We start from the raw sequence: 66,011 nt of genomic DNA on the forward strand, positions 1-66,011 counted from the left end.
TTTTTCAGGTTATGACCTTTATGTCCAGTGGAACAACTTTCGTTTCAGCCACAAAAACTTTGAAAAATACGATTTCAGCTTTCAAGTCAGACTAGGCGACAAAGGAGAAATTGATTTCGTTTACAAGGAAGTGCCGTTCAACTTGACAGCTTGGCGGGAATATTGTAAATGTCTCGGAGATAATTTCGGAGTCATGTATCGTCATGAAGAATTATTTCAAGTTCCCCCCTACATTGAATTTTACGAGCTTGGATTTTTAATGAGCTTAAAAAAATACGAAGTGAAGAAAGGGACTGTAGTTAGACTTTCCCCGGCTGACGAGTGCATGTTTCGAAAAAGCTGCGATGCCTGCACCGAAACTAAATTTCATATCAACCCGAATGAAACTGCCCGATGCTCGTGGTGCCCAGCAATTGAGAAGTGTTCCAGCAGGAGAGATGGTTTTCGGGACATGTGGAAAAAGAAGAAATGTGATAATTATCGCGTGAATGTTCCGAATTTCTGCAGCTTCCTTTCGACAGGTGTCAAATATTTAATTTTCTGGTATTCGTCTTGGTTATAAAATCCATTCATTGATTAAATTCCGTGGATGACGAAGTTTCTGAGCACAAAAATCGATTCTTGAGGGTCGCATTGGGTAGAGTGGATATTTTTTCAGCGTGACGTGCGAACTATTTTCCCCGCCAAAACAATATGCGAGAACTGCGCATGCGTCAGATCTGACAAAGTTGTCATTCGTACAGGCGGTCTCTCTGCAAGTGCACAAACCAGCTCTCACGCATGCGCGTTCATATTGTTTTGGCGGGAAAAAAGTTCGCATGTCACTTTCTGGTTGGTAAAAAATATCCAATTTACCTAATTTGACCATTAAGAATCAATTGGTGAGCTTAGAAACTTCATCAAAGACGTTCTTGAATTAAATCGAGGAGAGAATAAGGGCAAAATTATTATTTGTCTTTTTACATTTAATTTTTAGCCAAGGAATGATTCGGTAATAATTGTGTGATTGTAATTTTTTATTTATTTATAATATGGGAGGTTTACAAATTACAATAATGCCGTTTAAGTTTACAGTCATATTGACTTTCAAATTTGAATGTCAATCGAGCGGTGACCTGAAAAAAAAAGGAATTTCTTCGCTAGAGGGAAAAATAACTTCTAATCAGTACAATATGTTGCAAAGGTCATATCGAGAGGAATAGAAAACTAGCAAAACTGATATTAAAAGAATCAGCGATGCCTGATTAAAGTTTCATAAAACATAATGTTTAAACGCGTCTTAAGCATTATCACTTGAAAGCCAAACAGCATCAAAATCGTTGATTTAAACAAAAAAAATATTTTTTTTGTATTTCAATTGTTTACTTTTGATAGATTTTAAACGAACATGTGTGTATAATTGTGTTGTTGTTTGTTATCGAAATAGCTGCAAGAAATAACCATTGTAACTTATTTTTTTTTTAATTTCAGAAAGTGACGAGCTCCATAAATTCATGATTATACTTTTCTTTGTGATCGTCATAATTGTGTATGCTATCAGCTGTTGTTTAGTAATGAAACTTGCCAAACTTTGCTGTACATCACCGTTTGAATGGCTTCGAGAACGCATCCAATCCACGAATCAGCCAAATCAGCTGGATGCCAATAATCCAAGCGCCGAAGGTCAGAACAATTACCACGAGGAGGACGTGGACAATAACAGCGTCCAAATTCAAGACACCCGTGTGTAACTTGAAGTTGGCCTTTTTGATCAGTCCAATAGAAGTAACTGCCCATTTTGCAGGGCTAGAGAAAAAAATAAATTAATTTTTAAAATAATTAATACTAGTTTCTAATATCAAATATTTACCATGACTACGGGGAAAATTTTAATTTAAGTCGCAAGATTTTTTTCTTCCATTACCAATCTTCTAAAGCCTGTACTTTAATAGATAGTCATTTTACTCATTTTATAAAATGCAAAAATTAGTTTCCATTTGCCAAAAATTATATGTAATTATTTTAATCACACATAAAAATCAAAATAAATACAACTCTCTAACATTTGGTTATGCACCTTGCGCAGCACAAATGCAAAGCGGCGCAGAATTAATCGGCTCTTTGTTCCAGCGGGGGTCGGATGTGGGATAAAATTGGTTCGCTCTGCGCAGATCCAAGATGGTGTCTGAATGTGGGAAACAAAAAGCTCTCTTTGGATTGCTGTACAAGTGTCAAGAGTTTGTTTTTACGTCCAAAAGACACAATTAGTTAAGAGTAATGCAAATTATGCGTCACAATATTGACCAAAACTGAATTCTTTTCACGCATTTCCACGTGACTGTTTTTTGCGCCATGCTCCACCGGAATTCTGCGCGTCGCACCAATCTGGCCCCCGCTGCTTTTTCCTATTTAATAACTATCACTTGAGAAGACTAAGCGCGTACTTTCTGATCTCATTATTTTAATTTCCTTTTTATTTATCGAACCTTTAGCACACCCCTCGGGCGTTGAGCTCACCAGAATATGCTGAGCAACGAGAAAAATATGATAAAAATACCTTACCTATCTTTGGCTGAATGAAAAAAAAATAAAAATAGTAATTTTAGATTATTTACATTTAAAAACGAAATTTCTTGGCTAAACTAATTTTAAGATTTGCATGCCTTTGTTTATTTAATGTTTCATAAGCTATTTTAAGATCTCAAGTTCGAGTATTTTTTAATTAGAAATATGATAAAATGCCTTGAATTTTACAGACCAATACCATTTAATTATATTAAAGACCCTAAATCAAAAAGATTGAACTGTCAGGGCATACAATAATTATTAATAATTTATTTTTAAAACTAAATTAGATGAAACACTAAAAGTAAAAAAATTAAAATGAAACCCTTTCTCTCCACTGACAATTATAAATACACAAACCACGAAAGTGAGGTGGAAAATGTGCAGGAATTGAATAGAAAATGACCAGCTATTTTTTCTGGATGTCCAGTTCCAACTCAATCAACAAAATCATGAATTATAACACTCTAACACTTTTGTATTAATGAAAAGGCGCAGAGGAAAGCACGGCGAACGTTAGGCTGACTGAGTTTAATTGTGTTTCGCACGTTTCGAATTCCCGCAGAGGCAACGACCGCAGGCAAGATGAATAGAATTTGCTGAGAAGTTTGTGTCAAAGCGTCAAAGGGAGGAAACTTCTATTCAAATAGAGTTCTCTGCAAACGAACCCCTCATTTCTCGCTCGAACGCCAAAGAAGTAATAGAAGAATCTTAAAAATGGGGAAAGTGCGGTTTTACGACCGACTATTTTTTGTTTTACTAACTGCAACCACTTTCCTCGTTTCCGGAATTGCTTCCACGAAGACAATTGATGGTAAGAATTTGTATTTAGAACAGATAGAAATTTGACAATTATAGTGACCTTTATTTCGAACCTGGACTTTATCACCAAGCATTTATTTTCCATTTTTTTAGAGGAAATTTTTTATTTGTATAGCGATGTAAAACAATCAATGATCTTGCTCTTGTTTGTATTCAATTTTCGGCCTGCAATCTAAAATTACGTGTCCGATTATTCACTCGCGGCCAGACGGGTGCCACAATGAATTCAAAGGAAAAAGGGGATAGAGACTGCAATGGACCCTGGCAGTCTTATTCCTGTGTGGAATGAATGGACCGATAAATATTTTGAATATACGTCTCAAAATTCTCATCATTTCTTGAGTTTTAAAGAAATTATTGGAATATGCCGGCGCATGTTTCATTATTAAGAGCCTCGCAGCAAGCTAGTAAAATTTGCTCGTTCTGCAAAATGGTTCAAAAAAATTTTAACACTTAAAAGTTCATTTTCTAAACTAAAATGCCACTAATCAGGCATGATTTTCTAACTCCTCAATGAAATACGTTTTAAGTGATTTTACTATTTCTCTTCAGAAATCAAGGAAGAAGGAGGAAAAGACTTCTATGACACTGACAAATACCACTCAATGAAAATCCACTATGTTAACTATCCAGACGATGGTTCCGATATTCTATGGAAAAATTTGGAGAGCGCTGGAAATGCGACCAAGTTGAGCAACGACCAATTCGTAGATGGAAAGGTATGAAAAAATTTATAAAAAATATTTCACATTTTCAGCATAAATTTTAAATTTAGGCGTTGATTAATCTGCCTTTGAAATATCAACTTTTTGGTCTGAATTTCAACAATGTAGCCGTGACAAAAGAAGGGACAATTCAATCTGCTGATCGTTCCGTTAAATGGACCATCGCGCCTTTAAAGGCTAAATTCGGTATGACCCACTGCAATATCTCCTACTTCTTTCAAGGTGAGTTTGAAAAATAAATTTAAAAGTCGTGGTTTTGCTGCCACTGCACTGATTATTTAGCTCATTAATATCAATCTTTACTTCAGACCAGACTGATTAACTCAAACAAAATATTTTTCAGATTATGACCTTTATGTCCAGTGGAACAACTTTCGTTTCAGCCACGAATACATTGGGGAACACGATTTCAGCTTCCAAGTCAGACTAGGCGGCAAAGGAGAAATTGATTTCGTTTACAAGGAAGTGCCCTTCAACTTGACAGCTTGGCGGGAATATTGTAAATGTCTCGCAGATAAATTCGGAGTCATGTATCGTCATCAAGAATTATTCAAAGTTCGCCCCTACAACGAAACTTACGAGCTTGGATTTTCGATGGATTTAAAAAATTACGAAGTCAAGAATGGGACTGTGGTCAGATTTTTCACAGCTGACGAGTGCATGTTTCGAAAAAGCTGCGATGCCTGCACCAAAACTAAATTTCATATCAACCTGGGAGAAACTGCCCGATGCTCGTGGTGTCCAGCAATTGGGAAGTGTTCCAGCAGGAGAGATGGTTTACGGGACGTGTGGAATAAGATGAAATGTGATAATTCTCGCGTGAATGTTCCGAATTTCTGCAGATTCTTCTCGACAGGTGTCAAATATTGAATTTTCTGGTATTCATCTTGCTGGTTATAAAATCCATTCATTGATTAAAGACCGTCTATGACGAAGTTTCTGAGCACAAAAATCGATTCTTGAGGGTCGAATTGGGTAGTAGTGTGGATATTTTTTCAGCGTGACGTGTGCGAGGTCGCCAGAAGAAAGAGAGAGAGAACCGCGGGATGAACTTCCTGTCAGATCTCCGGGGGATGACTTCTCACTCGCCTCCGGACACCAACAGTTTCTGTCCTTAACCGCGGAGCACTTCACTGCACACCACTGCACCCTCGGCCGCACCCAGCCAAACTGTCCTTTTCGTCTCTCTTTTCCCACGTCGTCGCCCCGTTTCCTCTCTCTCTCCTTCTGCGCCTCTATTAATTGCAAGCACATTTTCTCAATCATAGACATAATACTAATACATTGTTTCTTATTTCTTAATCCAAACCATTCCGTTCTAATTACCCGACTTGGGTCCGCACACAAGCAATTCTTTTATACACTTCTAGCTAACTCATTAATTTTTTTGCTCTCGCCAGCTCGTTCAGATTTATGCCTTGTCTACTATTTTTGAGCTATTGCTTTTAATTCACCGCTTCACGCCTCGGCGGCGTGAACGCCATAACGTCCTGCTGGCACCAATTAATGACTGATCACGTGACCGGATTCCCCAGAATTCCGGTCACAACGTGCGAACTATTTTCCCCGCCAAAACAATATGCGAGAACTGCGCATGTGTCAGATCTGACAAAGTTGTCATTCGTACAGGCGGTCTCTCTGCAAGTGCACAAACCAGCTCTCACGCATGCGCGTTCATATTGTTTTGGCGGGAAAAAAGTTCGCATGTCACTTTCTGGTTGGTAAAAAATATCCAATTTACCTAATTTGACCATTAAGAATCAATTGGTGAGCTTAGAAACTTCATCAAAGACGTTCTTGAATTAAATCGAGGAGAGAATAAGGGCAAAATTATTATTTGTCTTTTTACATTTAATTTTTAGCCAAGGAATGATTCGGTAATAATTGTGTGATTGTAATTTTTTATTTATTTATAATATGGGAGGTTTACAAATTACAATAATGCCGTTTAAGTTTACAGTCATATTGACTTTCAAATTTGAATGTCAATCGAGCGGTGACCTGAAAAAAAAAGGAATTTCTTCGCTAGAGGGAAAAATAACTTCTAATCAGTACAATATGTTGCAAAGGTCATATCGAGAGGAATAGAAAACTAGCAAAACTGATATTAAAAGAATCAGCGATGCCTGATTAAAGTTTCATAAAACATAATGTTTAAACGCGTCTTAAGCATTATCACTTGAAAGCCAAACAGCATCAAAATCGTTGATTTAAACAAAAAAAATATTTTTTTTGTATTTCAATTGTTTACTTTTGATAGATTTTAAACGAACATGTGTGTATAATTGTGTTGTTGTTTGTTATCGAAATAGCTGCAAGAAATAACCATTGTAACTTATTTTTTTTTTAATTTCAGAAAGTGACGAGCTCCATAAATTCATGATTATACTTTTCTTTGTGATCGTCATAATTGTGTATGCTATCAGCTGTTGTTTAGTAATGAAACTTGCCAAACTTTGCTGTACATCACCGTTTGAATGGCTTCGAGAACGCATCCAATCCACGAATCAGCCAAATCAGCTGGATGCCAATAATCCAAGCGCCGAAGGTCAGAACAATTACCACGAGGAGGACGTGGACAATAACAGCGTCCAAATTCAAGACACCCGTGTGTAACTTGAAGTTGGCCTTTTTGATCAGTCCAATAGAAGTAACTGCCCATTTTGCAGGGCTAGAGAAAAAAATAAATTAATTTTTAAAATAATTAATACTAGTTTCTAATATCAAATATTTACCATGACTACGGGGAAAATTTTAATTTAAGTCGCAAGATTTTTTTCTTCCATTACCAATCTTCTAAAGCCTGTACTTTAATAGATAGTCATTTTACTCATTTTATAAAATGCAAAAATTAGTTTCCATTTGCCAAAAATTATATGTAATTATTTTAATCACACATAAAAATCAAAATAAATACAACTCTCTAACATTTGGTTATGCACCTTGCGCAGCACAAATGCAAAGCGGCGCAGAATTAATCGGCTCTTTGTTCCAGCGGGGGTCGGATGTGGGATAAAATTGGTTCGCTCTGCGCAGATCCAAGATGGTGTCTGAATGTGGGAAACAAAAAGCTCTCTTTGGATTGCTGTACAAGTGTCAAGAGTTTGTTTTTACGTCCAAAAGACACAATTAGTTAAGAGTAATGCAAATTATGCGTCACAATATTGACCAAAACTGAATTCTTTTCACGCATTTCCACGTGACTGTTTTTTGCGCCATGCTCCACCGGAATTCTGCGCGTCGCACCAATCTGGCCCCCGCTGCTTTTTCCTATTTAATAACTATCACTTGAGAAGACTAAGCGCGTACTTTCTGATCTCATTATTTTAATTTCCTTTTTATTTATCGAACCTTTAGCACACCCCTCGGGCGTTGAGCTCACCAGAATATGCTGAGCAACGAGAAAAATATGATAAAAATACCTTACCTATCTTTGGCTGAATGAAAAAAAAATAAAAATAGTAATTTTAGATTATTTACATTTAAAAACGAAATTTCTTGGCTAAACTAATTTTAAGATTTGCATGCCTTTGTTTATTTAATGTTTCATAAGCTATTTTAAGATCTCAAGTTCGAGTATTTTTTAATTAGAAATATGATAAAATGCCTTGAATTTTACAGACCAATACCATTTAATTATATTAAAGACCCTAAATCAAAAAGATTGAACTGTCAGGGCATACAATAATTATTAATAATTTATTTTTAAAACTAAATTAGATGAAACACTAAAAGTAAAAAAATTAAAATGAAACCCTTTCTCTCCACTGACAATTATAAATACACAAACCACGAAAGTGAGGTGGAAAATGTGCAGGAATTGAATAGAAAATGACCAGCTATTTTTTCTGGATGTCCAGTTCCAACTCAATCAACAAAATCATGAATTATAACACTCTAACACTTTTGTATTAATGAAAAGGCGCAGAGGAAAGCACGGCGAACGTTAGGCTGACTGAGTTTAATTGTGTTTCGCACGTTTCGAATTCCCGCAGAGGCAACGACCGCAGGCAAGATGAATAGAATTTGCTGAGAAGTTTGTGTCAAAGCGTCAAAGGGAGGAAACTTCTATTCAAATAGAGTTCTCTGCAAACGAACCCCTCATTTCTCGCTCGAACGCCAAAGAAGTAATAGAAGAATCTTAAAAATGGGGAAAGTGCGGTTTTACGACCGACTATTTTTTGTTTTACTAACTGCAACCACTTTCCTCGTTTCCGGAATTGCTTCCACGAAGACAATTGATGGTAAGAATTTGTATTTAGAACAGATAGAAATTTGACAATTATAGTGACCTTTATTTCGAACCTGGACTTTATCACCAAGCATTTATTTTCCATTTTTTTAGAGGAAATTTTTTATTTGTATAGCGATGTAAAACAATCAATGATCTTGCTCTTGTTTGTATTCAATTTTCGGCCTGCAATCTAAAATTACGTGTCCGATTATTCACTCGCGGCCAGACGGGTGCCACAATGAATTCAAAGGAAAAAGGGGATAGAGACTGCAATGGACCCTGGCAGTCTTATTCCTGTGTGGAATGAATGGACCGATAAATATTTTGAATATACGTCTCAAAATTCTCATCATTTCTTGAGTTTTAAAGAAATTATTGGAATATGCCGGCGCATGTTTCATTATTAAGAGCCTCGCAGCAAGCTAGTAAAATTTGCTCGTTCTGCAAAATGGTTCAAAAAAATTTTAACACTTAAAAGTTCATTTTCTAAACTAAAATGCCACTAATCAGGCATGATTTTCTAACTCCTCAATGAAATACGTTTTAAGTGATTTTACTATTTCTCTTCAGAAATCAAGGAAGAAGGAGGAAAAGACTTCTATGACACTGACAAATACCACTCAATGAAAATCCACTATGTTAACTATCCAGACGATGGTTCCGATATTCTATGGAAAAATTTGGAGAGCGCTGGAAATGCGACCAAGTTGAGCAACGACCAATTCGTAGATGGAAAGGTATGAAAAAATTTATAAAAAATATTTCACATTTTCAGCATAAATTTTAAATTTAGGCGTTGATTAATCTGCCTTTGAAATATCAACTTTTTGGTCTGAATTTCAACAATGTAGCCGTGACAAAAGAAGGGACAATTCAATCTGCTGATCGTTCCGTTAAATGGACCATCGCGCCTTTAAAGGCTAAATTCGGTATGACCCACTGCAATATCTCCTACTTCTTTCAAGGTGAGTTTGAAAAATAAATTTAAAAGTCGTGGTTTTGCTGCCACTGCACTGATTATTTAGCTCATTAATATCAATCTTTACTTCAGACCAGACTGATTAACTCAAACAAAATATTTTTCAGATTATGACCTTTATGTCCAGTGGAACAACTTTCGTTTCAGCCACGAATACATTGGGGAACACGATTTCAGCTTCCAAGTCAGACTAGGCGGCAAAGGAGAAATTGATTTCGTTTACAAGGAAGTGCCCTTCAACTTGACAGCTTGGCGGGAATATTGTAAATGTCTCGCAGATAAATTCGGAGTCATGTATCGTCATCAAGAATTATTCAAAGTTCGCCCCTACAACGAAACTTACGAGCTTGGATTTTCGATGGATTTAAAAAATTACGAAGTCAAGAATGGGACTGTGGTCAGATTTTTCACAGCTGACGAGTGCATGTTTCGAAAAAGCTGCGATGCCTGCACCAAAACTAAATTTCATATCAACCTGGGAGAAACTGCCCGATGCTCGTGGTGTCCAGCAATTGGGAAGTGTTCCAGCAGGAGAGATGGTTTACGGGACGTGTGGAATAAGATGAAATGTGATAATTCTCGCGTGAATGTTCCGAATTTCTGCAGATTCTTCTCGACAGGTGTCAAATATTGAATTTTCTGGTATTCATCTTGCTGGTTATAAAATCCATTCATTGATTAAAGACCGTCTATGACGAAGTTTCTGAGCACAAAAATCGATTCTTGAGGGTCGAATTGGGTAGTAGTGTGGATATTTTTTCAGCGTGACGTGTGCGAGGTCGCCAGAAGAAAGAGAGAGAGAACCGCGGGATGAACTTCCTGTCAGATCTCCGGGGGATGACTTCTCACTCGCCTCCGGACACCAACAGTTTCTGTCCTTAACCGCGGAGCACTTCACTGCACACCACTGCACCCTCGGCCGCACCCAGCCAAACTGTCCTTTTCGTCTCTCTTTTCCCACGTCGTCGCCCCGTTTCCTCTCTCTCTCCTTCTGCGCCTCTATTAATTGCAAGCACATTTTCTCAATCATAGACATAATACTAATACATTGTTTCTTATTTCTTAATCCAAACCATTCCGTTCTAATTACCCGACTTGGGTCCGCACACAAGCAATTCTTTTATACACTTCTAGCTAACTCATTAATTTTTTTGCTCTCGCCAGCTCGTTCAGATTTATGCCTTGTCTACTATTTTTGAGCTATTGCTTTTAATTCACCGCTTCACGCCTCGGCGGCGTGAACGCCATAACGTCCTGCTGGCACCAATTAATGACTGATCACGTGACCGGATTCCCCAGAATTCCGGTCACAACGTGCGAACTATTTTCCCCGCCAAAACAATATGCGAGAACTGCGCATGTGTCAGATCTGACAAAGTTGTCATTCGTACAGGCGGTCTCTCTGCAAGTGCCCAAACCAGCTCTCACGCATGCGCACTCCTCGCGTTCATATTGTTTTGGCGGGAAAAAAGTTCGCATGTCACTTTCTGGTTGGTAAAAAATATCCAATTTACCTAATTTGACCATCAAGAATCGATTGGTGTGCTCAGAATCTTCATGAAAGACGTTCTTGAATTAAATCGAGGAGAGAATAAGCGCAAAATCAGTATTTGTCTTTTTACATTTATTTTTAGCCAAGGATTGATTCGGAAATAATTGTGTGATTGTAATTTTTTATTTATTTTTAATATGGGAGGTTTACAAATTACAATAATGCGCTTAAGTTTACAGTCATATTGACTTTCAAATTTGCATGTCAATCAAGCGGTGACCTGACAAAAAAGGAATAATTTCTTCGCTAGAGGGAAAAGTAACTTTTAATTGGTACAAATATGAGAGGAACATAAAACAAGCAAAACTGATATTAAAAGAATCAACGATACCTGATTAAAGTTTCATAAAACATAATGTTTAAACGCGTCTTAAGCATTACCACTTTAGAGCCAAACAGCAACAAAATCGTTAATTTAAACAAAAAACCAAAAAAATAATTTTTGTGTATATCAATTGATTGTTTACTATTGATAGATTTTAAATGAACATGTGTATAATTGTGTTGTTGTTTGTTATCGAAATAGCTGCAAAATATAACCATTGTAACTTATTTTTTTTTTAATTTCAGGAACTGACGAGCTCTATGAATTCATGGTTATGCTTTTGTTTATGTTCGTGATAATTGTGTATGCTATCGGCTGTTGTTTAATAAAAAGACTACTTGCCAACGTAGAATTTTGCTGTACATCACCGTTTGAATGGCTTCGAGAACGCATCCAATCCACGAATCAGCCAAATCAGCCGGATGCCAATAATCCAGGCGCCGAAGGTCAGAACAATTACCACGAGGAGGACGTGGACAATAACAGCATCCCAATTCAAGACACCCGTGTGTAACTTGAAGTTGGCCTTTTTGATCTGTCCAATAGAAGTATGAAATACTGCCCATTTTGCAGAGCTTGAGAAAAAAATAAATGAATTTTTAAAATAATTAATACTAGTTTCTAATATCAAATATTTACCTTGACTAGGGGGGAAATTTTAATTTAAGCCACTGAAGCACGTAGGTTTTCATTTTTAAGCAAGATTTTTTCTTCCATTACCAATCTTCTAAAGCCTGTACTTTAATAGATAGTCATTTTACTCATTTTATAAAATGCAAAAATTAGTTTCCATTTGCGAAAAATAATATGTAATTATTTTAATCACACATAAAAATCAAAATAAATACAACTCTCTAACATTTGGTTATGAACCCTGCGCAGCGCCAATGCCAAGCGGCGCAGCATCAATCGGCTCTTTGTTCCAGCGGGGGTCGGATGTGGGATAAAATTGGTTCGCTCTGCGCAGATCAAAGATGGCGTCTGAATGTGGGAAAGAAAGAGCTCTCTGGATTGGCGTACGAGTGTCAAGAGTTTGTTTTTACTATCCAAAAGACACAATGCAAATTATACGTCACAATATTGACCAAACGTTGCTTCTTTTCGCGCATTTTCCCGTGACCATTTTTTCGCGCCATATTCCACCGGACGCCATATCTGCGCGTCCCACGAATCTGGCCCCCGCGCTATTTTTATAACTATCACTTAAGAAGACTAAGCACGTACTTTCTGATCTCATTTTTTTAATTTCCTTTTTATTTATCGAACCTCTAGCACACCCCTCGAGCGTTGAACTCACCGGAATGTGCTGTGTTTGTTTATTTAATGTTTCTTAAGCTATTTTAAGATCTCAAGTACGAGTATTTTTTAATTAGAAATATGATAAAATGTCTTGAATTTTACAGACCAATACCATTTAATTATATTAAAGACCCTAAATAAAAAAAGATTGAACTGTCAGGGCATACAATAATTATTAATAATTAATTTTTAAAACTAAATTAGATGAAACACTAAAAGTAAAAAAAAATAAAATTAAACCCTTTCTCTCCACTGACAATTATAAATACACAAACCAAGAAAGTGAGGTGGAAATATGCAGGAATTGAATAGAAAATGACCAGCTATTTTTATCCGGATATCCAGTTCCAACTCAATCGACAAAATCATGAATTATAACACTCTAACACTTTTGTATTAATGAAAAGGCGCAGAGGAAAGCACGGCGAACGTTAGGCTGACTGATTTTAATTGTGTCTCGCACGTTTCAAATTCCCGCAGAGGCAGCGACCGCGCAGGAAAGATGAATGGAATTTGCTGAGGGGTTTGTGTCAAAGCGTCAAAGGGAGGAAACTTCTATTGAAATAGAGTTCTCTGCAAACGAACCCCTCATTTCTCGCTCGAACGCCAAAGAAGCAGAATAAGCCATAAGAATGGGGAAAGTGCGGTTTTACAACCGACTATTTTTTGTTTTACTAACTGCAACCACTTTCCTCGTTTCCGGAATTGCTTCCACGAAGACAATTGATGGTAAGAATTTTTATTTAGAGCAGATAGAAATTTGACAATTATAGTGACCTTTATTTTGAACCTGGACTTTATCACCAAGCATTTATTTTCCATTTTTTTAGAGGAAATTTTTTATTTGTATAGCGATGTAAAACAATCAATGATCTTGCTCTTGTTTGTATTTAATTTTCGGCCTGCAATCTAAAATTATTTGTGCGATTATTCACTCGCGGCCAGACGGGTGCCACAATGAATTCAAAGGAAAAAGGGGATAGAGACTGCAATGGACCCTGGCAGCCACATTCCTGTGTGGAATGAAAAGACCGATAAATATATGGAAAAATATTTTGAATTTACTTCTCAAAATTCTCAGCATTTCTTGAGTGTTTTATAAATTCTTGTAATATGCCGGCGCATGCATAATTATTACGAGCTTTGCAACTATAATATTTAATTTCGTGTGTTTACTATCATTAAATTTTTAGAGGCAGCCAATTACTTATTACACCTGTCGGAGAGTGTATTTCTTTTCGAATGTTCGCCGCACAAGAGGATTGAATTCTCTCCATGGCCGAATCTTTCTTCTCTCCCGATTCTCCTGTTCGCATAAAAGACAAGATAATTTTGAATCAAACCTTGAAGTTTGTCTCATTTTGCCACAAGTAAATTTTGACATACAGTTCGTTGTTTGAAAAAATTTCAGTGCACACAAGTATTTCAAACAAAACACTGCACACTCTCGCGGTTACTCGCTAATTCCAACGATTCAATTATTAATTAATTTTATGTCTCCGAACCATGTCAAACATTTAAAGAATAATAATGTCCGAATTTGAATTAAATTCGAATTGTTTTTTTATTTCTCTACAGAAATTTTGGAGGAATTAAGATATGACATAGTTTTCTATGACGAATACTACTCGTTGAAATTCTACTATGTGAACTACCTAGAAGGCGGTACCGATTTTCTATGGGAAAATATGGAGAGTGAAGAAAATGCGAAGAAGTTGAGCGACAACCAATTCGTTGATGGAGGAAAGGTATGTAAAAATTAAAAAAGTATGTTTTAAAGGTTTTAGAAAAAAATTGAATTTCAGGCATTGATTAACCTGCCTTTTGGATTTCCATTTTTTGACCTAAATGTCACCCAAGTAGCAGTGACAAAAGAAGGGACAATTCAATCAGCTGATCCTTCCCCTAATTGGATCATCACTCCCTTAAACGCCGAGTTGAAAATGGCTAGCTGCAATATTTCATACCTCTTTCAAGGTGAGCGTGAAAAATATAATTAAATTTAATTTTTTTTTGCCACGGCACAGATTTATCTCTTATGTTTTAATTTTAACTGATGACTAAATTTTAAACAAAATGATGCGAATCAATCAACAAATATCCTTCGAAAACCATCTCTTATATTCAAAATTCTGAATACCAATAAAATTCTAGCATAGGGGCAACAAATAAAAACAAAATATTTTTCAGAAAATGCCCTCTACGTCCAGTGGAACAACTTTAGGGTCGACCACACATTTTTCAAAGAATACGATTTCAGCTTTCAAGTGAGACTGAGCGCCAGAGGAGAAATCAATTTCGTTTACAGGAAAGTGCCCTACAACATGATGTTTTTGCAGCAAATTTGTGACTGCCTAAAACACAAATTTGGAGTCATTTATTCTTATGAGCAAGTTGAACCCTTTAATGAAACTTACGAACTTGGATATAAAATGGATTTTGCAAGAACCCAAGTCGTGCAAGGCACCTTTATCAGATTTTTAATTGCTGACACGTGCTTGTTTAAAAATTCCTGTGAGAGTTGCACCGAAACAGAATATAATCTCACCCCGAATCAAAATGAACGATGCTCGTGGTGCCCGGCAATTCAGAAGTGTTCCAGCAAGAGGGACAGTTTGCAGGGAACGTGGAGGAAGAAGAACTGTGATTATGATTCCGTGAATGAATCGTATTACTGCAATAACATCGACTGGAGAAGTATGAACGAAATTTTTTATGGTTTATGTTAAAGGTGTTGGTTATAAAATTAATTCATGGATTAATTTTTAATGAAAGGTAAAGGGAAAAAGAGAAAATCATTTTTTAGCCAGGGAACGATTAGGAAATAAATTAATCGTTTGAATTAGTAATAGTGCTGTTTCAATTCACAGTAATATTGGCTTTAAAATTTGCAAAGCAAGAGCGAGCAGCAACCTGACAAAAATATTTCTTCTCGAGAGGGATAAAACCTGGAAATTGGTATAATGTGGCAAAGGTCGCATTGAGAGGAATAGAAAACTAGCAAGACTGATATTAAAGCAATCAGCAATGCTTATTTAAAATGCCTTAAAAACAAATGATAGTATTTAAACGCGTCTTACACGAACTTACGCTTTGGAGCCAAACAACATAAAAATCGTTAATTTAATCACAAAAAAATATTATGTATATATATGAACAGCGGGGCCAGATTCGTGCGATGCGCAGATATGGCGTCCAGTGGAGTGTGGCGCGAAAAAACGGTCACGTGAAAATGCGCGAAAAGAACCAAGTTCTGGTCAATATTGTGACTGATAATTTTCATTTGTCTTTTTGATCGTAAAAACAAACTCTTGACACTCGTACGGCAATCCAAAGAGAGCTTTTTGTTTCCCACATTCACACGCCATCTTGCATCTGCGCAGTGCGAGCCAATTTTATCGCATATCCGGCCCCTGCTGGATCACTATAGACAGAACAGGTGCATGATTGTATATTATTTGCTGGTGTTTGGACCTCTTTAAATATAAAAGCTGCAAGAAATAACTATTGAAAACTATTTTTTTTTTAAATTTCAGTAAATAGTCGGTTCGACGCTGACCTCATTCTTCCCTGGATAGTATGTGTCATCGTGTTTGGGGCTTTGATAGGCATATACTTTCGTTTACCACGTGGTTTTATTGAAGATTTTTGTACATCATTGAGGGAACGGCTTGGAGAAAACAATGAACCGGTGGAACCCACGAATCAGCCAACTCGGCTGAATAATCAAGTCGGAAATCAGAACAATAACTTACAATTAGAAGCTCAGGAAGAGCAGGAAGACAAAAATATACCCAATGACGGGGAGAATAACCCTACCCAAATTAAAGAAACAAGTGTATAAACTGTTGGCCCTTTGGGCACTCCAATAGAAGTATTAGGAAAATACTGTACATATATAGAAGCCCATTTCGCAGGGCTAGAGAATGAACAATCAAATAAATTTTGAGAATAGTTTACATATGTTTTTCAATTACATTTACCTCGAAAATTTCAATTAGACTTGCTCAAGTATGTAAGTTTTAATTTTTAAAAGCAAGAGATCTTCCATCACCAATTTTCTATTAGCCTAAATAGTTTACATAGCTATCGTTATTTTTTTTGATTTAGCCAAAAATAAAAATAAAAGACTGTATAAATATCTGCAGTATGTTACGCAGGCTGTGCTACATTTTTTGTCGATCGAACCTCTGCTCAGAACATCCAGTGAGCTTTGAGGTCATCAGGCAAAAATACGGACACGAACGAGAGAAGGGAAGTCATTAATTATGATACATGAACACTTTTGTGTATTAGTGGAAACGCGCAGAGTTGTGAACAGTGATGGTTAAGCTGATTATAAATGTTTCGCACGTTTCGAATTCCCCCAGAAGCACCGACCTCAGGAAAGGTGAAAGGATTTTGGAGAGGGATTTGTACCAAAGGGAGGAAACTTCTATTGGAATAGCGTTCTCTTGCTAAAGAACCCCTCATTTGGCTCATTTCTCGTTCGAACGCCAAAGAAGTCGAAAGCTAAAAGAATGGGGAAAGTGCAATTTTACGAACGTTTTCTTTTTGTTTTACTAACTTCCACCGCTTTCCTCGTTTCCGGAATTGCGTCCCTGGATTCAGTTGATGGTAAGAATTTTTACTCAGCACAGATAGAAATCTGATAATTATTTATTTTGTCCTGGATTTTGAACCTGCCCTTTAACACCGAGCATTGAATATTTAAAAAACATTTTAGAGGAAATTTTTTTAATTGTATGGCAATTTAATACAATCAAAGATCTTGATCTGATTTTTATTTAATTTTCGGTCTGCAATCTCCAATTATTCACTCGCGGCCAAATGGTTGTTTCGATGAATTCGAGGGTAAATGGTTAGACCTGGTACAGGTAGCCACATTCCTGAGTGAAATGACACAACCAATAAAAAGATATGGAAAAAAATTCGAATTTTTGTCTCAAGCCTCACAGCATATCTAGAATTCTTGAGTGTTTTAGAAATTCTTGGAACATAATGGCGCATGTTTAAATATTACTAACTTTGCAGCCAAGGTTCTTTACTTTTGTGTGTTTAATATCATTAAATTCTATCGGAGAATTTTTAGAGGCAGCCAAATCAATATTGCACATGTCCGAGCGTTTATTTTTTTCAATGTTCGCCGCACAAGAGAATTAGAGAGTGGAGTAAATTTCTCCGTGGCCGAATCTTTTCTCTCACCCGATTTGATCCTGTTATTAGCACAAAGGAGAATTTTTAATCAAACCTTGTAGTTTGTCTCAATTTGCCACAAGTTTATTTTGAATACGGCTCTTGCTCGTTCTGCACGTCGTTCGAAAAAATTTCAGAACACGCTCACACATTTTAACACCACTTAAAATGCTTTTCGCGGTGACCTGCTAATTCTGACGATTCAGTTATTAATTAATTTTATTCCTCCCAACCAAGTCTAACATTTTAATAAAATTAATTTCATAATTATTTGATTTATTTTCAAATGGATTATTATTTCTCCACAGAAATCTTTGAGAGAAAAAATTATAGCATAGTTGACTTTGACAAAAATTACTCGATGAAATTCCACTATGTCGACTATCAAAACGATGGTCTCGATTTTCTATGGAGAAATATGGAGAGTGATGAATATGCGATCGAGTTGAGAGACGACCAATTCGTAGATGGACAGGTAGGTAAAAATTTAAAAAAAAAATTGTTTTTAGTTTAAATTTGATTTTTATAGTTGTCGCTTTTTCTGCATTTTGGATTTCCATTTTTTGACCGCAATGTCACCCACGTAACAGTGACACAACAAGGGACAATTCAATCTGTAGATCCTTCCGTTAATTGGACCATCGCTCCCTTAAAGGCAAAATTCGGAATGACCCGCAGCAAAATTTATTTCCTGCGAGAAGGTGAGTTTTAAAAATAAATTGAACTCACGGAGTTCTTGCCACTGCGCATATTAATCTTATTTATATTTAAATCTCAACTTTAGTCGAAACTGAAAAATAATTTCAAACCAAATTATGCGAAATCAATCAAGATAAATCTGAATATAAACTAAAAAGTCAGCAGCATTTTTATTGCATATTCAATTTGGATCAAATGTTTTCCGCTCTGGATGGTGTTGCAATAATTACTTTTGATTGAAGCAATTGTTAGGACAACCTACCCCTAAGAAAATAATCCCTTTACTTCTACGTGATTGACTATAAGACGGTGCTTATGTAACACCATCTCAAACCTTTTAAATCGGTCTAAAAAAAACAAACCGTCTATGTTTCATCGAAAACCATCTTATATTCAAAATTCTGCATACCGATAAAATTTTAGTAGGGCTACCATTAAAAACAAAATATTTTTCAGATGACGAAATCTACATCCAGTGGAACAACTTCCGATTCGACCACGCATATTTCAAAGAACGCGATTTCGGCTTTCAAGTCAGTCTGAGCGCCACAGGAGACATCGTTTTCGTTTACAAGAGAGTGCCCTACCACTTGAGGCTTGTGCGGGAAGTTTGTGATGACTGCCTCGAAAATGAATTTGGAGTCAAATATTCTTATGAGGAAGTTCGGCCTGCTATTGAGCAAGTAGTTGGATTTTTTTTTGTTAATCCGGCAGTTCCGGCAAGTTCGAAAACTTACGAGCTTGGATATTCCACGGATTTCGAAAAAATCGAAGTTAGGCCAGGGACCTTAATCGTATTTTCAATGGCTGACACGTGCATGTTTCAAAAATCGTGTGACGGTTGCACCAAAACTAATTTTCAACTCACCCCGCAACGTCTACAACGATGCCATTGGTGCAAAAAAATACAGAGATGTTCCAGCCTTAGAGACGGTGTACGGGACGAGTGGTATAAGAAGACATGTCATCACGATCCCCTGGAACATCCGTATTTCTGCAATAACATTGACTGGAGAAGTATGAAACATTTTATTTTATGTTAATGGTCTTGGTTATAAAATCTATTCATTGATAAAAATTTAATCGATAAAGAGGGAATATGGGCAAAACTATTTCCTTTTTAAACATTTATAGCTGCAAGGAAATAACCATTGTTTTTATTTTTTGTTATTTCAGAAAATCATAAGTACGTGTTTCTCTGGATATTATGTATTGCCATTCTTGGGGCTGTTTTTATCTTCTTCAGTTACTTACCAGATGAGATTTGCGAAATATCATTAGGTTGTAACAATGATCAGGAGGAGCAGGAAGACGAGAATAGACCTAATGACAGGGAGAATGACCCCGCCCAAATGAGAGAAACAAGTGTGTAAACTGTTGGCCTGTTGGTTAGGAAAATACTCTGTACATATAGAAGCCCATTTTCCAGGGCTTGACCAAAATAAAGTAAACTTTTAGAAAAGTTTATATGCGTTTTTTATTTTATTTACCTTCGCTACCTTGGTAATTACAATTAGACTTTCAGAAGTACGGAAGTTTCCATTTTTAAGCAAGGTTTTTTCCATCAACAATCTTCAATTGGCCTAAATAGGATACATAGTTTTTAAAATAATTTCTTGATTTTAGTACAAATAGCCATATTTTATTTTTTTATCTAGAAAGCGGTATAATTTCATATTTTTATTTTGGCCAAAAAAATTTCATCAGTTGCAAGCCTTTTATTTATTTTGCCTTTTAAGATCTCAATAAGGACGAGAATTACTTAATGAAAAAAATTTAAAAATTACCGTCATTTTTGTAATCTAAGATCATTGCATACAGTTATGAATTATATAAGACATAAATCCTTTTACATTAGAGGAAACGCGCAGAGGTGTGGACAGTGATGGTTAAACTGATTATAAGTGTTTCGCACGTTTCGAATTCCCAAAGAGGCAACGACCTCAGGAAAGATAAAAGGAATTTGCGGAGGGGTAGTTTGTGTGAAAGGGAGGACACTTCTATTGGAATAGAGTTCTCTGCTAACGAACCCCTCTCATTTCTCGTTTGAACGCCAAAGAAGCAAAATAAGCCATAACAATGGGGAAAGTGTGGTATTACGACCGACTATTTTTTGTTTTACTAACTGCAACCACTTTCATCGTTTCCGGAAATGCTTCCACGAAGAAAATTGATGGTAAGAATTTTTATTTAGAACAGATAGATATTTGACAATTATAGTGACCTTTATTTCGAACCTGGCCTTTATCACCAAGCATTTATTTTCCATTTTTTTTAGAGGAAAATTTTTTAATTGTATATAGCGATGAAAAAAATCAATGATCTTGCTCTTGTTTGTATTTAATTTTCGGCCTGCAATCTAAAAATGCGAGTCCGATTATTCTCTCGCGACAATAAAGGTGTCTCATTAATTTCAAATGAAAAGGGGTTATAGAGTACAGTGGAGCCTGATAGCCACATTCCTGCTTTGCATGACGTGACCAATAAATATATGGAAAAATATTTCGAATTTTCATCTCAAAACTCACAGCGTATCTTGAATTCTTAAGGGTTTTAGAAATTCTTAGGGAATAAGACAGCGCAAGTTTAATTATTACGAACTTTGCAGCCAGGTTCTTTAATTTTGTGTGCTTAATATTGTTAAGTTCTATCGGAAAATTTTTAGAGTGGACTAAATCTGTCCTCTCTCCCGATTTGATCCTGTTAGCATAAAAGAGAATTTTTAATCAAACCTTGTAGTTTGTCTCAATTTGCCAAGTTAATTTTAAATACGACTCTTGCTCGTTCTGCACGTTGTTTGAAAAATATTCAAGTATTTCAACTCCACTTAAAATGCTTTTCAAAAACACTGCACATTCTCGCGGTGACTTGCTAATTGCGACGATTCAAATATGAATTCATTTTATTTCTCCAAACCAAGCCTAATATTTAAATAATGTTGATTTCATAATTTAAAATATTTTCAAATGATTTATTATTTCTCTACAGATATATTGGAGAGAATAAGATATGGCATAGTTGACTTTGACAAATACTTCTCGATGAAATTCCAATATGCCGACTATCGAAACGAAGGTTCCGATTTTGTATGGAAATATATGGAGAGTGAAGAAAATGCGACCAATTTGAGCGACGACCAATTCGTAGATGGAAAGGTAGGTAAAAATGTATATAAAAAAATGTTTTTAGTTTAAATTTGATTTTTATAGGTGTCGATTGATCTGCCTTTTGGATTTCCATTTTTTGACCGCATTGTCACCCGCGTAGCAGTGACGAAAGAAGGGATAATTCAATCAGATGAGCCGTCCGTTAATTGGACCATCGCTCCTTTAAAGGCCAAAATTGGAATGACCCGCAGCAATATTTCCTACCTGTCTCGAGGTGAGTTTGAAAAATAGATTTAACTCACGGCACGTATTTCTCTTATATATTTAAATCGTAACCTTAGTAAAAACTAACAAATAATTTCGAACAAAATTATGCGAAATCAATCAAGATAATTTTGATCCTAAACTTAACGGCTCGCAACATTTTCAGAAAACGACATCTACATCCAGTGGAACAACTTTCGATTCGACCACATATATTTCAAAGAGCACGATTTCAGCTTTCAAGTCAGACTGAGCGCCAGAGGAGACATCGTTTTCGTTTACAAGAGAGTGCCCTACCACTTGAAGCTTGTGCGGGAAGCTTGTAAATGCCTCGAAAATGAATTTGGAGTCAAATATTCTTATGAGGAAGTTCGGCCTGCTATTGAGAAAAGAGACGATTATCCGGCAGTTCCGGCAAGTTCGAAAACTTACGAACTTGGATATTCCGTGAATTTCGATAAACTCGAAGTCAGGCCAGCGAATTTAATCCGATTCTCAATGGCTGACACGTGCGTGTTTCAAAAATCGTGTGAGGACTGCACCGAGACTAAATTTCGTCCCACCCCGCAACGTCTACGCCGATGCTTTTGGTGCCCAAAAATTGAGAGGTGTTCCAGTCTTAGAGACAGTGTAGAGGGCGAGTGGTATAAGAAGACATGTCATCTCGATCTCGTGGAACATCCGTATTTCTGCAATAACATTGACTGGGGAAGTATGAAACATTTTATTTTATGTTAAAGGTTTTGGTTATAAAATCTATTCATTGATAAATTTAATCGATAAAGAGGGAATAAGGGCAAAACCGTTTCCTTTTTTACAGCGGGGGCTGGATGTGCGATAAAATTGGTTCACACTGCGCAGATGCAAGATGGCGTCTGAATGTGGAAAACAAAAAGCTCTCTTTGGATTGCCGTACGAGTATCGATATCTAAAAGACACAAGTAATGCAAATTATGCGTCACAATATTAACCAAAACTTGCTTCTTTTCGCGCATTTTCACGTAACAAATTTTTTCGCGCCAAATCTGCGCGTCGCACGAATCTGGCCTCCGCTGCTTTTTTACATTCATTTTTTAGCCAATGAAAGATTCGGAAAAAAATGGTTTGAATTGAAATTATTTATTTATAATTCGACAGGCTTACAAAATTCAGTACTGTCGTATCGTTTAAATTTAAAATTTTCATGCCAATCGAGTGGTGACCTGCCAAAATATTATTCTCTTCGCTAGAGGTAAAAATAAATAGTAATTCGTACAATGTTTCAACGGTTGCTACGAAATAAGGAATTGAAATCAAGCTAGACTGATATTTAATTAATCAGCGATGCTTGATTAATTTGTCGTAAAAACCCATTATACTATTCAAACCAGTCATGCATTTATTCTTTAAATCCAAACTTAATAATTAGTATATGTGTGTGTGTGTTTGTGTGTGAATCACTATAGATAAAAGATGCATGATTGTATTTGCTGGTGTTTGGACCTCTTTAAAAATTAATAGCTGCAAGGAAATAACCATTGTTTTTTTTTTGTTTTTTCAGAAAATCCTAAGTACGTTTTTCTCGGGTTAATAGGTATTGGCATTGTTGCGGCTGTTTTAATCCTCATCGGCATCTTGCTCAAATACATGCCAGATAGGCTTTACATAGCACTATTTGTTTGTAACAATGATCAGGAGGAGCAGGAAGTCGAAAATAGACCTAATGACGGGGAGAATGACCCCGCCCGAATTCAAGATACACCTATGTAAACTGTTGGCCTGTTGGGCACTCCAATAGAAGTATTAGGAAAATACTGTACATATAGAAACCCATTTTGCAGGGCTAGACAAAAATAAACTTTTAGAATAGTGTATAATATGTGCGTTTCTTATTACATTTCCCTTCGCTGCCTTGAAAATTTCAATTAGACTCGCTGAAGTACGTAGGTTTTCATTTTTAAGCAAGATTTCTTCCATCACAAAACTATAGTTTACAGTTTTTTTGTTACAGTTCCTTGATTTTTATACAATGTGCCATACCAATTTTTATTTATCGAAATATAATAATAACAGACACAGTAAAATATCAGTATAGTTAAATTTTCAATTCTATTTTATGCAACCTGTGCAGCACCAATGCCATGCAGGGCAGCAACAATTTTTTGTCACTGTGCCATGCACTTCTCACTTGAGAATCTTACTGTGGGCCGAGACAGGCCCTCGGGGCTGCTATGCGCTCTGTGGCCTCCGCCCTACTGACTCACCCTGGGCCGCCTCGTGGTGCCGATGCTCAGCTGCTGTCGCTTTGGGGCCTGGACTCCCTCAGGCTGGCCTTTTAGAGCTATCCTGATTTTTATAAATAAATTAAATCGGTGCATCTTCTGAATTTCCCTTCACACCTACGCAGACACTTTAACTCTAATTTCGTCAAATGAACGCTGGTCTTTTTATTTTATTTTTATTTTTTTAGCAATTTTATCGAACCTCTGCTCAGCACGTCCCGTGAGCTTTGGGCTCATCCGGCTTGAATGTATAAAAATACGATTACGAACGCGAGAAGGCAAGAAATAATGTTGGGTCTGTCAGCAGATATAAAAATCCTTAATTTTCAACACGGATTCACTCTAAAAATTAGTATCTCCTATACCAGAATCGAAAACCATATACTTAATCCCCACTTGACGATGAGTTCTGGACCCTCCCTTAAAAAGAAAGGAATCTCGCCAGCACTGACAATTAAAATACACATATCACCAAAGTGCACTCGTGTGAGGCAGGGAAAAATGCAGAAGTTGCGGAAAATATTATCAAATATTTTTTCTGAATGTCCACTTTCCACTTAGTCAACAAAATCATGAATTAAAATATTGTGAAACAATTTTATATTTGTAATAATTAAAAAGGCGCAGAGGAAAGGACAATGAGTTTAAATGTTTCACGCGTTTCGAATTCAAACAGAGGCAGGGAATGCAGAAAAGATGAATGGAATTTGATGAGGGGTTACAGTCAAAGCGATGAAAACTTTTATAATAATAGAGTCCTCTGCAAACGAACCCCTCATTTCTCGTTTGACCGCCAAAGAGGTCGAAAGCTAAAAGAATGGGGAGAGTGCAATTTTACGACCGAATTATTTTTGGTTTAATAACTGGCACCGCCTTCTTCGTTTCTGGAATTGTATCCACGGGGACGTATGATGGTAAGAATTTATGATCAGCAAATATGGAAATCTGATAATAATATTGACCTGGCTTTTGAACCCGAATTGAATTCGAAGGAAAAGGGTTAGACCTGGATATGGTGACCACATTCCTGTGTGGAATCACAAGATATTCTCAAGATTATTCAATCATTTTATTTCTCCAAACCAAGTCTATCTCATTAAAATAAACTTAAATTCCAGATTTTCAATTCGTCCTGGTTTCGGCAAAATTGCGCAACGTTCAACAAACACCCAAATTTTCACTGTCGAATTGATTGTTGACCTTTTCTTGCAACAAGGAAATTCGCGTTTGGTTGTTGAAAGTTACGCAATTTTGCCGGGACCAGGACGAATTCAATTCTGTTTATTTCTCCATAGCAGTAGGTCAAAAAATTAATCATGATATCACAAACAAATCACATTAATGGAGAAATTTAGGCATTTTTTGTAGTATTAGCGAGCAACCCGCTGAAGCTGACGATCGGTAAAAACAGCAATAGTTTTTACTACCCGAACCACTCGCCACACATTTTGAATTAATTTTAAATTTTTATTGTTTTCTCAACAGAATTAATGGAGCTTGCTTTTATTGGAACTGACCAATACAGCTCGGTGAAATTCCACTACACCAAACACTATCCAGCCAGTTTTTTTTGGGTAAATATGGAGAGTGGAGAACAGGCGGTCAAGTTGACAGACGACCAATTCACCAATGGATCGGTAGTTAAAAATTTAAAAAAATATATATTTATATTATTTTTTAATTGAATTTTAGTCATTGATCTATCTGCCTTTTGATTTTCAACTCTTTGACCACATTGTCACCCGCGTAGCAGTTACAAAAGAAGGGATAATCCAATCAGCTGATCCTTCCGTTAATTGGACCATCGCTCCCATAAACGCCAAATCCGGAATGAGCCGCTGCGATATTTCTTATATGTTTAACGGTGAGAATAGAAATTTATTTTAAATTCCAGGAGTTTCTACCACGTTTCTTATATTTCAATCTTAATTGATAAATAAATTTGAAACAAAATTACGCGAATCAGTCGAGATCCTCTAACATTCAAAACTCTGCATACCAATAAAACTAAAAACAAAATATTTTTCAGGGTACGGGCTTTATATCCAGTGGAACAACTTTCGTTTCAAGTACAAAAACTTTGAAGACGATTTCAGCTTTCAAGTCAGACTAGGCGACAAAGGAGAAATCGATTTCGTTTACAGGAGAGTGCCCTACAACATGACATTTTTGCGGCAAACTTGTCGCTGCCTCGGAGAAAGCTTTGGAGTCACGTTTTCTCGTCAAGAAGTGTATAACGTTCTCCCCTACTATGAAACTTTCGAGCTTGGATTTTCCGCCGATTTCAGACAATTCACAGTCAAGGACGGGACCGTAGTCAGATTTTTAATGGCTGACACGTGCATGTTTCAAAAATCCTGCGAAGATTGCATGAAAACAGAATATCATGTCACCCGGAATGAAACTGCCCCTTGCTGGTGGTGCCCAAAATTTAATAAGTGCTCCAACAAGAGGGACATTTTTAAGCACTTGTGGAACATGGGGATGTGTGATCGTAAACACTTCGATTATTGGGATTACTGCACCACCTCCTTGAAAGGTATTGCAAATATTTAATTTTATGATGTAAATATTGGTTATAAAATCCATTCGTTGATTAATTTAATCGAGGAAGAGGAAATAAGGACAAAATCATTCTCCTTTTCACATTTATTTTTGAGCCAAGGAAAATTCGAAGATAATGGTTTGAATTTCTATTATTTATTTATAATTTGGGAGCCTTTCAAATACAGATTTAAATAATTCCGTTTCAATCTAGAGTTAAATTGACTTTAAAATTAATATTGCAATCGAGCGGTGACCTGAAAAAAAAAATTATTTCTCCGCCAGAGCGAAAAATTCCTTGCTGAATTAAAATATTTACGGAATTGCTTGATTAAAGTGGAATGCTGCAAGAAAATAACTATTAAAATTTTTTTTCAGATGGTAATGAGTATGCTGACGTATGGTTTATATTTTTCTTCGGATTTGGGTGTATTATACTCGCCGGCTGTTCTAACGTGGCTCCCAAAAGAGCGTGGAAAGGGCCTGGAGACACGGGACTGAAGGATCAAATAAATCAAGCAGGAAATCAGAACAGTTACGCAGATGACGAGGAAGATGAGGAATACGAGGATATTACATTTGAATGGGAGGATTACCCCATCCGAATTGAAAACACTTATGTGTAAATTGAAGTTGGCCTTTTGGTCAGTCCAATTGAAGCAGGAAAACATTGTACAAATACAAGTCCATTTTTCAGGGCTAGGGAATAATCAAATGTAAATTTTTTTGAATCAGATTATATGTGTTTCTATTATATTTACCTTCGCTACCTAGAAAATTTCAATTAGACTCGCTGAAGTACGTAAGTTTTCATTTTCTCTCATCAGTTTTTTTAAAAAGTTCCTTGATTTTAATACAAATATATTCCATACCTACATTTATTTAGCCAAAAAATAATAATAGACATTTAGTAAATATTATTATAGTTAATTCTCTAACTTTTTGTTTTGTTTAAAGGCGCAGAGGAAAGGATGGTGAAGGTTAGGCTGAGTTTAAATGTTTCGCACGTTTCGAATTCCCACAGAGGCAGAGAACGCAGATAGGATGAATGGAATTTTCTGAGGGGTTTGTATCAACTCTATTAGAATAGAGTTCTCTGCTAACGAACCCCTCATTTCTCGTTCGAACGCCAAAGAAGTCGAAAGCTAAAAGAATGGGGAAAGCGCAATTTCACGGCCGATTTCTTTTTGTTTTACTAACTGCCGCCGCTTTCCTCCTTTCCGGAATCGCGTCCACGAAAGCAGATGATGGTAAGAATTTTTACTTAGCACAGATGGGTATCTCAATGAAATCAAAGGAAAAAGGGGAAAGAGACAACACTGGAACCTGGCGGCCACATTCCTGTGTGAAATGACAAGATAAAATTATAAATCTGGAAAAATATTTTAATTTTCACCTCGACATTCTCAGCATTTCTTGAGTGTTTTAGAAATTCTTGTAATATGCCGGCGCATGCTTAATTATTACGAGCTTTGCAGCTAGAATATTTAATTTTGTGTTTTTACTATCATTAAATTCGAGCGGGATTTAATTTTTAGAGGCAGCCAATTCAATATTACATGTTGTGTTGGAGTGTGTATATCTTTTTCAATGTTCACCGCACAAAGAGAAATGGAGAGTGGACTAAATTTCTCCGTGGTCAAATCTTTCTTCTCGTCCCATTTTATCCAGTTAGCATAAAGGACCAGATAATTTTGGTCTCAAATCTCATTTTGGATAATAAAATTTGCATACGGCTCGCTTTTCGAAATTTTGCACACTTTCGCGGATAATTTAATTGATTCATTTTATATTTCCGAACCAAGTCTAATATTTAAATATAATTAGTTTAATAAAATTCGAAATAAACTAAAATGGTTTATGATTTATCTTCAGAAATCGAGGAGGAGAAAGGAAATGAGGTCTATGACACTGACGAATACAACTCGATGAAAATCCACTATTTCAACTATCCAGAAGACGGTGCTAATTTTCTATGGATAAATATGGAGAGTGAAGAAAATGCGACAAATTTGAGCGACGATCAATTCGTTGATGGAAAGGTATGAATAAAATTGTAAAAATTATTCAATACTTTTATAAAAAATTTGAATTTTAGGCGTTCATTGATCTTCCTTTTGGATTTCAACTTTTTAACCTTAATGTCACCCAAGTAGCAGTCACAAAAGAAGGGACAATTCAATCACAATATCCTGCCGTTAATTGGACCATCGCTCCCTTAAACGCCGAACACGGAATGACCCGCTGCAATATTTCCTACCTCTTTCAAGGTGAGTTTGGAAAAGAAATTGAATTCATGGATTTTCTGCCACAGAAATGATTATTTAGTTCAATAATAAATCTGAATACACACTCGATTTGGATCAAAAGTATTCTGTTGTAGACGGTTTCTTATTAGAGTCTCTTATTTTGAGAATAATTATTTTTTTGCACAGTTTATCATCTATTTGTGGAGGTTTTTTTAATTTTATTTTGCTATATACTAAAAAACAAAATATTTTTCAGATAAAAACCTCTACTTCCAGTGGAACAACTTTCGATTCCGCCACAAAAACTTCAAAGAACACGAGTTCAGATTTCAAGTAAGACTGGCAGGAGAAATTGAATTCGTTTACCAGGAAGTGCCCTACAACTTGGCTGATTTGCGGGAAAATTGTTCCTACTGCCTCGGAGATAAATTTGGAGTCACGTATTTTCATCACGAAGTTTTCGAATTTCCCCCCTACAATGAAACTTACGAGCTTGGATTTACCATGGATTTCGAAAAATATGACGTCAAACAAGGGACTGTGGTCAGATTTGCCACGGCTGACGAGTGCATATTTCGAACAAACTGCTATGATTGCACCGAAACTAAATTTCATCTGAACGAGGATGAAACTGCCCGATGCTCGTGGTGCCCTGCAATGCAGAAGTGTTCCAGCACGAGAGACAGTTTTCGGCACTTGTGGAGGAGTGAAGGATGTGATATGAATTACGTGAAAGGTCGGATTGGTTGCTACTTCTTGCAAGGTATCAAAATATTTTATTTTATGTTATTAAATCCATTCATAAGGGAAAAATTATTGCCTTTTTACATTTTAATTGTTTCAACTGTAATTATTTATTTATATTTTGCTGGTGTTACGACCTCTTTAAAAATTAATAGCTGCAAGAAAATAACTATTATTTTGTTACTTTCAGTACCTGGCAGGTCCATTCATAAAGTGATTGCGTATTTCTCCTTGGTCTTCATGTTTGTGGCTACTGTAGCCAGCATCATCTGTTGTCTACTAAATAGACCTGCCGAATTAGTACTTTGTGTTGAATCACCGTTGGCATATCTTCGAGCACTCCTCCAACCCACGAATCAGCCAAATCAGCCGGATGCCAATAATCCAGCTCAAGATCAAAACAATGGTCAGGAAGATCTGAATGAGCAGGAGAACCAGGAAGGTCCTGGTGAGAGGGAGAATAGCCCCATCGAAACTCAAGCCACCGACGTGCAGGAAGAAAATGGTACCTTTGTCCTTACACCATCCATCGTTGTGTAAATTGAAGCTGGCCTCTTGGTCAGGCCAATAGAAGCAGGAAAATATTGTACATATACACATAAGTGATTTTTCGCGGCTACTGAAAAATCCAGTAAACTTTCAGAACATATTATAATGTGTTTCTATTATATATTCCTTGAAATTTTTAATTTAACTCGCTGGAGAACGTACATTTTCATTTTTAAGCCAGATTTTGTCCACCATTGATCTTTTAAAGCCTTTACTCTGCAGTTTATTTAACATAGATCATGATTTTAATCTCTATTTGGGCCAAAATAATTATCACGCATAAAAGTGTGTTAATAAAAATTAAGTAAAATCTCTAATTTTAATTTCTGCAACCTGTGCAGCACCAATGCCAGGCAGGGCAGCATCAAAAGACATAATTATTGTCACTGTGCCTTGAGAGGAAAGGACGGTGAAGGTTAGTTAAGGCTGAGTTTAAGTGTTTCACACGTTTCGAATTCCCACAGAGGCATCGACCTCGGGAAAGATGAATGGAATTTGGAGAGGGGTTTGTGTCAAAGCGTCAAAGGGAGGAAACTTCTATTCAAATAGAGTTCTCTGGAAATGAGCTCCTCATTTCTTGTACGAACGCCAAAGAAGTAGAATAAGCCATAAGAATGGGGAAAGCGCAATTTTACGACCGAATTCTATTTATTTTAATAACTTCCAGCGCTTTCCTCATTTCCGGAATTGCGACCACGGAAACAGATGAGGGTAAGAAATTTTACTCAGCACAGATAGAAATCTGATAACTATATTGACCTACTCGATTTTGAACCTGGCCTTTAGCAAAAATAGTATTTTTTTTTAATGATATTTTAGAGGAAAATTGCAATTGAAAATAATCAATGATCATGCTCTGGTTTGTATTGCTTTTTCGGTCTGCAATCTATACTACTCGCGGTAAGATGTGGTGGTACAATTAATGCAAAGGAAAAGGATAGAGACTGCAATGGAAGCTGGCGACCACATTCCTGTGTGGATCGAAAAGACCGATAAATATATGGAAAAATATTTTGAATTTATGTCTCAAACATCTCAGCAAATCTTGAGAATTCTTGGAATTATGCCGGCGCATGCATAATTATTAAGAGCTTTGCATTTGGATCATTAATTTTGTATTATTATCATTAAATTTTACAGGAGAATTTTTTCCAACGTTTCAATTCTTTATTATTCATTTTATTTCTTTGAACCATAAGCCTAAAATTTAAATAAAATTAGTTTACTAAAATTTAAAATGTTTTTTGATTACTCTTCAGAAAACAAGGAGGAAAGAAGATATGCCACTAACGAATACAACTTGATGAAAGTCCAGTATACCAACTATCCAGACGACGGATCGGATTTTCCATGGAAAAATATGGAGATAGAAAAAAATGCGAACAATTTAAGCGACGACCAGTTCGTTGATGGAAAGGTACGCAGAAATTTGTAAAACAATGTTTTTAGTTTTAAATTTGATTTTTATAGGCGGTGATTGATCTGCCTTTCGAATTTCAACTTTTTGACCTCAATGTAACCCGCGTAGCAGTGACGAAACATGGGATAATTCAATCAGAAGATCCTTCGGTTAATTGGATCATCGCTCCCTTAAACGTTGAATCCGGAATGACCCGCTGCAATATTTCCTACCTCTTTCAAGGTAAATTTGAAAAAAAAAACGGCTATAATTATTATTTTGTTCATTAATATCAATCTTTACTTATAAATTATTATAAAATTTGAATCAACATTAAGCGAATCAGTCGAGATCCGAAATTAAACTTTACAGGTGCGGCAGCATATTTACCGCACACTATTTTATTTTGCAATATGGAATATCAATGAAAAATGGCTCGTGCAGTTAGGACAATACTTCAAAAGAAATTAACCATTTTACTGCAATTTATCAAATTCTGCGAATGACTAAAATGGTGCTTATACAAATAAGACCAAATAAAATCTTTCAAATCGGTCTAAAAAATTAGCCAAACATTCCAAACCGTCTTTATTGCATCGAAATATCTCTCAAATTCAAAACTCTGTAAACCAATAAAATTTAGCAGAGGAAAAAACTAAAAACTAAATATTCTTCAGGAAATAACCTCTACGTCCAGTGGAACAACTTTCGATTCAACCGCAAAAATTTTGATGAACACGATTTTAGCTTTCAAGTCAGACTGGGCGACAGAGGAGAAATCGATTTCGTCTACAAGGAAGTGCCCTACCACTTGACAGACTTGAGGGAAAATTGTTACTGCCTTGGAAATTCATTTGGAGTCATGTATCCTTACGAGGAAGTGTTCGACCTCTTCAAGGAAAATTACGATCTTGGATTATTGCTGGATTTAGATGAATACGAAGTCAAGAAAGGGACCGTGGTCACATTTTTCCCGGCTGACGAGTGCATGTTTCGAAAAAACTGCCGTGCCTGCACCAAAACTAAATTTCAAATCAACCCGAAGAAATCTGCCCGATGCTTGTGGTGCCCAAGAATCCAGAAGTGTTCCAGCAGGAGAGACGGTATACGGCACGCTTGGAAAATTAATAAATGTGATACTTATCGCGTGAAAGTCCCGAATTACTGCAATGTCTCCTTGACAGGTATCAAATATTTCATTTTATGATATAAATCTTGGCTATGAAATTCAATCATTGATTAATTTAAAGACTGAAGAGAGAATTAAGGGCCAAAATCATTTGGATTTTTACATTTTTTGGGGGGGTCAAGGAACGATTTGGGAGATAATTGTTTAAATTGTTCTTTTTTGGCAGGCTTACATATTTCAATACTGTTGTTTCAATTTACAGTCATATTGATTTTAAATCAAGCGGTGACCTGCTGTACAAAAAAAATTGAAAACTATTTTTATTTTTAATTTCAGAAACTCCCAGGTCCCTTCATATCCTGATTATATGTTTCTCCACGCTCCTCCTAGTTACGACTCCTATAGTCATCATGTGTTGTTTTCGAAAACAACCTGCCGAAGTAGTACTTTGTATTACATCCCCGTTGGAATGGCTTCGACAATACATCCAGTCCACGAATCAGCCAAATCAGGTGTTTGCCTTAAATAATATGCAGCAGTAGATCAGGAGGACGAGGAAAGGACCTGATGACCTGGAGAACAACCCAACCACTTACGTTTAAATTGAAGTTGGCCTATTGGTCAGTTCAATAGAAGTAGGAAATTATTGTACAAGTACATACAAGCCCTTTTTCACGGCTAGAGAAAAATAAATTAAACTTTTAGAATAGATTATATATGTGTTTCTATCATATTTGCCTTGAAATTTTTAATTTAACTCGCTAGAGAACGTAGGTTTTTATTTTTAAGCCAGATTTTTATCCATAATTTATCTTATATTAGCCTTTACTCTGCAGTTTATTTAACATAGATCATGATTTTAATCTCTATTTGGGCCAAAATAATTATCACGCATAAAAGTGTTAATAAAATTTAAGTAAAATCTCTAATTTTATTTTCTGCAACCTGTGCAGCACCAATGCCAGGCAGGGCAGCATCAAAAGACAATTTGTCACTGTGTCTTGCACTTTTATTATCACTTGAGAAACCCATGCAGGTAATTTAATTATAATTTCTTAAAAAGAACGCTGATCTCATTATTTTATCAGGTAATTTTAAAGCAATTTTATTAAACTTCTGCTCAGCACGACTCGTGAGCTTTGAGCCCAGCGGGCGTGAGGCAAATGCAAATAATAATACGGACACGGACGCGTGGGAAATAATGTTGGGTAGGTCAGCGGCAGATATTTAAAAAATTAATAACAAAATAACGAACACTTATTACATGTAATATTTAAAAATGCGCAGATGAAAGGACAATGAGTTCAAATGTTTCACACGTTTCAAATTCCCACCGAGACAGAACGCAGAAAAGATGAATGGAATTTGTTGAGGGGTTAGTGTCAATGCGATGAAAACTTCTATTGAAATAAACCTCTCACTTTCCGTCCGAACGCCAAAGAGGTCGAAAGCTAAAAGAATGGGGAAAGCGCAATTTCACGACCGATTTATTTTTATTTTAATAATTGCCACCGCTTTCCTCGTTCCCGGAATCGCGTCCACGGATAAAGATGATGGTAAGAATTTATATGTAACACAGATAATTATATATTGACCTTATTTTTTAACCTGGCCATGAGCACTATTTTTATTGATATTTTAGAGAAAAATATTTGTATTGTATGATTTTGCTCTGGTTTATTTTGCATTTTCGGTCTGCAATCTAAATCACTTGCGGTAAGATGGGTGCCACAATGAATTCAAAGGAAAAAGGGGGAAAAGACAACCCTGGAACCTGGCGGCCACATTCCTGTGTGGATTGACAAGATAAAAATATAAATCTGGAAAAATATTTGAATTTACGTCTCAAAATTCTCAGCATTTCTTGAGAATTAAAGAAATTCTTGTAATATGCCGGCGCATGTTTCATTATTACGAACTTTGCAGCCAGGTTATTTTATTTTATTTTGGTATTATTTTTATTGTTTGAAGCGGAGAAATTTGAGAGACATCAATGCAAAATTATGCGAGTGGACTAAATCTCTGTGGCCAAATCTTTCCTCTTTTCCGATTTCCTATCCTGTTAGCTTTAAGGACTTTTGAATCCAATGGTTTAGGTTTTGTCTCATTATTAAAAGCTCAAAATTTGCCTAATGCTTTTGCTCGCTCTGCACGTGCTTAGAAAACTTTTCAAAACACCGAAGGATTTCAACACCACATAAAAGATCATTTTCTAAACTGAAATGCTAATCAGGCTCGCTAATTCTAACGATTTATTTTTCCATTCATTTTGTTTCTTTATAACAAGTCCAACTGATATTATTTTCCAAAATAATTTTAATTTTAAAATGGTATTATTTTAAATACGTTTTGATTTCTCTGACAGAAAAATTCAAAGAGCAATATGGGCACTCCTTCTATGAAACTGACAAATACTACTCGATGAAAATCCACTATTTCAACAAATCCGACACCGTTTCTGAGATATTTTGGAAAGAAATTACGGATCAAAATGATGTGATTGTGTTGAGCGACGACCAATTCGTTGATGGAAAGGTATGTAATAATTTATATGAAATTGTTTAAGTTAAAATTTGAAATTTAGGCGGTAGTTGATCTGCCATTTGGATTTCAACTCTTTGACCTCAATGTCACCCGCGTAGCAGTGACGAAAGAAGGGACAATTCTATCAGCTGATCCTTCCGTTAACTGGACCATCGCTCCCTTGCAGACCAAATTCGGAATGAGCCGCTGCTACATTTCTTACCTAGCTATAGGTAAGTGTGAATAAAGAAATTTTATAGAAATTATTTAGAAAAGAATATTTTTCAGAAAAAAACTTCTACGTCCAGTGGAACAACTCTCTATTCAACCACGAAAGTTTCAAAGAACACGAATTTAGCTTTCAAGTCAGACTGGGTGACAGAGGAGAAATCGATTTCGATTACAGGAGAGTGCCCTACAACATGACAGATTTCCGGAAAAATTGTGACTGCCTCGGAGACAAATTTGGAGTCATGTATTCTCATCACGAAATTTTTGAAGTTTTCCGCCCCTACAATGAAACTTACGAGCTCGGATTTTCGATGGATTTCAAAAACTACGAAGTACAGACAGGGACAGTAATAAGATTTTTCCCGGCTGACTGGTGCATGGGGCAAAAGAAATGCGAGGACTGCGCCAAAACTGAATATCATCTCACCCCGAGTAAAAGTGTCCGATGCTCGTGGTGCCCAGAAATCCAGAAGTGTTCCAGCACGAGGGACAGTTTGCAGCACGTGTGGAAGGAGAACAAATGCGATATTCATCACGTGAATTTCTGCAGCTACGACATTGAAGGTTTCAAATTTTTTTTTGTGTTATAGGTCTTGGTTATAATGTCCATCCATTGATTCATATTCTGGAAAAAGAGAGAATAAGGGCAAAATCATTTGCAGTTTGACATTTTTTAGCCCAGGAACGATTAAAAATTAAAATAATTGTTTAAATTGTCTTATTTTTTGTAAATTAGGGATGCTTGAAATTTTAAATAATTCCGGTAATCATTTTGGTTTTAAAAATTGTTTGCCTTTCTAGCGGCCACCTAAGAAATAATTATTTCTTCGCATTATAAACATCAGCGGGGTCCAGATGTGCGATAAAATTGGTTCGCACTGCGCAGATCCAAGATGGCGTCTGAATTTGGGAAACAAAAAGCCCTCTTTGGATTGCCGTACGATTGTCAAGAGTTTGTTTTTACGATCCAAAAGACACAATTAGTTAAGAGCAATGCAAATTAAACGTCACAATATTGACCAAAACCTGCTTCTTTTCGCACATTTTCACGTGACCGTTTTTTCGCGCCAAAATCCACCGGATGCCATATCTGCGCATCGCACGAATCTGGCCCCCGCTGATTATATTAATCCTGGCTCGACCTCAAACCACCCTCAGTGAATTTTATTCACAAGAAACCAACCTAAAAGCAACAGATTCCCCGGACAAAATTGTTAAATTAATCCATCAGTCCTGACCATAAATTTCAGATCTCTTTAAAAATTATTATCATTAAGTAACAACTATTTTTTTTATAATTTCAGGATATGGATGGCTATATTTTGTCCTGTTTGCATGGACCTTCAAACTTTTAGTCATCATTTGTATATTCTTACAAGATACAATTGTCAAATTATGTTACAAAATACGGCCGGAATGGCTTCGAGAACGCATCCAATCCAGAAATGAGCCAAATGAGCCGGTTGACAATAATCAAGCCGAATATGAGGATAATGACCAGCATGGAAGACTGGATGGTGAGGTCAATAACACTATTCAAGGACTTTAGTTGGGCGGCTGGGCAATTGAAGCAGGAAATTGATGTAAATATTCGAGCCCCTTTTTTGCACGGCTTGCAAAAAGAATTCAATTAAATTTTTAAAATAATTTGGTTCTGCGGAAAAATTTGTGTGTCTCTTACATTTACCTTGACTATCATGAAAATTTCTATTGGATTCGTTGAAAGTACATGTTTTAATTTTTGAGCATGTATTTCTTCCATCATCAATCATTTTATTAAATATTGTACTTTATTTTAATACAATGCCATAAAAATATGTAGCCAAAAAATGATAATAAAAGACATAATAAAAATTATAGTAGTTAAGTCTCTAAATTTATGTTATGCAACTTGAGCAGCACCACTGCCAAGCGGCATAGCATCAATCGGCTCTTTGTCCCATTTTTTGACAAAAGAACGCAGGTAATTTATTGTTGCATTCTTTTGTTTATTTAATGTTTTAATTTGAATTAGAAATATTAAAAATGACTCCTTTTTTAGCACCAAGGGCATAAATATAAACACCCTGCATCAAAAAGATTCAACGGACAAGGCAAAAAATTAAAAATTGATTTTTATATATTTAATTTTGATTTATGTGCAGTTTGAAACTTATTTTACTTAATTAACGGTAAAATTAAACAATTACTCTTCACCGAAAATTAAAATACACACATTTGAGGGGCTAAAATGCAGGAGTTTAATGACCAGCTAATTTTTCTAGAAGTCCACTCTACACCTAGTCAAAAAAAGCATGAAATAATACTTACAATTAAACACAAATTTTGAAATGATGAAAGAGGCGCAAGAGGAGTGAAAAGTGAAGGTAAAGTTGTGTTTGAGTGATTCGCACGTTTCGAATTCCCGCAGAGGCAGCGGCCGCAGAAAGGATGAATGGAATTTGCTGAGGGGTTTGTGTCAAAGGGAGGAAAATAGAGTTCTCTAGCAAAAATCCCCTCATTTTACGTCTGGACGCCAAAGAGTTTGAAAGCAAAAGGAATGGGGAAAGCGGAAGTTTACGACCGACTTCTTTGTGTTTTATATGTTACCACCACTTTCCTCGTTTCCGGAAATGCGTTCACGGAGACAGTTGAAGGTATGAATTTTTATTTCGCACAGATGATAGCATTCTGATAATTGCATTAACCAGAATTTTGAAGTACTTAACCATTGTCTATTTTCATAAAGATATTTTAACGAAAAATATTTTAGCTATGCATGGCAAGATAAACCAGCTAATGATGGTTTAAATATAGAACTTTCGGCCTGCAATTAGAAATGAACTGCCCGATTATTCACTTGCGGCAAGATGGATGCCTCAATGATTTCAAGGAAAAAGAGATAAAGAATAAGAAACCTGGCGGCCACATTCCTGTGTGGAGTTACAAAAATATATTAAAATTTCTGCTCAAAACTCTCAGCATTAAGAAATTCTTGGAATTCTGCGGCGCATGATGATTATTACTAGCTTTTATTTTGTGTTAATTTAATGATCACTATATTATTACAGAAATTAAGAAGGAAATAAGGGCCTCCTTCCATGAATTTGACAAAGACTACTCAATGAAAATCCACTATGCCAACCATCCCGACGACGATGCAGACCGATTTTGGAAAAATATGGAGATTGAAGAAAATGCGAACAAGTTGAGCGACGATCAATTCGTTAATGGAAAGGTATGTAAAAACTTATTAAAACTATTTAAGTGCTTATAGATGCAATTTTAATTTTAGGCGTTGGTGGAACTGCCTTTTAAGTTTTTATTTTTCAACATCAATTACTACAGCGTATCAGTGACAAAAGAAGGGGCAATTCTATCAGACGAGGATCCCGATGCATGGATAATCGCTCCCTTAATGGCCAGGGTCGGAATGGCCCGCTGCAATGTTTCCTATCTCAAACAAGGTGAGCGTGATATTCAATTAAATTTAATTCGTGAAGTTTCTGCCACGGTACAGATTATTTCAATCTGACTCATAAATTGATAAATAAATACACCAGCTGTTTAAGCCTTTAGTGTTCCAAGCCCCAACAGATGGCGCCACCGTATACATTCGTAATAAAATTAATTTTAAGGCGATTTCAGACTCAATCCTGCCACTGAGCATTCTTTGCTTAATATGATTTATTTTAACGTTCTGAAATACAAAATCGATTAAGCCAATCGCCGTAAAATCATGCAAACCATGAAATAACAAATCTTAAAAAGCAAAAATATTTTCCAGGAGATAATTTCTACGTCCAATGGAACAACTTTCGATTCAACCACGACAAATTCGGAGAACAAGAGTTCAGCTTTCAATTCAGACTGAGCGCCAGACGAGAAATCGAGTTCGTTTACAGAAAAGTGCCCTACAACTTGAAAGATTTGCGGAAAAATTGTGACTACTGCCTCGAAGGTAAATTTGGAGTCACATTTCCACATCAAGAAGATTTTAAAGTTCCCCCCTACTATGAAACTTACAAGCTTGGATTTTTAATGAACTTCAAAAAATATGTAGTCAAGCAAGGGACTGTAGTCAGATTTGTCAAGGCTGACAGGTGCATGTTTCGAAAAGACTGTCAGACATGCACCAAAACTAAATTTCGTGAAGGCCCGAAACAATATGCCCCATGCTCATGGTGCCCAGCAATCGAGAAGTGTTCCAGCAGGAGAGACAGCCTGCGGCACATGTGGGAGGAGAACAATTGCGATATTCATCACATGAATGCTTCGGTTTTCTGCAAGTTCGAGAACTTAACCCAGGTGCCAAACCAACGCGGCATTGAGAAAATTATCATTAATTCCACCGGGAATCCCCCTAGATCCATCAGGGTTGACATCTTGTGTAGGTTTCGAAATTATTTCATTTTGTGTTTAAGGTCGTATAGTTTTAAAACCCATTGTTTTAATAGAGGAAGAGAGTATAAGGGCAAAATACTTGCCCTTTTTACATTTATTTAAAATCGCTATAGATAGAATATAAAATATCAGCGTGAATGTATTTGCTGGGTGTTGGACCTCTTTAAAAATAATGGCTTCAAGAAATATATCCATTGAAACTAATTTGTTTTATGTTTTTTAAATTTCAGTTACTGACCCTGACGTGTCCAATTCTTACGAGTTATTATGGGTCTTCATACTCCTGACTGTTATAGTCATCATTTGCATATCCACGATCATATTGTTCAAAGATGAAATTGTCAAAGTGTGTTATAAAATTCCGTCGGATTGGCTTCGAGAGCGCACCCAAACCACGAATCAAGCGGAAGATCAGAACAATGACCAGGAAGATCAGGAAAGGACCTGATGACGAGGACAATAACACCACCCAAACACTAGACACCTATGCGTAAATTGAAGGTGGTCTGCTGGGCAATAGAAGTAGGAAATTAATATACAAGCCCTTATTGGAGGGCTAGAAGGCAAGCAATTTTTTAAAGAAATTATATTTTTGCAATATATTCTCTAGCTGTGTTTCTGTTACATTTGCCTTCACTATCGTGAAAATTACAATTAAACTCGTTGAAGGACATACGTTTCTTCTATAGTCTATGCGTTGCATTGTAATAAATCCTTGATTTTGATACGATGCCATACAAATCTCTGTTTAGCCAGAGATAATGATTGTGAAATAATTTCAATCACACTGAGAGTCAGAATAAAAACGGAAAGTTACATCTCTAATTTTATTTTGTGCAACCTGTATTAATGAAAATCTGGGCAGAATCAAACGACATTTTGTCACTTATTAACTCGAATTTCTTAAAATAAACGCAGGTATATAATTATTTTATTTCGTTATGGTATATTTAGGGGAGAATAATTTATTTTTAAATTTAACTAACAATTTTGTTCGTTGTGAAGCTTGCTATAGCAAATGATGTACGGTTAAACACTTTCTCTCCACTGACAATTAAAATTACAATACACACCACGAATGTTTCCACTTAATCGACAAAAGTCTCAAATAAATACTTCAACAATTTTGTATTAATGGAAATGCGCAGAAGGGTGGACAGTGAAGGTAAAGCTGAGTTTGAGTGTTTCGCACGTTTCGAATTCCCGCAGAGGCATCGACCTCACTCAGGAAAGATGAATGGAATTTGCAGAGGGGTTTCTATCAAAGGGAGGGATACTTATATTCGAATAGAGTTCTCTAGCAATATTCCCCCATTATACGTCTGGACACCAATGAGTTTGAAAGCTAAAAAATGGGAAAAGCGCGATTTTACGACCGATTTCTTTTTATTTTAATAACTGCCGCCGCTTTCCTCGTTTCCGGAGTTGCGTCCACAGAGGCATTTGAAGGTAAGAATTTTTATTTTGCACAGATAGAAATCTGAAAATTTCATTGACCTCGATTTTGAACCGCAGGTCTTCAGCACAAAGCATTGTCTCATTTTTTAAAGATATTTTAGAGGAAATTATTGTATTTGTATAGCAATGTAATCAATGATCTTGCTCTTGTTTGCATTTCATTTTCGGTCTGCAATCTAAAATTACCTGCCCGATTATTTACTCGCGGCAAGATGGGTGTTTAATTGAATTTAAATGAAAAGGGTTAGCCCTGGTTGCCACATTCCTGAGTGGAATGACGTGACCAATAAATATAAATGGAAAAATATTTGGAATTTTCATCTAAAAATTGTCAGCAAATCTTGAGTGTTTTTGAAATTCTTGGAATATGCCAGCGCAAGTTTTATTATTCCGAGCTTTGCAGCCAGGATCTTTAATTTTGTGTGTTTACAATCATTAAATTCTAGCGGATAATTTTTAGATGCAGCGAATTAAAAATTACGCATCTCGGAGTGCGTTTTTCTTTGTCACTATTTCCATTTTTAATCTTTTTCCCTATTTATTAAAATTCATTTGGCTATTTTAAATTTATTTTGAAATGGTTGTATTCTCCACAGATATTGAGGAAAGAAACCACTTCTTTGAAACTGACAAAAACTTCTCGATGAAAATCCACTATGCTACCCATCCAGATGACATTGTCAACATATTTTGGAAAAATATGGAGCATGAATTTAATGCGACTACGTGGAACGTAGACGTTAATTCAATGGTATTTAAAAATTTGCAAAAACATATATGGAATGTTTCAAGAATAAATTCGAGTTTTAGGTGTCGCTTGATGTGCCATTTGGGTTTCAACTTTTTGACCTGAATGTCACCCGCGTAATAGTGTCACCTCGAGGAATAATTCGAGCAGATGATCTTCGATATTACGATAAATGGACCATCGCTCCCTTAAATGCCAAATTCGGAATGAGCCGCAGTAAAATTTCTCAAGTCATTAAAGGTGAGCGTGATTGTTAAATTTTACACTGCAAGGCAAGGGTGAGAAAATCTCACCCTTAAATTTCAGTTGTACTCACAGAATTTCTGTCATGGTACAGATTTTAAGCCTATTTTAATTTAAATATATTCTTCAAACTGATAAATATATTTGAATCATCATTATACGAATCAGTCTGAAAGAAACAAAATTAAGTTTTTTAATTTTGATTTTATAAATTAAATTTTCTTTAATAAATTCGGTAAAGCCAAACGCCGATGATAACTATTTAACTAAAATATCGAAGGCGAGTTTGAATAAAACAGTGTATATCAGTGGAGGCCAGATTCGCGCGACGCGCAGATATGGCGTGAAAAAACTGTCACGAGAAAATGCGCGAAAAGAAGGAAATTTTGGTCAATATTGTGACGCATAATTTGCATTACTTGAACTTAACTGTGTCTTTTGGATCGTAAAAACAAACTCTTGACACTCGTACGGCAATCCAGAGAGAGCTTTTTGTTTCCCACAGTCAAACGCCATCTTGCATCTGCGCAGTGCGAGCCAATTTTATTGCACATCTGGCCCCTGCTGGTGTATATAACAATAACAACACCTTAAACCATTCAAATCGTTTCTAAATAAACAGTCTATTTGGCACCGAAAACACTAAATTCCAAAGCCCTCTATATTTGTATTATTTTAAGAGGTTGTAAATACAAATAAAATATTTTTTTCAGGTCATAACCTCTACATCCAGTGGAACAACTTTCGATTCGACGACGACAAATTTGGAGAACACGAGTTCAGCTTTCAAGTCAGACTGGGCTACGGAGGAGAAATCGATTTCGTTTACAGAAAAGTGCCCTACAACATGGCAGTTTTGCAAAACGCTTGTCCCAACTGCCTCGAAGATAAATTTGGAGTCATGTATTCTCATCACGAAGTTTTTGAATTTCCCCGCCCCTACAACGAATCTTACGAGCTTGGATTTTCCATGGATTTCGAAAAATATCAAGTCAAGGGCGGGACTGTGGTCAGATTTTTCCCGACTGATTGGTGCATGGGGCAAAAAAACTGCGACGACTGCACCAAAACGAAATATCAAATCAGCTCGAATCATTTTGATCGGTGCTCGTGGTGCCCAGCAATCGAGAAGTGTTCCAGCAAGAGGGACAGTTTGCAGCACGTGTGGAAGGAGAACAAATGCGACGATAATCGCAAGAATGTTCCGAGTTCTTGCCACCCTGAGAGCAAAAGAATTTTTGGCAATGGTCTGGATTAAAAATCTCAGCATTAGTTGATTAATTTAACGGAGGAAGAGTGATTAAAGACCGTCTTTGACGCAGTTTCTGAGCTCACCAGTCGATTTGTGAGGGTCGAATTAGGTAAAGTGGACATTTTTCCGGCCAAAATGTCCAGCACGACGTGTGAACCTCTTTCCCGCAAAAACATTTTGAACGTATTTGCGAGAACTGCGCCTGCGTCAGAGCTGGTGTGGCCGAGGAGAGGCGTGGCGTTAGCCGCTAGCAGCCGGTGGTTGGTGTTTTCCAGCTCTGACGCATGCGCAGTTCTCGCAAATACGATCATAATGTTTTGGCGGGAAAAAGTTCACGTTACGCTGCACTTTTTGGTCGCAAAATATGTCCACTTTACCTAATTCGATCCTCAAGAATCGATTGGTGTGCTCAGAAACTTCTTCAAAGACGGTCTTCATGATTGACTAACATCAAAGAACATTGAATTATATTCAAGAATTTATCCACTGAAATCTATTTTTTTTTTTAATTTTCAGGTTCTTTTATAACAATGTCACTCGTGGTTTTCTGGATCATCACACCCCTGATTGTTATGATCACCCTCTGTGTAGTCTCCAAGGATCAAATTGTTAGAATATTTCAAACAACTCCGGCGCAATGGTTTCGAGACTTTATCGAATGCTTGGATGAGCCAAATCAGCCGGATGACAATAATGAAGCAGAAGATGAAAACAGTGACCAGGAAGGCCAGGAATTGCAGGAATTGCCTGGCACCGACGTCCAAGAAACAATTGTGTAAATTGAAGTTGGCCTATTGGGCACTCCAATATAGTAGTATTAGGAAAATACTGTACATGTTATAGAAGCCCATGTTGCAGGGCTACAAAACAATCAAGTAAAATTTTAGAAATATTTGCGTGTTTCTATTATATGTACCTTGAGTGCCGTGAAAATTTCAATTAAACTCGCCTCAAAGCAAGATTTATACCATCACAGATCTGATTGTAATGAAATGCAATACTAATCTTTATTTGGCAAAAAATAATCAGTTAAATATAACGCTATTTAAGACATATTATAAGAAACATAATTTATTAACGTGTTAAATTCACTTACTTTAATTTTGGTATGCAGCGTGTGCAGCACCAACGCAAAGTGGCACAGCATCAAATGTCTCCTTGACCCATTTTTACAACTATATATATAAATAATGAGATGCTTACGTTTTAGGTTCTTAATGTCGAATTACTTAAAATGAGCGCTGATGTCATCATTTCATTATTTTAATTTGCAATATATGTGCAATCTGAAACCTACTGTGTAGCCTATGTGAAATTAAACAATTTCTCTCAACTGTCAGTTAAACACACATCAGAGGCGGAAATATTGCGGGAGTTGAATAATAAATTGAGCAGCTATTTTTTCTAGATGTCCACTACTTCCACTTAGTCAACAAAAACACGAATAAAAATATTTAAACACTAATTTGTAATAGTGAAAAGATGAAGAGGAAAGAACGGCGAAGGTTAAACCGAGTTTACATGTTTCGCACGTTTCGAATTCCCGCAAAGACAGCGACCGCAGGAGAGATGAATGGAATTTGCTGAGGGGTTAAAGTCAAAGCGATGAAAATTCCTATAATAACGAACCCCTCATTTTACGTCCGAACGCAAAAGAGATCGAAAGCTAAAAGAATGGGGAAAGTGCAATTTTACAACCGATTTCTTTTTATTTTAATAGCTTCCAGCGCTTTTCTCGTGTCCGGAATTGCGTCCACGGGCACAGTTGATGGTAAGAATTTATATTTAGCACAGATAGCATTCTGATGATTATATTGATCTGGATTTTGAACCTGGTCTATAGCACAATGCATTGTCTAGTTTTTTAAAGATATTTTAGAGGAAATTGTTGTATTTGTATGGCAATGTAAAACAATCAATGACCTTGCTCTTGTTTGCATTTAATTTTCCGTCTGCAATCTAAAATTACCTGCCCGATTATTTACTCGCGGCAAGATTGCTGTTTAATTGAATTCAAAGGAGAATGGTTAGAACTGATAGCCACATTCCTGAGTGGAATGACGTGACTAATAAATATATGGAAAAATATTTTCAATTTACGTCTCAAAATTGTCAGCATATCTTGAGTGTTCTAGAAATTCTTAGAATATGCCGGCGCATGTTTAATTATCACAAGCTTTGCAGCTAGAATATTCAATATTGTGCGTTGTGTATAATCAAATTCTAGCGGAGATTTTTTGGATGCGGCATATTAAAATTTACGCGTCTCAGAGTGCGTTTTTTTCGCTATTTCCATTTTCTATTTTTTCCAAATTTGAAGTCTAACATTTGATCAAAAGTCATTTCGCATAATTCAAATATTTCTTTTGAAATGGTTGTATTCTCCACAGAAATTGAGGAAAGCGACCACTTCTTTGAAAATGATGAAAACTTATCGATGAAAATCCACTATGCTAACTATCCAGACGACGATGCCAACTTATTTTGGATAAATATGGAGAGTGAGAAAAATGCGGAGACGTATGCCGATAGCTACTTTCAAAGGGTTTTTAAAAAGTTGCAAAATAAATATGGAATGTTTCAGAAATAAATTTGTGTTTTAGGTGTCATTTGATGTGCCATTTGGGTTTCAACTTTTCGACCTGAATGTCACCCGCATAGTAGTGACACCTCAAGGAATAATTGAGCCAGAATATTATCAATGGTACTTAAAAAAATGGACCATCGCTCCCGTAAATGCCAAAATCAGTGCGAGCCGCAGTAAAATTTCTCACCTCGTTAAAGGTGAGTTTGAAAATTAAATTTTGCTCGCCGAGTTGCTGTCATGCATGGTAAAGATTTCTTAGCTCTCTTTAATTTGAATCTCTTCTTGAAACTGATAAATATATTTGAATCATCATTATGCGAATCAGTCAAGCTCAATCTGAAACAAAAATAAATACGTTGCGCAGCTTTACTACTTTTGATTTTAAGGCGTTTCCGCGGCGATTTCAGACACAATGTTTCCACTCTGAATCCTTCAATTAATATTTTCCCTTTTGACGAGATGAAAACAAAAATCGGTTAAGAATATCTTCGTAAAATTTTTAAACCTTTTTTTTTTTGCTCCGAAAACACAATAAATTTCAAAGCTCTATATTAATAAAATATTTTTTCAGGCAATAACCTCTACATCCAGTGGAACAAATTTCGATTCCGCCCCGTATATTTTGGGGGTTCAGAGTTCAGCTTCCAAGTCAGACTGGGCGAAAGAGGAGAAATCGATTTCGTTTACAGAAAAATGCCCTTAAACATGAAAATTGTGCAAAAAAATTGTCCCATCTGCCTCGAAGATAAATTTGGAGTCATGTATTCACATCACGAAATTTTTGAAGTTCCCCGCCGCTCCAATGAATCTTACAAGCTTGGATTTACCATGGATTTCGAAAAATATGACGTCAAACAAGGGACTGTGGTCAGATTTTTCCCGGCTGATCGGTGCATGGGGAAAAAAATCAACTATTACTGCACCGAAACTAAATTTCAAATCAACGCGACAGAAACTGGCCAATGCTCGTGGTGCCCAGCAATTCGGAAGTGTTCCAGCAAGAGGGACAGTTTGCGGCACGCGTGGAAGGAGAACAAATGCGACGATAATCACAAGAATGTTCCGAGTTCCAGCCACTCAGACAGCAAAAAAATTTCTGACAATGGTCTGTGTCAAAAATCCCATTATAGTTGATTAATTTAACGGTGGAAGAGCCTTAGACAAAAATTTCTGAGCACACCAATCGATTCTTGAGGGTTGAATTAGTTAAAGTAATATTTTTCCGACCAAAAAGGCCAGCATGACGTGCGCAGATCAAGTAGAACTTTTTACCCGCCAAAACAATATGATTGTGAGAAGTGCGCATGCGTCAAAGCTGGATATATGTGACAAAGAAGTCATTCGTACAGGTGCCCAAACCAGCTCTGACGCATGCGCAGGTCACGCATATAGACGTTCATATCGTTTTGGCGGGATAAAGTTCACTCGTCGCGCTGGACATTTTGCCGGAAAAACATGCACTGTACCGAATTCGACCCTCAAGAATCGATTGGTGTGCTCAGAAACTTGGTCAAAGACGGTCTTCAAGATTGACTTACATTAAAGAACATTGTATATTATATTCAAGAAATTAGCCACTGAAATCCATTTTTTTTCTTAATTTTCAGGTACGTTCAAATCAATGACTCTCTTGAATTTCTGGATCATCACACCCCTGATTTTTATGGTCACATTCTGTGTGGTCTACAAGAATCAAATTGTCAGATTATTTCAAACAAATTCGACGCAATGGCTTCGAGACTTTATCGAATGCTTGGATGAGCCAAATCAGCCGGATGGCAATAATCAAGCAGAAGATGAAAACGATGACCAGGAAGGCCAGGAATTGCAGGAAATGCCTGGTCCCTATGTCCGAGCACCATCCATCATTGTGTAAATTGAAGTTGGCCTGTTGGGCACTCCAATATAGTAGTATTAGGAAAATACTGTACATGTTATAAACGCCCATATTGCAGGGCTACAAAACAATCAAGTAAAATTTTAGAAATATTTGCGTGTTTCTATTATATGTACCTTGAGTGCCGTGAAAATTTCAATTAAACTCGCCGCGAAGCAAGATTTATTCCATCACAGATCTGATTGTAATGAAATGCAATATTAATTTTTATTTGGCCATAAAGAATTAGTTAAATTTAACGTTATTGAAGACATATTATCATAAACAACACGATTTATTAACGTGTTAAATTCACTTACTTTGATTTTGTTATGCAATGTGTGCAGCACCAATGCAAAGTGGCACAGCATCAAATGTCTCCTTGACCCATTTTTACAACTATATACATGAGATGCTTACGTTTTAGGTTCTTTCATATTGAATTACTTAGAATGAGCGCTGATGTCATCATTTCATTATTTTAATCTGTCAATATATTTATTTTAACCTCAACTCCTTCACTTCCCTAATATAAAAAGAGGTGTTGTGCCTCGCTGCCAACCCCTCAAATTCCTATCTTGAAGAGAGGTCAAAACGTTGCAATGTATATGATTGTATAAAGACACAATAATGCAAGGCGACGAGTGGGCAAGACCAGCAGAGAGACAAAACATTTAGTAGCCAGCATGTTTAATTTTTTTGGAAACATTAATGTTGCAGAAAGCTGATAAAATGTTAGGAATTAATTCGAAGGGAAAGAGAGAAAGCATAAATTGGGGAGCGAAGAGAGAATCGGGGAGTTTTTCAGGTTTTGGAGAGTGGGACGGAGGAACAAACAGGGTGATCATGTCGGTGCATGAGCCAATGGACTATTTTATATGGACCCTAAATCGAAAAATTGATCGAACAGAGCAAATAATTTTAAATGGATTTTTTTATTCAATAAGATTTTTGAGCAATCTGAAACCTACTGTAGCCTATGTGAAATTAAACAATTTCTCTCAACTGTCAGTTAAACAAACATCTTGCGGGAGTTGAATAATAAATTGAGCAGCCATTTTTTTCTAGATGTCCACTATTTCCACTTAGTCAACAAAAACATGATTTTAAAATATTGAAACACTAATTTCTAAAAATTAAAAGACGAAGAGGAGAGAACGGCGAAGGTTAAACCGAGTTTACATGTTTCACACGTTTCGAATTCCCGCAAAGACAGCGACCGCAGGAAAGATAAATGGAATTTGCTGAGGGGTTAAAGTCAGAGCGATGAAAATTCCTATAATAACGAATACCTCATTTTACGTCCGAACGCCAAAGAGATCGAAAGCTAAAAGAATGGGGAAAGCGCAATTTCACGACCGATTTCTTTTTATTTTAATAGCTTCCAGCGCTTTCTTCGTTTCCGGAATTGCGTCTACGGGGACAGTTGATGGTAAGAATTTATATCTGGCATAGATACAAATCTGTTAATTTCATTGACCTGGATTTTAAACGTGTGGTCTTAAACACCAAGCATATTTTCTTGTTTTTCAAATATGTTTTAAAGGAAATTATTTTATTTGTATGGCAATGTAAAACAATCAGTGATCTTGCTCTTATTTTCGGTCTGCAATCTAAAATTACCTTCCCGATTCCACATTCCTGAGTGGAATGACGTAACCAATAAATATATGGAAAAATATTTTGAATTTATGTCTCAAAAATGTCAGCATATCTTGAGTGTTCTAGAAATTCTTAGAATATGCCGGCGCATGTTTAATTATCACGAGCTTTGCAGCGAGGATCTTTAATTTTGTTTTACTATCATAAAATTCTAGCGGAGAATTTTTGGATGTAGTAAATTAAAAATTACGCGTCTCGGATTGCGTTTTTCTTTGTCACTATTTCCATTTTTTATTTCTTTTCCATATATGCAGTCTCCCATTTGATTAAAATTCATTTTGCCTCTTTTTGAAATGGTTGTATTCTCCACAGAAATTGAGAAGGAAAGTGACCACTTCTATGAAACTGACAAAAACTTTTCGATGAAAATCCACTATGCCAACTATCCAGACGACGATGCCAACTTATTTTGGATAAATATGGAGAGTGAGAAAAATGCGAAGACGTGGAACGAAAGCATGTATCTAACGGTATTTAAAAATTTGCAAAAATAAATATGGAATGTTTCAAGAATAAATTTGAGTTTTAGGTGTCGTTTGATGTGCCATTTGGGTTTCAACTTTTCGACCTGAATGTCACCCGCATAGTAGTGACACCTCAAGGAATAATTGAGCCAGAAGAACTTCGATTGTACAATAAAAAATGGAACATCGCTCCCTTAAATGGCAAATTCGGAACGAGGAGCAGTAAAATTTCTATCCTCGTTAAAGGTGAGCGTTAAAATTAATTTTCTCACCCCAAACTTTTAGTTGTACTCACAGGGTTGCTGTCATGGGGTACCGATTATTAGCTCATTAATTTAAACATTTTCTTGAAACTGATAAATCTGTTTCAATCATCATTATACGAATCAGTCGAGTTCAACCTGAAACAAAAATAAATACGTGTGGCAGTTTTTCATCATTGTGTGGAGATGTTTGTACTAAGCAATTTACAGGTGTTGAAGCCGCCAACAGATGGCATCACCATATTATTTATACTTTCGATTTAGAGGCATTTCAGCTGCAATTTCAGACACAATTTTTCAACGCTGAATCCTTCACTTAATATTTTCCCTTAATATTTAATACTTTATAAGCCCTATGAGATTGTAAATAAAAAGAAAATATTTTTTCAGGCAATAACCTCTACATCCAGTGGAACAAATTTCGATTCGACGACGAATATTATGGACAACACGAGTTCAGCTTTCAAGTCAGACTGGGGGAAAGAGGAGAAATCGATTTCGTTTACAGAAAAGTGCCTTACAACATGACAGATTTGCAAAAAGCTTGTCCCGAATGCCTCGAAGATAAATTTGGAGTCGTGTACACTCATCACGAAGTTTTTGAAGTTCCCCGTCGCTACATTGAATCTTACAAGCTTGGATTTTCCATGGATTTCGAAAAATATGAAGTCAAGGACGGGACTGTGGTCAGATTTTTCCCGGCTGATCGGTGCATGGGGCAAAAAAACAGCGATGACTGCACCAAAACGAAATTTCAAATCAACGCGAAAAAAACTGGCCAATGCTCGTGGTGCCCAGCAATTCGGAAGTGTTCCAGCAAGAGGGACAGTTTGCGGCACGCGTGGAAGGAGAACAAATGCGACGATAATGACAAGAATGTTCCTAGTACCAGCCACTCCGACAGCAAAAACATTTCTGACAATGGTCTGGGTTAAAAATCCCATTATATTTGATTAATTTAACGGAGGAAGAGCCCTAGACGAAAATTCTGAGCAAACCAATCGATTCATAAGGGTCGAATTATGTAAAGTGGATATTTTTTCCGACCAAAAAGCCCAGCACGGCGTGTGAACTTCCACTTTACCGAATTCGACCCTCAAGAATCGATTTTTGTGCTCAGAAGCTTCGTCAAAGACGGTCTTCAAGATTGACTATCATTAAAGAACATTGTATATTCTATTCAAGAAATTAACCACTGAAGTCTATTTTTTTTTAATTTTCAGGTTCGTTCAAATCAATGTTTCTCGTGGTTTTCTGGATCATCACACCCCTGATTGTTATGGTCACCCTCTGTGTGGTCTCCAAGGATCAAATTGTCAGAATATTTCAAACAACTCCGGCGCAATGGTTTCGAGACTTTATCGAATGCTTTGATGAGCGAAATCAGCCGGATGACAATAATCAAGCAGAAGATGAAAACAATGACCAGGAATTACAGGAATTGTAGGAATTGCCTGGTTCCCATGTCCAAGCACCAACTACCATTGTGTAAATTGAAGTTGGCCTGTTGGGCACTCCAATATAGTATTAGGAAAATACTGTATGTATTATACAAGCCCATTTTGAAGGGCTATAGATAACAATGAAGTAAAATTTTAGAAACATAGTGTGTTTGTGTTTCTCTTCTATTTACCTTGGCTGCTGCCGTGATAATTTCAATTAAACTCGCAAGATTTATACCATCACAGATCTGATTGTAATGAAATGCAATACTAATCTTTATTTGGCCAAAAAGAATTAGTTAAATTTAACGATACTGAAGACATATTATCATAAACAACACGATTTATTAACGTGTTAAATTCACTTGCTTTAATTTTGGTATGCAACGTACGCAGCACCAAGCATGAAATGTCTCCTTGACCCATTTGAATACTTAAGAGCAGCGGGGGCTAGATTCAAGCGAAACGCAGATATGGCGTCCGGTGGAGTATGGCGCGAAAAAACAGTCACGTGAAACGTTTGCGTTAATATTGTGACGTATTATTTGCATTACTTGAACTAATTGTGTCTTTTGGATCGATAAAACAAACTCTTGACACTTGTTCGGGAATACAAAAAGATGAGCTATTTGTTTCCCACATTCAGACGCCATCTTGCATCTGCGCAGTGAGAACCAATTTATGGCCCCCACTGCTTATAAGGTTATCCACTTTCCACTTACAATTAGTCAACAAAAACATGATTTTAAAATATTGAAACACTAATTTCTAAAAATTAAAAGACGAAGAGGAAAGAACAGTGAAGGCTAAACCGAGTTTAAATGTTTCACACGTTTCGAATTCCCGCAAAGACCGCAGGAAAGATGAATGGAATTTGCTGAGCGGTTAAAGTCGAAGCGATGAAAATTCCTATAATAACGAACCCCTCATATTACGTCTGAACGCCAAACTGGTCTAAAGCTATAAAAATGGGGAAAGCGCAATTTCACAACCGATATCTATTTATTTTAATAACTTCCAGCGCTTTCCTCGTTTCCGGAATTGCGTCCACGGAGACAGTTGATGGTAAGAATTTTTAATTAACAGACTTGTAAATCTGTTAATTTATTTGACATGGATTTTAAACGTGGCCTTAAACACCAAGCATTGTCTAGTTGTTTAAATATATTTTCGAGTAAAATATTTAAATTATATGGCAAGATAAATCAACCAATGATTGTTTGTATATTGCACTTTCGGCCTGCAATCAGAAATAATGACCTTCCCGATTATTCACTTGCGGCAAGATGGGTGCCTCAATGATTTCAAAGGGAAAGGAGATAAAGAATAAGGAACCCGGCGGCCACATTCCTGTGTGGATGAGTGACAAAAATTTATTAAAATCTCTGCTCAAAACTCTCAGCGTTAAGAAATTATTGGAATACTCCGGCGCATGATAATTATATTACTAGCTTTGATTTTGTTTTTATTTTATCACAGAAATCAAGAAGGAAATAAGAGACTCCTTCCATGAATTTGACAAACACTACTCGATGAAAATTCACTATGCCAACCATCTCGACGACGATGCAGATTTATTTTGGAAAAATATGGAGATTGAAGAAAATGCGACCAAGTTGAGCGACGACCAATTCGTTAATGGAAAGGTATGTAAAAACTTATTAAAACTATTTAAGTGCTTATAGATGAAATTTAAATTTTAGGCGATTGTGCAACTGCCTTTTAAATTTAAATTATTTCACATTAATTACTACAGCGTATCAGTGACAAAAGAAGGGACAATTCTATCAGACGAGGATCCCGATGCATGGATCATCGCTCCCTTAATGGCCAGGGTCGGAATGGCCCGCTGCAATGTTTCCTATCTCAAACAAGGTGAGCGTGATATTCAATTAAATTTAATTCGTGAAGTTTCTGCCACGGTACAGATTATTTCAATCTGACTCATAAATTGATAAATAAATACACCAGCTGTTTAAGCCTTTATTGTTATAAGCCCCAACAGATGGCGTCACCGTACACTTTAATAATAAAATTAATTTTAATGCACTTTCCGCTGCGATTTCAGGCTCAATCCTGCCACTGTGCATTCTTTGCTTAATATGATTTATTTTAACATGCTGAAAATCAAAATCGGTTAAGCCAATCGCCGTAAAATCATGAAAACCATGAAATAAAAAAATCTTAAAAAGCACAAAAAATTTTTCAGGAGATAATTTCTACGTCCAATGGAACAACTTTCGATTCAACCACGACAAATTCGGAGAACACGAGTTCAGCTTTCAATTCAGACTGAGCGCCAGACGAGAAATCGAGTTCGTTTACAGAAGAGTGCCCTACAACTTGACAGATTTGCGGAAAAATTGTGACTACTGCCTCGAGGATAAATTTGGAGTCATGTATCCTCATCAGGAATTTTTTAAAGTTCCTCCCTACAATGAAACTTACGAGCTCGGATTTTCCATGGATTTCAAAAAATATGAAGTCAAGCAATGGACTGTAGTCAAATTTGTCATGGCCGACTCGTGCATGGAGGAATATGAATGTTATGCCTGCACCAATACGAAATTTCAAATCAGCTCGAATTATTTTGGTCGATGCTCGTGGTGCCCAGCAATCCAGAAGTGTTCCAGCACGAGGGACAGTTTGCGGCACGTGTGGAAGGAGAACCAATGCGATATTTATCACGGGAGTGATCCACATTACTGCTTCATCACCTTCGAAGGTTTCAAAAAATTCATTCATTTTGTGTCTTGGTTATAAAGTCAATTCGTTGATTAATTTAATGGAGGAAGAGAGAAGAAGGGGAAATTTTAGCCAAGGATCGATTTGAAAATATTTTAATTCTTTGAATTGTCATTAATTCACCAGTTGCATAAACCCTAAGTGTTCGAAGCCGCCAACAGATGGCGCCACCGTAGACTTTCGATTTTAAGTCACTTCCGCTGCGATTTCAGACTCAATCTAGCTACTGTGCATTCTTCAATTAATTTGCTATTTTTTGACGTGCTGAAAACCAAAATCGGTTCAGCCAATCGCCGTAGAATCGTGAAAAACTATTTTTTGAAATAAAAAAATCTTTTCCAACGTTTCTACGGCGAATGGCTGAACCGATTTTGGTTTTCAGCACATCAAAAATTAGCAAATTAATTTAAAAAAAAGCTAAATAGCTAGATTGAGTCTGAAATCGCAGCGGAAGTGCCTTAAAACCGCTTAAAACAAAATTTTTAAGAAAGTCTATGGTTGCGCCATCTGTTGGCGGCTTCAATAACTAAGGGTTTATGCAACTGGTCAATTGATTTAAAATCTTGGAAGTTTTATATGAAATATTGGTTTTATAATTTGCTTGCCAACCGAGCGGCGACCTGACAAATAATTATTTTTTCAACAGATTGAAATTGCCTCTTTAAAATTTAATACCTTCAAAAAATAACCATTGAAACTAATTTGCTCTATGCTTTTTAAATTTCAGTTACTGACTTGTCCTATATTTACGAGTATAAATGGATCTTCTTCTTCATACTCCTGACTGTTATGGGCATCATTTGCATATCCACGATCATATTTTTCAAAGATGAAATGGTGAAAATATGTTGTACCATACCGTCGGATTGGCTTCGAGAGCGCATCCAACCCACGAATCAGCCAAATCAGCCGGTTGACAATAATCAAGAGGAAGATAAGAACAATAACCAGGAAGATCAGGACAATATCACTACCCAAAATCCAGGCTCCTATGTGTAAATTTAAGGTGGCCTGCTGGGTAATTAATGTTAATATATTGCAGGGCTAAAAATATCAAGTAAATTTTTAAAATAATTTAAATCTGAAAATATTCTTTCTTGTTTATTTTACATTTACCTTGACGGACATTTCTGGTATATTCGTTGAAGCTCTTTTTCTTTCAATTTTAAGCAAGATTTCATCCATCACCAATCTGCAGTTCCAATGCCATAATATTATTTACTTAGCCAAACGACATAGTTGTTAATTCTCTAATTTAAAATTATGCAACCTGTGCAGCACCCATGACAAGCAGGGCAGTATCAAATGACTTTTTGTACCTAAGCTGGTACTTCAAATAATTTTTTAAAATAACGTTGATCTCATGATTTTAATTTTCTTATGATGACAACAATAATTATTTTAATTTGTTATTTAATTTAGTGAGCCCTATAAAAAGGTTGATCAGACAGGGGACAGGGCATATACATTTAATAATAGATTTTTGTGCATTTTGAAATAATATAGCAAATGTGAAATTAAACACTTTCTCTCCACTGACAATTTAAATACACACATCGCAAAAGTGCACACGTTTGAGGCGGAAAATTTTCAGATGCTGTTTAATTAAAAATGACCACCTTTTTTCCTGAATGTCCAGTCTTAAACTGAATCAATAAAATCCTGAATTAAAATATTTAAACAATTTTTGTAATAATTGTATTACTTCCTTCCAAATGTTGTTCCTACATAATTGTATCATTACTTTATGGATGTGTGCTGATTTGGGGCAGAGTTGCCCTGTCAGCCCATAATAAACTTAAATTTTGAAATTAATAATGGAAATGCGCAGAAGGGTGGACAGTGAAGGTAAAGCTGAGTTTGAGTGTTTCGCACGTTTCGGATTCCCGCAGAGGCATCGACCTCAGGAAAGATGAATGGAATTTGCAGAGGGGTTTCTATCAAAGGGAGGGATACTTCTATTCAAATAGAGTTCTCTAGTAACGAACCCCTCAATTTATTTCCAGACACCAAAGAGGTCGAATCAGCTAAAATAATGGGGAAAGCGCAATTCCACGACCGATTTATTTTTATTTTATTAACTGCAACCGCTTTCCTCGTTTCCGGAATTGCGTCCACGGAGAAGAAATATGAGGGTAAGAATTTTCATTACAAATCTGATAATTTTATATTTTTTCCTGGATTTTGAACCTGCCCTTTAACACCGAGCATCGTCTATTTTTTAAAGGGGTTTTAGAGGGGACAAAATTTTAATTGGCATGGTAAATTAATTAATGATAATGTATATATGTATTGCATTTTCGGACAGCAATCTAAAATTACTTTGCCAGATTTTTCATTTGCGGCAAGAATGTCTCAATAAATGATTTCAAACGGAAACGGGATTGAGAGTTAGGAACCTGGCAGCCACATTCTTGTGTGGAATGAGAAGACAAATAAATACAGGGAAAAATAATTTAAATTTCCTGCTCGAAATTCTCTCCGCAAGTCTTGAATGTTTTAGAAATTCTTGGAATATGCCGGCGCATGTTAAACTATTATGTGTTTATTTATCTGATATTATTTCTATAACAGAGAATTTTTAGTGGCGGCGAATGCAAAATTGCGCTTGTCGTCGGAGTGCGATTTCCTTTTTCACCGCACGAGAGTAAGATTGACGAGTGGACCAAATCTCTCCTTTCCTCTCTGCCAATTCCCGATTTAATCATGTTTGCCCACAAGGACAAGATAATTTCGAGCACAAATATTTGTTGTTTTTTTCTCGTGAAAATCTCGCAATTTTGTATACGCGGCTTTGCTATAGTTTTGCAAGTCATTTTGTAAACTAAAAAGCTATTCGGGCTCGCCATTCGAAAACACTGCACACTCGCGGTGACCTGCTGATTCGAATTTAATCTCATTTTATTTTTCCTTCAACATAAAAGTAAAAGTAGATCCATAATATAATCAATAACCTTTTTTGTTTCTCAACAGAAATCAAGGAGCAGAGAGGAGAGAGAGCAGAGAGAGCAGAGATAAGAGGGAACTTCTTCTCTGAAAGTGACCCGTACTACTCGATGACTATCCACTTCAACAATTATCCAGACGAAAGTTCCAAATTGATACGGAAAAATATGGAGAGTGAAGAAGTTGCGCTCAAGTTGACCGACGACCATTTCGTTGATGGAAAGGTACATTTAAAAATTAGAAAGAAACGTTCACTTTTTAGAATAATTTTTGAATTTTAGGCGGTGGTTGATCTGCCTTTTGAATTTCAACTCTTTGACCTCAATGTCAGCCGCGTAGCAGTGACGAAAGAAGGAACAATTCGATCAGCTGATCCGTCCGTTCATTGGATCATCGCTCCCATAAACGCCAAATCCGGAACGACTACCTGCAATATTTCTTACTTCTTTCTAGGTGAGCTTGAAAATTAAATTTATATTTATCAGTTATATTTCAATCTTCAACTGATAAATAAAAATCAAAATGATGCGCACGAGTCGAGATCAATCTGAAGCTAAACTAAAAAGTCAGCAGCATTTTTGTTGCACACTCATTATGGATCAAAAGTAATCTGTTGAAGGCCGTTTCTCCTTGTGAAACATAATTTTAATAAAATCACTTTTTGCATAGTTTATGATCAAAATGTTGAGATTTTTTATGTTGCAAAATGCAGCGGGGGCCAGATGTGCGATAAAATTGGTTCGCACTGCGCAGATCCAAGATGGCGTCCGAATGTGGGAAACGGAAAGCTCTCTCTTTGGATTGCCGTACGAGTGTCAAGAGTTTGTTTTTGCGATCCAAAAGACACAATAAACACAAGTAATGAAAATTATGCGTCACAATATTGACTAAAACTTGCTTCTTTTCGCGCATTTTCACGTGACCGTTTTTTCGCGCCATACTCCACCGGACGCCATAACTGCGCGTCGCACGAATCTGGCCCCCACTGACAAAATGTTTGAAATATTTTTGGAAAAATCTATTATTGATATTATCTATAAAAATCAGTTTGTGCAACTAGTAACACCACTCCCTAAGAAAAAAAACCATCTGAAGCCTTTCTAATCGATTCAAAAAACAACCATACCGTCTATATTGCACCGAAAACCGTCTAAAATTCAAAGCTCTACACCAATGAAATATTAGTAGAGGATTTATATAATAACAAAACATTTTTCAGACCAAAAAGTCGTCATTCAGTGGTACGACTTTCGGTTCAACATCAAAGGTTTCGAAGAGCACAAGTTCAGATTTCAAGTCAGACTGGGCGACAAAGGAGAAATCGATTTCGATTACAGGGGAGTGCCCTACAACTTGGCAGATGTGCCCTACTGGTGTGACTGCTTGGAAAAAAAATTTGGAGTCGTGTTCACTCATGACGAATTTTTTGAAATTGCCCCCTTCAAGGAAACTTACAAGCTCGGATTTTCCATGGATTTCGAAACATACAATGTCCAGCAAGGGACGTTTATCATATTTGTCAGGGCTGACAGGTGCATGGAGCAAACGAACTGCCTCGACTGCACCAACACTAAATTTCGTCACGACCCGAAATATTATTTATCCCGGTGCTCGTGGTGCCCAGCAATCAAGAAGTGTTCCAGCATGAGGGACAGTTTGCGGGACGTGTGGAAGGATCATTGCGACTTGCATTACATGAGTGCTCCGAGTTTGTGCAACGAAAAAACCGAAGGTTTCAACGAATTTTTATTGTCTTCGTTATAATTGTGTTTGGGCATCTTTAAAAATGATTTGCTTCAAGAAAATATGAACTATTAAAAACAATTTTTGTTTCAGGTCTTAACACGTTCATGGTGCTCATGATTTTAAGCGTCTCCTCAACTGTGACTGTTCTCTGTGTATTGTTGAAAGAAAGCGTTGTCAAAGTATGCATTACAATACCGTTGGAATGGCTTCGAGAGCGCGTCCAATCCATAAATCAGCCAAATCAGCCGGTGGACAATATTCAAGCCGAGGATCAGAGCAATGACCAGGAAGAGCAGCAACGCCAGCAAGAGCCTATAGTCTGGGACTATGAATTATTCCAAAAACCAGCCACCTATGTGTAAATTGAAGATGGCCTGCTGGGCAAAAGAAGCAGGAAATTTTTATAAATTTATAAGCCCTATTTGCAGGGCTAGGAAAAATCAAGTAAATTTTTTTATCTGGAAATGTGTATGTGTTTTATTTACATTTTCCTTGGCTGCTGTTACAAATTCAATTTAAATTACACCGTCACCAACCTGCAGTTAGTCTTGACTGCCGTACTAATCTTTATTTGGCCACGAATATTAAACAATATTATATGCAGGAACTTTTAATCTAATTTCTTAAAATGAGCAGAGTTTATCTGGATATTATTTTGCAATCAAACATTTTTCTGGATTTTCCGTTTTACGTAATTTGAAGTGTGTAAAATAGCCGGTCTCTTAAATTGCTAAAATACATTTTTTTCCTTATAGACCTTGAAGACTAAAATTGAGTTCAGTATTACTTATTATTTAATGAACATTTCAGGTTTAGAATGTGGCGCAACTATTTCTATTTATTATTTTTCATATTAATATTGAAAATATTGCTGAGTGGAATTTTATTTTAAAAAGTTTTTCAAATCTATATACATAATATTTTCAGGTTGAGGAAGAGTGTAAAAATATAGACAATATATTGAATGAATAATTTTCCTTTTTTAGTCTTCCTTCCCAAAGAAAATATTCTAATCATCAAGATCATGCTGGAAGTCACTTCATAACGTCGCAATCCACATCCCTAATTAACCCTACCCCTCGAATTCCTATCATGAAGAGAGGTCAATTCACTGCTTATAATAAAAATATTATTTTCACTTTAGGTCGACTATGTTTTTGTTGTTTAACTCCTATAGAAATGAAAACACTGGAGGGGTTTGGCTCTGACGTCTCAGAACGGACGCTTTAAAGCTCTATTATACCACTCGCTGCGCTTTCGCTGTAGAAGTGACTTAAAATTGTTTTTGTGGTTTGACCTGCAAGTTAAGTTAAGTGTGCTTCCGGCTCCGCGTGCAAAGCTTGGTAATTTCATTTTTAAAATCCGATAAAACTGATAGTTACATATATATTTCCTTTGGAGCACTGAAAATCTATTTTTTTTAATTCAGCAAAATGGCACAGAACGACGATCGTCACGAACAAGTTGAGTACTTCATGGGCAGGTAAATATATACGTTGATTGAAATTTCTCACGCGGAAAATCTTTAGAATCCTGCAATTTAGTTTTGAGTAAAACCATTGCATTCGACCGTGAACCTTTCTCCCGCATGAGCTTAAAATTAAGAATATTATTCACAAATATTTTCAAAATTCTCGCTGGCCACTGCGGCATACGCTGGACGCTTCCAATTCGGCTGCATTAAAATATTTAAATGAGTCAATTTGCATTTTGTGACTTATGAAAACAAGCTTGTCAAATTGAAAAGCGTGACAACTCCGCCACGCCCCAGGGATCAACCGCGTGACATTACATTTATCCCAATTGACCAGTTGCATAAACCCTTAGTTATTGAAGCCGCCAACAGATTGCGCAACCATAGACTTTCTTAAAAATTTTGTTTTAAGCGGTTTTAAGGCACTTCCGCTGCGATTTCAGACTCAATCTAGCTATTTTGCTTTTTTTAATTAATGTGCTAATTTTTGATGTGCTGAAAACCAAAATCGGTTCAGCCATTCGCCGTAGAAACGTTGGAAAAGATTTTTTTATTTCAAAAAATAGTTTTTCACGATTCTACGGCGATTGGCTGAACCGATTTTGGTTTTCAGCACGTCAAAAAATAGCAAATTAATTGAAGAATGCATAGTAGCTAGATTGAGTCTGAAATCGCAGCGGAAGGGCCTTAAAATCGAAAGTCTACGGTGGCGCCATCTGCTGGCGGCTTCGAACACTTAGGGTTTATGCAACTGGTGATTAAAAAAAGCAATAATAATCATTTTTTTTGTTTATTGTCCCTGTTGACTTGCAAAGCTTTCATAATTTCATTTTTAAAATCCGATAAAAACCGATTTGACGATATACAGTTAAATATTTCTAATGGAGCACTGAAAAACTTTTTTATTTTTTTAGCGAAATGCCAGAGAACGACGATCTTCACGAAAAAATTGAGGGCGAAAAATTTGACTTCATGGGCAGGTAAATATGTATATACGTTCATTAAAATTTCTTATTATCCGTCAATTTAGTTTTGAGTGAAACCATATTTATATATATGTATTGCGTTCGACTGTGAACCATTTTTCCCAATGTGAACCACGCACACATGAGCTTAAAATTAAGATTATTCACAAATATGTTCAAATTTCTCGCTGACCGCCGCGGCATAATATATGCTGGACGTTTTTAAAGCGGCTCCCTCACAATATTTTTAATGAGTCGATTTGACTAGGAAAATAAGCTTGTCAAATTGAAAAGCGTCAATGCTGGCCTACCGCCACGCCACCCTATTACATTCATCCTAGTTATATGGTTAAAATAAAAATAATACATTATTTATTCAATTTTTTTTCAGACTTGAACCGATACGAATATTTATATTGAAGCTTGCTTTCTCCATGACAATTTCTGGATACGTACTCTGCGAATTGCTTTCCACGCGTAAGCAAATACCTAATTTATTTTCATGATGTCTTAATATTTTTAATTCGCTTGAACAGAACTAAAAAAAGCAAACAACGACTTGGTGAAAGCACTCATGGCCTCCTTGCCTTTGCTGATAGTCCATTATCTTGAGGATCCCATCATGTGTCTTGGTAGCGCTGTAACAGGTTTCTTATATATTCGAAACCACTGCTCCAAGTTCAAATGCGATTATGAACAACGCGATATTAAAGAATACATCGTTGGCCCCTGCATATTTGTTGGTTAGTATAGTGTCTTTTACAGTATGTGAGAGGCTTATCATTATATATTTTCTTGTTCCGGAAAAAGCGATAAATTTTATTCATAATTAATAATAGTTTCGCTCTTTTTTCAGTTGTCTACCGGCTAATTTATTTCCGTATAAAATCGTACAATTCAGCAAGAGAGGATAGAAGCCATTAAATATTTATTTTAGATTTAGCTAGAATAAAAGAGAGTGCGTGTAATATGTTTTGTCTTGATACATGAAATAAAATATCGTAGAACATATGTGGAAATAGAAAGATATTCACGTGTCTGCTTAAAATGATTTAACCAAAAATGTGATTCCAGTGACAAATTTCAATTATTATATAACAAAAACATCTTTAATTTCCGAATGGCACGAAATATTGGAGCTCGAGATACACTCAAATTCTGAGATGGATATTTGAAGTAATGGTTTTTTAGTTTAGGTTTCTACTTTGGCTGACAAACCTTTTTATTGCGTTTTTTTGAAAAATAAATGAGAAAGAGGTTAACGACCTGGCGGAAGGCTAAGATGATTTAAATTAGAATGGGGGTAGTGAGCTATCTACACCTGACTGAAGTTAAATAACAAATTTAACTTATGTAAACATAGATCCTAGTCTTTGAGGAGATACTTAAATGTGCAGAATATAAAACACTGAATTAAATAAAACAAATTCAATACCCATTTTACAGGAATAATTTTTCAATTTTCATCTAATAAAATATTCGTTTCGCCAACCAAATTTTGGTTAGCTGCGTGTGAAGCTGAATTGCTCTAGTTTTATGAAACTGAACGTTTAAAATCTCGCAAAATCCCGACGCGCGGAAACAGGATAGCGCACGTGTGGATCGTCGAAAGGGTGACGAAATCGAGGATGTGGAACGGCGGCGGCTTTCAGACCAGCTCCAGCATTCAACTTGGAAACAATGAATTTGTCGTATTTCAGCCTCATTTTAATATTTTTACCACAGTTGGAGATGTGATTCCTCAAGTAAAGTTGAGAAGCATTACGCGGGTGTTCTAATTTTTTTAAATAAACGCTGATATCATTATTTTTTATTTCGTTGAGATGTCAACCCTTGTCGTGACACGACTCAACCTGACCGCCTGATTCTTCTTGAAATCACGCCTCGCGGCATTTTTTTCACTGTCAATTTTTATGCTTTCTTCGCTACAGCCCCGCCGCATCAGGCCGAGTCGTGTCACTACAACCCTCATTAATTCAGTATATTTTTTTATTGAACCTCTTCTCAGCACCTCCCGTGGGCTTTGATCTCAATGGAAATAATTGCATACAATTAAAATGGATTTTGAAATTTACTAAGGATATTCGTGCTTTCTGAAACGTACTAAACCAAATGGAAAATTAAACACTTTCTCTTTAATGAAAATTAAAATACATTTACACAAACAAGCAGAAAAATTGTGGGAGTTGAATACAAAAATGACCGACTACTATGTTTCTAAATGTCCACTTTCCACTTAGCCAACAAAATCATTCATATAAAACACTTTCTTTTTAATAATAATGAAAAGGCTCAGAAGAAGAGACGGTGAAGAATAATTCAAGTGTTTCGCACGTTTCGAATTCCCTCAAAGGCAGGAATTTGCAGAGAGGTGAAGAGAAATGTAGAAGATGCACCGATTAATGAAAAATTATACACGAAGGGAATTTACCTTGTCGTGTGAGTGGGAGTAAGCCGAGAGCGGTGCGAACTGAGACAAAAGACGGGGTTTGTGTCAAAGGGAGGAAACTTCTATTGGAATCGAATCCTCTGGCAACCAAACCTCATTTTACAACAGGACGCCGAAGAGAACGAAAGCTAATTGTAAGAGAATGGGGAAAGCGCGATTTTTCTGCCTACTACTTTCTATTTCCATACCTGCCGCCGCTTTCCTCCTTTCCGGAGTTGCGTCAACGAAGACAGAGGATGGTAAGCGTTTTTATTTAGCACAGATAAAAATCTGATAATTATATATTATTATGATTTGGATTTCAACGTGGCCTTTAACAACATAAGCATTGTCTAATTTTATAGATATTTTAAAAGTCATATTCTGGTTGTATGGCAAGGTAAAATAATCAATAATTTATATTGCTCTGGAATTTATTGCATTTATGGCCTGCAATGTAAAATTATGTTCCGATTATTCACTCGCGGCCACATTCCTGTGTGGAATGACAAGACAAATATTGAATATTCCGTTCGAATTCTCAGCATAATCTTGAATGGTTCAGAAATTCTTGATATTCAATTTATTCCTTCTTGACATTCATTCTTCATTTCGCGGCCCAATTGATTGCAATGGGAGAAGGGACAGGAATGGCAGCATCATTCCTTTGTAAAATAAGAAGATCAATAAATATTTGGAAAAATATTTTAAATGTCTTAATTCAAAATTCTCAGCATATCAGGAACAGTGCTAAAGAATTATTAAAATTTTTCTTCGTTTCGACTAAAATTCATTTCTGAAATATTTCTTGATAATATTAAAAAAGATTTTAATTTCTCTACAGGAATCAAGAAGGGAAGAAGGGGCTCATTCGAGGAATGTGATATAAACTTCTCTATGAAAATCAAGTATGTCAACATTGATGACGCCGTTGTCGTTTTAGCCTCGAAAAAAATGAAGATGGAAGAAAAAGCGACACTGCTGAGTGACGACCAATTCGTTAATGGAAAGGTTTGTAATAATTTGTAAAAATTATTCGAAAATTTTGTTGAAAAATTGAATTTTAGGCGTTGATTAATATTCCTTTTGGATTTCAACTCTTTGACCTCAATGTCACCCGCGTAGCAGTGACGAAAGAAGGGACAATTCTCTCAGCCGATCCTTCCGTTAATTGGACCATCGCTCCCATAAACGCTAAACTCGGAATGAGCCGCTGCTCCATTTATTATTTTATAAAACGTAAGTGTGAAAAAATAAATTTGTCTCAAGGAGTTTCTGCCACGGTAAAAAATTATCTCTTATGTTTAAATTATTTTAACTTGACTTGGAAGTGATAAAGATAGATTTGCAACAAAATGTTGCGAATCATTCTTGATCCATATCGTCTATTTTGTAACAAAACCCTCTAAAATTCAAACCTTTTATGCCGATAAAATTGTATTATGGGCTATAACTAAAAAAATATATAAATTTCAGACAAAACACTTTACGTCGAGTGGATCGAATTTCAGTTCGAACACGAAAATTTCGAAGAAAACAAGTTGAGATTCCAAGTCAAACTGGGCGCCAGAGGAGAAATCAAGTTCGTTTACCAGGAAGTGCCCTACAACTTGAAAGCATTGCGTAAATATTGTGACTACTGCCTCGAAGACAAATTCGGAGTCATGTATTCTTATCAAGAAGAGTTCAAAGTGGCCCCCTACATGGAAACTTACGAGCTTGGATTTTCTATGGATTTCGAAAAATACAGAGTTAAGAGAGGCACTGTATTAAAATTTTCTTCGGCTGACTGGTGCATGTTTAAAAAAAACTGCTATGACTGCACCAAAACTGAATATCATCCCCCCTCGAGTAAAAGTGTCCGATGCGCGTGGTGCCCAGCAATTCAGAAGTGTTCCAGCACGAGGGACAGTTTGCAGCACGTGTGGAAAGAGAATAAATGTGATATTTACCA

At 36.3% G+C, this 66,011-nt stretch overlaps 2 protein-coding genes across 2 annotated transcripts; both read left to right on the forward strand.

Moving 5' to 3' along the window:
* Window positions 1-42,170: 42,170 nt before the first annotated feature.
* Window positions 42,171-44,238, forward strand: LOC135946377 (plexin domain-containing protein 1-like). The gene is made up of 3 exons (XM_065494587.1): window positions 42,171-42,204; window positions 42,921-43,454; window positions 43,976-44,238. The coding sequence occupies exons 1-3, from the start codon at window positions 42,171-42,173 to the stop codon at window positions 44,236-44,238; spliced, it is 831 nt and encodes a 276-aa protein (XP_065350659.1).
* Window positions 44,239-49,877: 5,639 nt separating this feature from the next.
* On the forward strand, window positions 49,878-51,758 carry LOC135946378 (plexin domain-containing protein 2-like). The gene is made up of 4 exons (XM_065494588.1): window positions 49,878-50,054; window positions 50,114-50,294; window positions 50,702-51,235; window positions 51,535-51,758. The coding sequence occupies exons 1-4, from the start codon at window positions 49,878-49,880 to the stop codon at window positions 51,756-51,758; spliced, it is 1,116 nt and encodes a 371-aa protein (XP_065350660.1).
* Window positions 51,759-66,011: the final 14,253 nt, after the last annotated feature.

The sequence above is a fragment of the Cloeon dipterum genome, chromosome X (assembly GCF_949628265.1).
Source record: "Cloeon dipterum chromosome X, ieCloDipt1.1, whole genome shotgun sequence".
In the NCBI taxonomy this organism is placed as follows: Eukaryota; Metazoa; Arthropoda; class Insecta; order Ephemeroptera; family Baetidae; genus Cloeon; species Cloeon dipterum.

Coding starts and splice junctions, on each gene's coding strand:
- LOC135946378 (XM_065494588.1), top strand. CDS start 49,878: ATGGTTGTATTCTCCACAGAAATTGAGAAGGAAAGTGACCACTTCTAT. Junction 50,295..50,701: donor AATTTCTATCCTCGTTAAAG/GTGAGCGTTAAA, acceptor ATATTTTTTCAG/GCAATAACCTCTACATCCAG. Junction 51,236..51,534: donor CAAAAACATTTCTGACAATG/GTCTGGGTTAAA, acceptor TTTAATTTTCAG/GTTCGTTCAAATCAATGTTT.
- LOC135946377 (XM_065494587.1), top strand. CDS start 42,171: ATGAGCCGCAGTAAAATTTCTCAAGTCATTAAAG. Junction 42,205..42,920: donor AATTTCTCAAGTCATTAAAG/GTGAGCGTGATT, acceptor TATTTTTTTCAG/GTCATAACCTCTACATCCAG. Junction 43,455..43,975: donor CAAAAGAATTTTTGGCAATG/GTCTGGATTAAA, acceptor TTTAATTTTCAG/GTTCTTTTATAACAATGTCA.